The sequence below is a fragment of the Coturnix japonica genome, chromosome 9 (assembly GCF_001577835.2).
Source record: "Coturnix japonica isolate 7356 chromosome 9, Coturnix japonica 2.1, whole genome shotgun sequence".
Lineage (NCBI taxonomy): Eukaryota > Metazoa > Chordata > Aves > Galliformes > Phasianidae > Coturnix > Coturnix japonica.
The window spans coordinates 6,962,183-7,033,728 of record NC_029524.1 but is presented as its reverse complement, the minus strand read 5'-3'; the positions used below and the strand labels follow the sequence as shown (position 1 = coordinate 7,033,728).

Here is a 71,546-nt window from a genome sequence, read left to right as displayed (position 1 = left end):
TTCAGGCTGTGGCAGGTGATTTAATTTAACAAGATTAAATCATAACTTCAGACATTTATAAGCATGAGCCAAGTTTCACTGATCAATTTCATTTATTTCATTTCTTTCACAGATCCCTGAAATAGTCATCTTGTCCTCCTTCCCTGTGCTTTAGCTACCTCCTTTAATATTAATGGGAGTTGCATACAGGCATCAAAAGAAGATTATTATAGCGACAGATAATTTACTCAAGATGTATGATTTAGATAGAACATGGTGCTAATCCATCTTAAAATCTGAAGGCCAGATTCAGGCTGCTTCAATTATTGAAAAGAGTTTCCTTGCCAAGGCAGAAATCCTTCTGATTTCCCAGTTCAAATTTATTGCAAGATGAACTGCTTGTCTTGCCCCAGTAAGGAAAGAATGAGGTTTGGATTTCACTCTTTGCTATTTCTGCTTTCTTAAATATTTAATGTGCTAGGGGCAGACAAAATTAGGACCAGCTCTACAGCTGTTATGATCTAGGTAGCTCTGGAGTTGTTAACAGTGCTATGCTATGCAGGGCTTTCATCCTTCCTTCACAGTTTGAAGACAGTATGTACATTACAGTTCAGAACTAATCAATGCTCTCTGAGGTTGAGAGGAGATACATTGGAGATACATTGCCTAAGATCTCCATGAATCAAAATCAAAGCCTAGCTTTTGACTGAGTGTTGTCTGTATAGTTATCTCCACCAAAGGAGACATTTAATAACACACTGACATGTTTCACAACGTGTTGGAATAAAGGGACTAGGAAAATCATTCAGACTGGCCCATAAACTAGAATATCGTAGTATCTCGGATGGGTGTTTGACAGAGAAGAGAAAGAGATGCATTAAAACAGCAATTCTGGTATTAGTATCTTGAAGAGAGACTCCAGCCAATGACTCTCCTGCTCAAAATTTTCAACGTACTTAATTACATCTTTATGTGTTGTTGATTTTTTGTTTGTTTCTCTGTACAGCCATTATAAATATGCAGTGTTTTATGGTTTCTGGGAAATGTGAAGAACATTTAAGTGCATTTAAAAACAAACAAACAAACAGCCTGATTCCAGCCTATTTCTATAATCGTTACCAACCAACAACATACCTTGTATACATCATGCACTGTGGTCAGTCTATCAAACTGCAGGTACATTGAATTTAGCATGAGAACTATCTGAATAGGCTCACACTGGGCACAAATGTTGGTAAAGGTCACAACATCACTGAATAATATGGTGCACTCCTTGAATTCTCCTGCAAGCAGAAAAAAAAACAGTTGTAAATAATACTAATGGCTGGATAACCATGACATCTGTTTGAGAGTTGTCTGCAAGGATTTCTTTCTAGTTGTTGTTTTAGGACATGTGATTTTTTGCTTGTAATGCTCATACACGTGTCCAGATATGAAAGATGTTGATATAAGAATATTTCAAATATAAGAACTATAGCACATCATTTCAAACAGTTCAGACATCTGAATATGTTCCTATGCTCATCCGTATTCAGGAAATACAACGCTCCTCACCCCTGATTTTATATATGTGTGTACTAAAGGAAATATAATATTCTTCTTAAGAGAATTAGGAATAGTGATAACTCCAGGTATATAGATAGCACAGAGAAGATAGGAAAAATTTCTAAGAAAGACTAAGTTCTGTATTTCTTCTTTGAGTCCTCATTTCCCTGTATTCTCATTTTAAAAACAAAAGCCCACTTTACTGTTGAAACAGATTTTCTCCCTGAATGGGCAGCTGCTACCACCTTTCATTTCCTAGGAAACAATTCTGGCAAATAGCTTCCAAAGCTATGTTTGAAATAAAATAATCTAATCTTCCTTATCAGTAAAATGAAGGGTCTGTGGTTCTCCTATTTATTTAGTGTCATTAAGTAGCAAATCTACTTTACAGCAATGACAGTGTGGCTATGCTAGTTCCCAGTCTTTCTATCACCATCATGCCTGGTGCATGATTTATGCTTTACAAATGAACACTGTTCATTCACCTGCCTCAACTCGCTTCCCCTCCTTCAGCTGGTTCGCTACATGCTGAGGAAGCATGGCGTAGAGCAGAGCTTCAGTCTTTTTCTCTTCTCTTCCAGGTGCTTTGACAATACCCGCAGTTCTTCCTTCTTCCTCTCCAGCTGGTTAGAGAGCTCCATCTCTGCCAGTCGCTGCTGATTGAGAAGAATCAAATCCCTGGTCACGTCATGAGGTGCAATGTCTGCAATATGCATCTGTCGCTCCTCCAGCTCATGTAAAGTGCGAAGTAAAGGTGAGCAGAGATAGAGCATGCACTGCAGAGACTCCATCCAGATCATCTGGCCTGTTTAAAACAAGTGCTGATAAGAGCGTTCATCACTCTGCAATTCCGTGTAAGGTTCAGTGCTACGGATGTGATTTCTAGGGAATGATTTCTAAGGAAGGCAGCTTTCTGTACAGTCTGTGGTGACACAGCAATTGTTTCCTAGAACTGGGTGGGTTGGTTTGGATGAAGTGCACTAGGTAAATAAAATGATCTCAGGACCCAGACAGCAGTCACTCATTCATTGCAAATGCAAGACAGAGCCTAACCATGTTTTGGGTTCCTGCTCTTAAATAGGAGCCACAGTGCTCACAACATCTCTTCTGAAACTGAGATCCAAAGCAATTTAAGTGAAAGATTTACATTTCACAGTGGGTAGATTGTGCTCCCAGTAAAGAAAACGGAGTTTCTCTTCTAGAAGCTGGAGCTTTAAGTCACATGCTCACATAAATAAACAGGTACAAATATGTCTGAAAGGTAGAAGAGATTTTTAGTGGATGGCCGGGTTTTTGCTTGCGGGGTTGAGATTTGGTTACGGGTTTGTTGTGTTGTTGTTTTGTGTTTTATTTTACAAAAGCCTAACAGAAAAATAGGAATTAACATTTTACCCATGGCCAAAGTTCCCTTTTTGATAACAACACTTTTTTTCAGGGTCTCCCTCAACTCTTAATTTTTTTCTGAATCTCATGATTTGGCACTCATCATATAGAGGTGAAAGGAGACAAGGGAAAATTAGGTCATATTCTATAGTTCAAAGGAGTAAAACTGAGGTCACAGAATACTTGAGACAACTGTCATTTCAGTTAATTACAAGGAGCAGAGAATTATTCTATGCTTATTCCCTCATTCCTCTCAGTAAAAATAGAGCAAATTAAATTTCTTTTACTACAGTTTCAACCAGCAAACTCCTATATAATAGAGAGAAAAAAAAAAGACAAATCAATCGCAAATGTGAATAATACAAAAAGCACCATTAACTAATTTATTTTTATCCATATTTGAAACCCAGCCAGTGAACCAAATAATTCCCTTCGAAGGTATGAAGTAAATCTGAATAATGCATTCACATTTTAGGGATCAGAATGTGTGGAGTCATAGGGGAAGATGCTTCTCTTCTTCCAGATGTAGAAACTGTACCAGGAATATGTTGTTAAGCTCTTCCTTCTTCCCCTGCCCCTTTTTTCCCCTTCACCTGACAGAACTGGAACTGCACACTGACAGCATAGATGTGTTTTGCTGTGTATTACTGGAATTCTCACCCAGTGTTTTAATTGTTTTCTTCATGTGACAGAGATGTAATCCAAGATCTGTGCACTGGTGTTGCCTGTGCTGGGCTCAGAATGTTTTCCCAAGTACAAAGAAGTAATTTGATCATCAAAGAAAATTCTTAGCAATGCGAAGTGATTGTATTTCAGGTGGATATGCTGATTGTCAGGGCTATGGGGAGGTGAGACCTAGGCAGTTTTACACAGCTTACTGCACCTCCACGTTGCACCTGACAGCACCAAGAGTAGAAGCTGACTCTGTGTCTTTTCCATGTTCCACAGGTCCCAAGACTTTCCAAGCCTTTCAAATGGGAACACTACTAAGCAAAAGCCTCCAAAATCTCATGAGGTAATATTAGAGTTTGTCTATGAGCATTTCAAAGTAATATTTGTGTAAAGAGAATGATCTAATCCTCCCCTCGCAGCAAAAAAGGCTACCTATAAAATTTATGTGAAGCCAGAAGTCCCAGAAAGACATTAGTTTAACTCCAGCATTATTTTTCATTTCATATGAACATTTATGCTTCTGAAAACAGTGAAGTACCTCTCAGCTCCAGCATTGGCCGCTGTTTCCATGACTCTGGCATCATTTCTCTCTTGGTCTGGAAAACGAATTGGCTGTTGATAAACTTCTGAATGCTAGAGATGGTGAAGGGTACTTCTGGGTGAACGATACTGAAATAGTGATCCAGGCAGATGCCCATGGTCTGAAGGCCAGGTACAATCTTTTGAATGCTCACCCCAGCTTGCTTCACTCTGAGCTTAAATAGAGAATACAGACAATGTGTTACAATGCATATCCTGTTTGGTGTCAGGCCAAGCTACAGCTGATCACTGTTTACACACATACACACACTCAGCCTTGTAATGCCATGTGGATTATTTCTTAGCAAAGTTTCTATCTCATTAGCCAAACTCTTATTATTCAGTATAAAATTATCTTATTGCTACAGAACTTTGAATTAGCTTTCTTCATAGCAAGACCAAGGCCCCAGAAAGGAACATTATTATCCAAATGCTGTTCAGTATCAGTTTTTAAAAAGAAAAGAAAAAAAAATCATATGTGCTCTTATTTTGCATGTACTTGTGTTTACCTAATGTGATCCTGCTGATTCCAGCACATTTAACCATACCACTGGGGGAAGAAAATGCATTGTTTCATGGCAACATCTTGCAAGGTAATAACACACACGGTAATTTTCAGTATACTTGCTGGTTTTGTAGAGAAATAAGCCTTTTGCTTTTACTTTTTTCCCCTTATCATCCTTGCTCTCCTCTGTAAGGATTATTGATGTCACAGTAACAGGAGAAACAGGAATTAGAATTTTTTAGAAGTAGTTTATTACTTGTGCTGTGCCTGCAGAATCCTTAGGGGAAAGAAAGCAGAGAGAGGAGATGACAACTTCTTTACCCAGCTACCAAGAGCAGTAGCAGTTCATCAGGATGAGTGGGGGACAGGAGGCATGTGCTCCCAGACCCAGCTTTCTCCAGCTCCATAGCAGCTACAGGAAGCCCTAATTTCTCATGGCTCTTACAAGCATCTAAGTTTGTATGAAATTGCTCAAGGGGAATGTTTCTAATACCTCTTTTTAAAATCTAAAACTAAACTTGTATACTTCATATATGTTGTATATGTAGCTACAGGCACGATATAATATACATATATATATATGAAGAGAAATAATCTCAGCCTTGTATGTAGCTACAAGAGAAAAACAGAGATACCGGCATTCTAAATAGAAAATTGTGACACAAAAGGTCCTGACAACTTTTGGTTTTCTAAAGGATGCCATTGCTTATCTTCTTTTAAGCGTTACTGTGTAAAGGTTCGGTCATTCCCTTTTAGCCTGATGATCATATATGAGCTTTTAGCTCCAGCAGAAATGTCCACTCTGCCATCACTCCTTGCCATCAGGGATACTCTAACCCAGCTACCAACAATGGCTGCGGGAGTTGCCCTTATTCCACACCAGGAATCCTTATTCCACATCAGGAAGGAATGTCTCAAAAGGTTAAAAGATAAACTTTGGCTAATGTAGACAGTGTTCTCTATCAGTATGATGCCAGAACGTGTTCCTGAGTGGCTGCATTCAGCTATCTTCTGCAGTCCTATTCTCAGATTCTCCTGTCTTTGCTCCTCTGTTAAGCTAATTTCTCCACAAAACTGGGAGCAAGGTGTATTTATTGTACCTTGCTGTGTGCCCGGGCTATTTGGAAACTATTCAGAGTAGCCCCTGCAAAGGGAAAGGCAATTCCCCTGCTCTAGAGAATACATACATACACATATATATAGCAGAAAATAACAATATGTTTTAGGTAGATTAAATGTCCTCACTATATTGTCTTCCTACCTCTTTGTCAAAAACCATATGAAAAGGAAGCCCATTGCAAAATGTTTTTGTGTCAATCCAGAGAGTCTTGGGATAAACAGGGTCAAACCCTCTCAGGAGTTTACCTGTGGCAAGATAAGCGTATCGTTTTCAGTTACATTGTACCTCATAATACCAGTCAGCATTACATTCTGTAAGACAGGACTCTACATTATAACAAGACGGCCAGGTTTAAAAATTAACCATACAAAAAGCACAGAGCAGTTTACTACAGTTGGAAGAAATAGCTGTAACGGGGTTGAAAAAGCATCATCACAAGTTCATCAGCTTAGACACTGTGACATGACAGGGAAGTATTAGACATTCAACAGAATGGCATTATATAGAACACTTTTCAGAAGTCTTTATGAGACAAAAGTGACAGGTCATATTCCATTTAAGTATCTGTCATTATTATTAATGCTTACTAACTACAATTCTTTTTCTTTTTTCTTTGATTGCCAGTGTCTGACTGAAAGCAGCTTAACCAGAAATATTTTGAAAAGAAGAAGAGGAAACACAAATGGTAACTTCAGCATGGATGGGTGGGTGGACACAGGAAGGAGGAATACTGACTTTCTTACTGAAAAGACTCATAGAGGATGACAAGCTCGCTCTGAATGTTCTTACCTCTTCCTAATGTGATTATTCCTCTTATCGTTTTCCAGTGACTTTTCTTGACAGGACAAACCGAGCCTCCTCTAATAGTATTCTCTGATTTCTCAAGATCCTGCTGAAATAAATCCAAAGGGATTTCAAGGGTGTTTTATTTTCATAATATTTTATTGATGCAATGATAATGAATCTTAAAATACCTTATTGTTCAATTGAGGATCAGTTTGTTTTTCAGAGTCAGCATGACATTGAGGTGAGCAGGAAAATTTCTTTCTCTCTTTATATGAAAGCACAGGGTTTTGAGTGACGAGAAAAACAATATGTTCCTTTTTCCCAGTTCTTTCTTCTTCTTCCATTTGATTGACTATTTCCATTGAAATCTCAATGTTAAAAAAATCCTGGGCTGCTGCACCAATGATTCCTGAAAGCAAAACAAAAAACACAACATTGCCAATAACAGAATCTTTCCATTCCCCTTTCAGAGACCTCACAATGATATTTCACTGTTTCAGGAATTACTTCTCCAAGTGAGACAGAAAGAAGAAAGAGACCTGTGGTTACCAATGTTGTTCGTACTAACAGCATCTTATTAGGATGAGATTATGTACATATGAGGTATTCCTTAAGGTTACAGTTTGGGTTTTTTGTTTATTTGTTTGCTTTGTCTGATGACAAATGCTTATTTTCACTAGAAAAAGCTCAGCAGAATACCCAAATAATGTGACCAAATATCATACATAGCAAAAATATCAATTCCCAAAACCCCAGAACTGCACAAGCTCTAAAGAGATTCTGTTAAAACAATCTCCTTCAGTAGAATATGAAATAGAATCTGCAGAATATTCTAGACTAGTGCAGAATATTTTCATTTGAAAAAAGTCTTCCATGACTTCCATATGTCTTCTCATTTCTACTTAGCTACTAAGTGAAATACTGGACAACGACATGAAAAGCTGTGCCTGAAATTTGAAGTAACTCTTCATTTCAGTAGGAATATGAAATGAATTTTGATATGGAGTTTGAGGGAAGAGGAGGTAAATGATAAAAACATTTCATTTAGAAACATCTGGGAAATAAATGAATACGTTTCTCTCTTAATACTTGTAGATGTTTACCCCTTGCATAAGAACAATTGTGGAGATTCCCAAAGTTAAAAGATCTTAACTCCTACCAATGCTAGAATAAGATTCAGTTTTGAGCAGGGTCCAACAGCAGTTTTACACAATTGCATGTACTGCGGAGGTACATATGTAAGGATTATACATGTACTTTCAAACAATCACCTGTTACTCACTGTAACTTAAGGTGTATGAATTACTGAGAATCGGTTAACATCAATATATACATGAAATTCATTTTTCCTTCCACTGAAGGAAAAGTCTACTGGAATTCTATAGCAGGAACAGACACTTAAGGACAGGGTTGGCATGCTGCAAATCTTGTACAAGCCACTGGTAGCTACGGGTGATTAGGCAGGCAGGGAAATACAGAGGTCTGTTGTCTGATTAATAAACCTTACCAGGTTTGAATCTCTTGGCCAGTCTTCATCTGAGAAAAAGATTCTGAAACCTGAGAAAAGTATATCTGCAAATATATGATTAGTTCGTATGTATACTGCATACCAATTGATCTGTGCTCTCTATTACCTGGCACAATATGGTACAGACCTCTTCTATCTGAATAGTAATGTAAATGCATTGACCCATCTTCATTCTTTTCTACTCTGAAAGATGGTGCATTCATTTCCTGAGGAGACAAAAAAAACAAGTTTCAGTATCCTTCTTTGATAAGGCATATGGTAAATTCCAATTGTATAAAGGCCTTAACAAGATGAGCAGTAATATAAATAACCTAAAATATAGAAAATGAAATACGCTCAACTGTGAAGGGCGATCTCCTGTGCAGTAGAATCAATATGCTAAATTGTACCTAATTTTGAGAATACTTTAAAAAACTTGTCCTAACATTTTGAATCAAGGAGTTTCAGAACACAGGAGAGGCTATTATACACATATATAACACAGGTTATGGCCTATTTCTCCCTTAATCATCCATACCTACAACATGCTGTTCCTTGGGTTGCGAACTGTCAGAGTCCACCCATACCCACTCAGTAATTACTACTTGAACTTGCCTGGTAAGAGAGGGACAGGTAGCTGTGTAATGCATCCAGGTTCTCTATGAACTCATACAAATTTCCACCCAGCGTTCTCAGCATGTGATCATAGCCTGAACGTTTACAAAACTCGAAGAAATACTCTCCAAACTCTTTCAGAACCATATCAGCAGGAACACCTGGCAAGATAAACTTAATAAATACAAAAGGCTTGGAAATTCAGGTAGTGCTGTCAGATGGATTAAGAGTGCATGAGGAATGTTTGCAACATAGGAAAGGCATTCTGAAGAGGAGACCAAAATCTGGGGTGTAGTCTCAGGTGTGAATCTGGAGGGTTTATTTTTGAGGCATGGTGACACTTACCTAATATTTTGCAGGCTTTGTCAACAAGTTGCATTGTGATCTCATCTTTGTAAACTCCAAAAGTCAAGAAACTATCCTGAACTCCAGCCTGGAGTCTACAACAGAAAAGACAACATCCTTCTCTCAGTGGTGTTGTAAGTATTGACACGCTTGGGTGACCAAATTAGCATTCATTAAACAATGCTTATTTCACTGACTCCTTAAACTCCTTCACACCTTATACTGAAACACACTACTTTCAGTACTGGTTTAAGAGTGTGTCTGCCCCCACGCTTCTGCTAATTCACATTAATGCTTTATGACGTTCTTTCAAGGATTAGGGCACCATACAATCACAGGATATCCAGAGTTGGAAGGGACCTATAAAGGATCATTGAATCCAACCCCTAATGTGGAGGTACTGGAGCAATCAGTGTGTTAACCTGTCTCCTGCTCTACTTGCTTGTTGCTTCAAAGAGCCACATTATCAAGCTCTTGGGCCTCCACACTCTTGACCAAAAAGCTGCTGAGTTTTTATACAGGCTTCAGTGGCTATTTTATTTGAATATCTAAGTATCATTTGTATGTCTTTAGCTCTCAGAAAATGCTAGAATGCTCATGCAGTAATGACGAAAGCAAAAAAAAAAAAAAAAAAAAAAAAAGACTACATATTTAGTTGTTTTCCAGAAGCTACTGGAATGAAACGGATTTCTTATTGAGAATGACAGCTCTTCAGTGTAATTACTTTCAGATTTTTGTCATAGTGAGTCTATCACACAATTGTCCATAAGACAAAATGTCATGCTTAATTATATAGTGTAACAAATTAATCTGAACAAATTAACACCAGAACTCTTGCTTTAGCCCTGTTATCTTCCTCTAATAATTATTTCTATTATTATAAGCTGCCATTTACCAGTAAGGAATTAGAATCTTCTGCTAAATATGTGAACATTTGCTTTCGATACATTGCACTGCATTTATTGCAAACACCTTACCTTAATTTTTCCCATATTTCTTCACCATACTTCTCAACCACCAAAGACTTCAGGCATGTATTTATAAATCCATACTGCAAAAGCAAATAGGAACACGGAAAAGACAGACTGATTTTCCAACCGCAGCCCAAACGCACCCTCCCACTGCATCTCGGTCTCCAAATAACGTTTGACAGGCATTTCATAGCTCAGAAAAAGCATAACCGTTATCTAAGCCTCCTACAAGCGTGAAGCAGAACGGAGCGGACGTATCGCACGTTATTCCGCAGATATCGCCCGGCAGCCCGCAAGCAGAACGGACTGACCGCCCAACGACCCCCAGACCCGTACAGTGCCGGTACAGCCGCTGTTCCTGCCGGCCGCCCCGACCCCCTCCCCGCTGCCGTCCCCGGGCCCGCTCACCATCGTGCCGGAGCCGGGAACCGCGGCACCGCCGCCTGCCGACGCGGTCCCAGCGCCGCCGCCGGGGGCCGCCTCCCCTCCCGGCGCCGCCGGCCCCCGGTGTGACCTGGGGGCGGTGGCACGGCGAGGCCCTGCCCCGCTGATTGAGGCGGCGAGCCGGGCCCGAGGATGGAAGGTTTTGGGGAGGGTGCTTGGCGGAGGGGTGTCCGTTCGCGAGGCTGTATGCGGGGGAGCACCCTGCTGTGGCTGTTGTTGCGCGGAGCTCGGCCCTACAGGTGGCACGTCCTGCAGTGGGTGACCTCGCACTGAGCTTTGGTGATGCTTTTTTGATGAGGACAGTCGTTTTCCTGACCTCTCTTTCCACCCCACGGGCTCTTATGGAGCCTGTCTGGTCAGTAAAGCAGAGATTTTCTCAAAATCAGTCTCCAGCCAAATGCTGCCTGGAGTCAGGCTTAGGAGAAGTGATAAAAGCTTGATGCACACCTACAGCTGTGCCACAGAGGGCTAGTAGTGTCAATGTGTACACAAAGCCCTCTGTATTTCCCAGGTAATACCAAATATTTATGTGTGCCCATGAGGGATGATGCTCTTCAGCGTGGCAGATGGGATGCCTGTTGGCTGTGCTGATGCACATGTGTAGTGAACCCCATCATTGCCCAGTGGTGGGTGCTGCCGATGGTGCCTGCCCAGCCCTTGTGCAGCTCAGCCTGAACCCCCTTCTGTTTCTCTTGTGCCCCAGTATTTATTGCCCTTACACTCTCTCAAAAGGGAAAAGGTTATTTTTTATTATTTGTTATTCATTTGGCACAGCTCTTTTGGTAATTAGTACTACAATTCATAATATGTTTAAGAGACAGAACACACTACGTGCTTCTGAATCTCAGCCCACTCCATGTCAAATGAAGACAACAGTACTCCCTTCCTCAATCTGTTTGTGAATGTAATTGCTCCTGGTGCGTAGTAAGTACAGACCAAGTGTATCTGCCCTTTACAGACTGCTAAATGTGATGTGTCTGGAAGCCAAACAGCAGCCCAAGTTCTGTTCTGCAATCCCTGTAAAGCTCTGCAGTCTTCTTAACAGTCTGTGTGTGCTTGTATCTCATGTTTCTTCTGCCCCTGTGTCAATAGGTCAGTTCATTTGGAAATGGGCTGCTGTGGCCTTGCCAAAAAGGTATTCATCCATATCTGACAAAAGCAATGATATCAAGAGGCAGTTTTCCCTGGTGTTTTGTTGTACTTGTACCCAGCTAGTAATAAACAGCATCCTTGGGCACAGATAGTTCAGCAAAATAAATGGGCTGACTAACTGTATACGCATTTTCTTCAATTAGATGACAAGTGAAAGTAGGCGATATAGCTGTCTATAAATTCTGGTTACAGACTTGGAGAATGTAGTCACTGACTTTCTTAGTCTGTGTATGCAAGGACATCCTTTTTACTACTTTTCTTCCTGTCGTGCAATTATTAGCTATAGCGAAGCACCATATGTGAGCTGCCACGTGTAAGGACTGCCACTGTAACCATCTGAGATCACCTTCTAAACATTTCAGTCTGAGCCCAAAATACCACCACAATAACAGAATTCTTGCCCCAAGTGGTTGCCAGCAGTCTCCATCACTGCAGACCCACAGTACACTGTTCTTTTTAGTATACCTACTTTAAACTTAGCCTCACATTCGTTGTTGAGATATCATGTGTTCATATTAGTCTAGACAGCCTGCAGTGACTTCTTAGTGACTTGAAGAGAAAAGGAATCTGTCCTTTGACCAAAAGAGAAGTTATATAAATACGTATTGGTTGGCTTCCAGTACTTTGTGCTACCAAACCACGAAGACAGCAGATGTAGAATCTCGATTACAAATAAAAATAAACATAGAACATGTGAGATCCTGCATTGTTTGGATGGTTCCAGTTTTTGATAGATGTATTTAAGAAAGCTAACAGTTATATTTGAGTTCTTAGCAAAGACCTGAGGCAAAATTTAAATGTCATCAATGTAGGCTAACTGAACTTCAGGCTTCACCCTAAAAGAGGCTTTCAAAAACCCATCTCATCTGGTTAACTGCTAAGCTGAGCTGGAGACTTAAGGCTGTGTCAGTAGTATTTAAATCAGCTTTGCAAAACCTTAAAGAAAAGTTACCGGCTCAGCTCCAAAACCTATTCACAAGTGCCCTTTACCACGCTGAACGGGAGGGAATTTAAGAAATGAACGATTTGTTCACAGAGCTGGATAGCCTTTGGCATCATTCCCCTTTCCCTCGTCTTTCCATGTATGCTGCCCATGTAGTTAATCTCTTCCTGTGCTTGAATTGCTCTGCATTCCCCTGGCATTTCCCTTCCTGGGCATTATTAATTTCTGAGCCCAGGGAAATCAGGACTGCATCAATGAAAGTGTGTGTAATACAAAGGAGAAACAAACCCCGTGTGTTTACATTTGCTTCACAAAACTTTCTATTTAAAGTCTTTGTGCATGTCCTCTGGGTATTTTCTTTAGCTTGTCTCTTGTATCACATTGTACCTTTGGCAGTAGGTATCCGGTGTCTTTGTTTTCTGAATAGAAAATAGGTCATTATTGGTATTTTGGCTTCTGATTGCTAGTTAATGAAATTTGTTCCAGCTTTAACATCATTGCAACAAGCTACAAAGAATCATTTGTCATGATTGCATGGGCTAGGCTCATTTCTGCTGTAGCTCACAGGCAGCGTGATTATCTAGGAGACTCGAAGAATGCAGTAAAGAATAATGCAAAAATGGGTAAAAGCCAAGGCTCATCAGTCTTAGGTGCTGTGGTATTACATCTGCATTGTACTCAAAGCATTGCAGTTTGAACATATTAGCATATGAAGCTGCCTGATTGCTTTCTGGGGTCTTGTGCTTTTGGAAAAGTAACTACAGAGTTCAAGGTACTTGGGTCAAACGAAGAAATAGTTTTATACCAGCTGGCACAGGCTGTGCTGTTAAGCAAGGTTGTATTTGCAGAATCTGGAGTATATTTCTCTTCCATCAGCTGTCCTTCCCTGTGCTTTAAAGAGAAGGGTACTGTTCATGTCACCTGTAATCAGCTATGCAATAAAAGTCTCCAAGGATGCAGCTCAAGAACTCAAAGTAATCCTGCAACCTATTCCCAGTAATGTTAAAGTGACAATAACAGATGAAGTCAGACATGTGCAACCCATGCGGCCTGGCTCAGCCCATCCTGTGGCCACCCCCTGCCCCACACCATCATGGCATCCCAGGGCAGTGTGAGGGAAGTGCCCTTGGTTAGCTTTGAGAAGGCTCAGGGCAGTGTGAGGGAAGTGCCCTTGGTTAGCTTTGAGAAGGCTCAGGGAGGATCTGAGCATTGACTACAGCTGCCTACTGGGAGCATGGAGGATGAAACCCGACTTTTTCTGATAGGTGCTCAGTGGTGGAAGGACAAGAGGTATTAGGCTCACACTGAAGAATGGACAACTCAAGCCAAAGGAAAAGCCTGCCACCATGAGGGTGCTCAAACTCATAATACTTGACTGAAATATTTTAACAAACTATTTTTACCTTTAGAAGTGATAATTCATCTAACCTCCATTGTGCTGTATTAAATACATGCAAGTTTCGTCCTTAAGAGGTGACTCAGGTTTCCTGCCCCGCTGGTCTGAGATAAACCTGTAACTGCTAAATTGCAAATCTTATTTACTAAACCGATGGTTTTACTTTCCTCTTGTCTGAATTCTGCCCCAGTCGTGATCGCATCCAGCCTTGTTTCAAATTGAAAGCCTCCATTTAGTGAGCTTTCTCCTTGGCTACCCTTTCCCCCTGAGACACCTCAGTGTCCTCAGGCACTTTCTTGGTACTTCAGATGTAACATTCAGCCTCCTTCCTTTTTTTTCTCTTCCTGGTAATATTTTGTACCAGAATTATATACAACACATTTAGATTTCTCATGTCATGTTTAACAAATACGTTTGCTCAAATTTTCTGGGGTAGAACTTACAGCATGAGAAGAGCTTACAGATTATTTTTGCCTGAAAAATATTTGGATCAATTCTAGGAGAAGGTGAAGCTTGCGATCCCTTTTTGCTGATAGCTTTAGGAGGGCACAGGGTTGGTTTTCAGAGAACTACAGCTCCCATGATCTCCAAGAAGAACTGGATCTGAGCATTGACAGCGTTGCACTGTAAGAAATCAGGAAGGTACACAAAGGTTTCCCTCTCTTCAGCAAGACAGGTAGAATTTATAAGTAAATGGAGAGTGGTAAATGCTAATGGAAAGTCCGGGTGGAAATCTGTGATGACAGTGGGAGAAGACCAAAATGCAGAGAGAGGTGGCTAAGGGGCTCTAAGGAAACGGTGGATTTGTTATGGAGAAAGGATATTAGCTATGAGTTTTTAAATGTTCAAGTAAGGATGGCTAAGGAGATAGAAGGAAGTAAGTTTTAAGGACAAAATTTAGCTTCTAGTGATGTGCAAATGAATGCTATGGGAAAAGGAAGACTGAAAGAATAAGATGCTTGTTTCCTTGTGCAGTGAGTGGCAGTGGATCCTTCAAAGCACACTGAGATGAAAACTTCTGTTCACCCTGTAAAGGGTGAGGGAGGTGACAGGTGTTGGTTGGTTGTTATGGCACTTTTATTTGTTACAAGGACTTACCTGAAGAATTTGTGACCCACCTGTCTGCGGTAGGGTGAGTTGGTAGGATAAGAAACTCAGATATAGACTAGCTGATAGCAAGTAGAGGCACTGTAACTTAGCCTTGTGTTTTCTCCACCTACAACTGTAATCTCGTTTTTGATCTCTCCCTTTTGAAACCGTAGGTGTTGCTGATGATCTAACTAGCACCTGACTCTCCAACCATCTGTCTGGGGAGGACTGGGTAGGGATGAGTGAGCTGTGCTCTGTGATGGGGGTGTGGCTGTTTCACTGATGGGTCCTGATGGAGGGTTACTTATAGTTCCCTTAATTTTCCTTTCCTTTCACTCCTGAAATACTCCCTGTATCCAATCAGTGGTAAATGAACTTGAAAGGCACAGTCTGTCAAGATGATGTGCAGAGCAGAGAAGGGTAAACCCTGTATCACCAAGAAGTCAAGAGAAGTCAAGATGTACTTCCTGGAGCAGTTCTGCCTGGCTTTCTGTATCTCTACAATGCAAGTAAGTCCTCCATTATTGGCCCAAAACAGAATAAATACTGCCAGAATAAATACAATGAGATGTTTGAAAAGATTCACCACAGAGTTAAAACTGCTGGCCCAACTTCTGTTGTGGCTGATTACATCAATCCTCAGTAACAGGAAGTACCTTTTGAAATGGTAAAAAAAAAAAAGAAAAAAAAAAAAAAAAAGAGTAATCTTAGTAGTCCAGACTACCTCCTGAAAATGCACATTTTGATCTGTGTAGGACATATTGTGTCTATCCAAAACCTCTCATGGGGTAGTTCAGGGATAATAGCAGCCTTTGTTCTGATTTTGGATTTGTGCTTGGTTTTGCGCTGATATGGATGGTAAACATACAACTGAGACTTTTAACACTAATGTGAAGCTATATATGTTTCAGATTTTCAGCAGTTCCCCTTATGACTGATTTTTCCTTTGGTAATTACTTTTGCCAAATGTAATGTTTTGAAACCTGACTTGGACCATCTTGATTCCAGCAAAAATAATTCCGTATAGTTGCTCTTTGAATGAGGCTAGGGAATAAATGTCTCTGTTGTATTTGAAGATGATTTGTTGAAAGGCTATTTTGTTTAGAGTAAGGATTTGTATTTGCACCCCTCTGTAGTGCACTTGAACTAGTCCTGCCCCATCCCGGATATAGCAGTTTAGTTGAAGCAACAAAGGACTTGACAAAGACTGTGAAAGCTGTCCAGGAAGATAAATAGCTGGTGCTCAGCTCCAGGATCAGTACCTACCAGTCAGGGTGTGCGCCCCTTGCTTCTGTGCAGATTTGTCATCTGCTTAGAAATCACCATTGTCCTCATGATGGATAGAATAGAAATCTGCCCAAATGTGGGAAGGTCACTGGCCTTTAAAAAAATCTCTTACAAGTGCAGCTGCCCCCTTGCTGCAGTGTGTAGTGTGCCATCCTGCTTTGCTCCTCATCCTGACCAGGACTGCTACACTTACTGCTGAAGGCAAGAGAAATCCAAGTCGTGGGCTTTCCTGGATGGGGGACAAAAGCTGCTCTGAGATGTGGCTGTGGAATTAGTGAAGTGGGATGAAGCAGCCATGCATATGTAAAACAGGAGCTGTACTGTAATACAAATTACAATTCGGAGGAGCAATGCTATCTTTGGCTGCATGGAATAATATGGAGATGACAGCAAATGCACTATAATCTGTTTGTGTGGACAGAAACCATGCCGTAATTTGTGTGCATGTAATTGTTTCAAAGGGTGCAGGATTGTACATTTCTTTGAATAATTTTTCCTCTTTGCTGCACACACAGCAGTGCCTGAAGCCCCTCGGTTGCTCTGCTTGCTCCTTTGTTGCTGCTTGGCGAGTTTTCCCCTTTCTTTTCTCCCTTCTTTTCCCTGCTTTGATAGAATAGCATTCTGGGAAAGGGGATGTCTGCTATTTATAAAACAATGCAATGCAAACAAATCAGCTCCAAATGAACCTTGACTGGGAAAGTCTGAGACAAACACTGTATGTTATATGCAAGCAGCCAGAAATCATGGCCAGGTGGGGAGCCCTAAGTTCTGGGCATCTTCCCAGTCCTTTACCAATGACTTACCAATAGAAACATCTATGAGAAATAGGTTAAAAGTAGACTGTTAATTAGTTTTAAAATGTTAATTTATTTCTGCTTGATGGGCCTGTGCTCTGTTTAAAGTAATCATCAGTTACTAGACTGAGCTGTACCATGTCTTCAAAGCCTTGTAAAAGTGATACTTGTAATGCAGGTAAATGGTGTTGCCCACATTTTCCTAAAGGAAAACAGAAAAGCAGAGCAGTGTATAGTGAGGCTGTAGGGGAGGTGATTCAGCATACAGCTCTGGGGCTCCTAGTCAACAGATATGCACTCTGGATCTTGTTTTGTTAGCTGAAATAAACTAGTACAGAAGTAAAACTGGAGGGATGCGAGTTCATTACTGAGAAATAGAATCATTAACAGCTAATTGAGAGGAGGCTAGCTTCAACTTGTCCAGCTGCTCTCTCCCAACAGCTTGTCTGATGGTGTAATACATTAAAAACAATAGTAATGCTGCTGTCCAGTAACATGTATAGGCTAGTTATTATAATCGTAACTACAGCTCAAAGTAGAAACTCAGGTAAAGCCAACCCCAGTCTATAGCAACAACTCTTTCAAAGGATTGGCCATTAAGACAGCATTCTCTGCACTGCTTACCAGATTTCCTTTGCTGCCTCTAAGCCAACAGTTTCATTCCTCATTTTATCCTGTGGAAGCACATTCAGTTGCCAAAATCCATAATGGAGTTTCAGGCAAACAACTTGCTAGGACGTCTTAGTGCAATAAGTTTTCTCACCCCTCACATTTAACTATGGGCATTGAAGGTTTCGTTGCCTGCTTCCAAACCTAAGGTGAAGGAGTTATTAATAAGGTTTGAAGCCACCTTTCAAATACAGACTAACATCCTCACTTATATGGCTTGGTTCCTTCTCTTTGAGGGTTAGGAGAGGGAGCTGCAGTGGAGTATTCTGATGTCAGAGCAGTGCCTGTTCCTGAGCAGCAGGCTGCTGCTGCAGAGCAGGGTGCTCAGCTCTGTGCTGCTCTGGCAAACACTGTGTATTAGGTAACTCTGAACAAGCTGTCCTGCATTCAGGATTATCATATCACCATGACATTTTCTTGAGTACTGCAAGCATTCCCTTGCACAACACTTTAACAATGGGAAAATGAGGTACAATTGCTAGAGCATCTTTCCAGCACCTGAAGACTTCATGGTCAAAGTACACCCCGAAGAATCCTCCAAATCCATACTTGTCACCAAATTACAATTGAGATGTGGGATTACCCAACAGAGCTTTTGATCCATAGAGCCAGCACTGTTGAGCATGAGGAAAGTAACAGATTTTATTGGGTAATTTGTATGTTTGGACGCACAGTCCTTCAAGCCAAGTCATTCCTATGGCCTTGAGAAATCCCTGAATGAAGAATTCTGCGGTTACCACTATCCATCATTAAAACACAGAGCAAAATCCTCCTCATTTCACCTACTGTGTGATACCAAAGAGAAGACACTGTGAGGAAAATTCTGCTCAGATGCTTAAATTTCTGACAACTTAAGATAGGCACTATTTTTCCTTCCTGCTGCAGAAAGGAGACTTGAGCTCTGAAGCTCTACCTCCAGTCTGGCCTCATGCAAGCAGGCCTGAAAAGCACAGTAAGTTTTAATTAAATGTTTAAGTTTCAAGTTTAAAAGGCCTCCACAAATATGCCTTGAGTAACACATGTGTTATTATGAACGATGAGGAGTATCTTAAAATATGTATTATTGTTAAGCAAACTAAGGCCACTGAGAACAAATATATATGCATGCGTATGTGTGTAAATATGTATATATATTTTTAAGGAAGACATCTGGTGTAATAATAACTACAGAGCAGTGACAGCAGCCTGCCTTGCCTGGTCTTCTGTTCAGCACCGTGACGGTTTCAAAGACCTTGATGTCTGAGCCAGCTGCACACAGGAGGAAGTCACAGAAGTAGGTGCAAAGAGTTTTGATCAGAAGGGAAAGTCCAAAAAGTAATTTCACAAGCTAATGCTAACACATGCGTAAAGAGCTTGGTATAACTACATAAGGAAATGGTTGGTATGGTATAGACCTCTCTGCAGGGAAAGGTGGCTATATTTCCTTCTTCGATGATGAATATCTAGGAAAGGGAAAATGTAAAAGGACACGAAGAGAGAGTTCTGGTGTTTTAAGCTCTACTGAATTATAAATAGAAATTCTTGGACATCTTGATGGTAAATAACATTTCTGTACTGTTTCCATTCACCTTTCTAAGACAGGAGTTGGAGCTTCTGTCTGAGAAGAATCTTACCACTGACTGGATGGGTATATTCTGAGCAAGCTGCTGTTGAGAGTTTTCAGAATGTCTGAGGTATTTTCTGAACAAGCTGTGGGCAAGGGCTCGTAGGATGGTGTCTGTGTGCATTTTTCTTCCTGTTGCTGATCTGTCTCTACTATACGAGTATACTATACTATATGAGGCTTTTCAGCAGTGCAAGCTCCTCTTCACCCCCACCTTTGAACAGGAAGAAGTAACTACTAGAGTGAATTGACTGTGCGGTCTAAGCAGCTTCTCACCACTGGCAGGGGACGGAAGCACAAGAACGTCATGCCAAGTGGTGGGAAATCAGAGTTATCCAGCATGCCCCATATGTGAGTTCTACAGCTAGTGTAGGACTGAATGCCAAAGCATAAAAATACCCGAATATGAAGATTTAGGGAGCCAGTGAATCAGCATGTCCTTCCGAACTTAGAGAAGCAGTTTTCCAGCGTAGGCTTATGTATCACCCCATAAGTTTTATCAGGAGATTCATAGAAGCCTGGAAGACTGTATAATACTCCATAGAAGGAATTGCATCTATTTAACCGTGTCATTTTTTTCAACTCTTTAGCCCTCTTCAGAACCATCCTCATTTTCTAGCAAGGTTTTAGGAATTTGGCAGATGGTTTGAAGAGCTGGACTTCGAAGTTCATCTTTCTGCAAGTCTGGAATCTCATAATACTTCTTATAGACATGTACATTTTTTCTGGTCAGTAAACATTACTCTTTAATAAGACCAGTATCATATTTACTGGGACCACAGTGTACACTGAAACACCACAGTTCCTGCATATGGTGCCCCACTTACATTAAGGAAAACTTCAATAAACAAGTCATTTTTAGTCATTTCTCTCTTTCAAAAAAGAGCTTACTTATCTGTTGTTTTCTTATTCATGGTGAAGAACTGTTTGGAATGTGTTATTAAAGATAATGGATGCAATTGAGAAAAGGCTTTTTTGGACTTCTGTTCACAGGAATAATTTCCTGAGTTAGGGGAGTCCTGAAATCTAAAAGCAAATCCAAAACCCAACCAAACCAAACAAAAAAATATGCCACTCTTCTTGAGTGAAAACCTACAATAAAATTAAGCAGTCTTTTAACTAATTACAGAATTCTCTGGATGTGTTTCTTGACAGACAACGGTGCCACCATGATGCTGATGGGACCTGTGCAATGACCTTTAGGCCTTTCCACTCCGATAAAAAATCTTCCCAACTCCCATTGTTCCAGCTGGCTCAGAGACAGAGGGGGCTGTCTTCAGAGACTTTTGGGATGTGTTCAAAAACGCATGTAAGTATATATGTCTTTGGTACTTTTCCAGATGCTCGCTTAAACTTGACTGTGTATAGAGCACTAGGTGTGAAAGAAATATACTTGCCTTTAAAGCCAGCTAGAAAAGGTTTTTTGTTTGTTTAATTTAGAAGTTGGCATTCTGCCTCATACTTTTTCTTGCTGCTAATAGCGGGTAGTTTCAGTCTCTGTCAGGTCCTGAGAACTGCTAAAGGAACTGAGTGAACAAGAGGGAAGGATTTACACCTTTTCATTTGGCTGACAGCAACTAATTTGGCAGGAAAAAAAATCTTTGGCACTCCTGGTTTTAAGAAATTTGCAAACCAGGCTGGCTTTGCTGAGCTGTTGTTCAATGTCTAAGAATTACTAAACTGCAGTAGGATTTCAGCAATGAAATGGCTACAATAGGAACATCGCTTCGATTATTTCTGGAACAGCTTGGAATCTTCTTGCTGTTATTTTCCTGAACAATTCTGGTACTGGAGGAGAACTTCAGAGTTAACACTTATGCAGCGTGTTTTTCATTTATGCACACGTTTGTCAGATTCCTTTTCTGTTAATATGCCTACCTGACTTAAAAAATAGCAAAACAAGATGGGAAATCTTTGGGGAGGAGAATTCACGGATGTCTTTAGCAAAGCAAACCCAAGCCTGAGGGAGCCTGGGAGAGCCCAGCTGCTGGTGCCCACAATTCCATCTGGGTACTGCTTCTGGCAGGCACCAGTCCCATGCCTGCACTTCCTGACCACACATAGTACGTGCTGTGACTCAAGGAGTGTGGGCTGGAGCCCTGCTGACAAATGTCCTCCATCACAGGCAAATGAATGGAAGGTATTCCTAATATATGTGAATACGCACAGGCATCCTGCATATTGGAGATGTCAGAGATGTCTGCTATGATGACTTTTAAAGTAAAATTGAAGGAAATATTAAGTAATATTGACCAAAAAGTGCAATTGTGTCATTTTGAAAATCCCAATATATTACGATTATTTCATAATTATCATGTTTTTTAATACTAAAGTCCTGAAGCCAGGAATGAATCATATAATTGAATCTATATTAGTGGTTGGTCTCTGATGATAGCACACACTCATCTGTAGTTGTTATAACTCATCAGTTAGAAGAACCAGAAAAATAGGAAAAGATTAAGGCATTTTGTATCCCTCCACACCCAGTTAGACATAGCAGGATCGTTTTGAACTGAAGAGGAAATTATCATGTTTCAAAAATCATTCTTACTGTCTTACATTGTCTTAAATTTACTACTAGTATTCTCTATCAATACTAAAGGAGAAGCATTTTATAAAGTCAAATTGTCTTTACTGTGGCACCAATTTTGCTGTTTGCTTAAATTAAGCAGTATCACAAATGCGTGCAATCCAAATGATTTTCAGGAGTGCTGGGCACAACTTGTATACCTCATCTGAAGAATATTCCTTGGCTTGTTATATAGGCAGAATCTTCAAACTCTTTAAAAGCATTTTAAATCTAAGTAGTGACTTTAATAATGACATGAATACAATAACCTGGAGCCAAGTATGCATTGAGACCTGGCCACAACAGACTTCAATCCTTAGAAAGAATTTAGGTCAGAAAGAGATGCTAAGAAACGTGACTGCCATTCCAAGTACCACCTGCAAAACTTCTTGCTGTTGTTCAAATATCTTTTCAGCACATCAGGCTTGGATAAAGTACATTAGTAGCAAACCTGAATTAATATACACTACATTTATATTAGGAAGGTTTTGCTAGACATATAGTATGCTTATCTTGATGCCATGGTCTTGCATAGATGTAGATTTGCTTTCTAGTGTATGTAGTTCTTCATCCTATATTGTCTTGTCTTTTTTCTGTCCTTTGTCTTCTAATTACCCCTGAGTGTAACTGTTACCAGGCATTGTCATACCATGTCCTCTCACCAAGACAGTACTTATTTTGGTATTTCATGAAGGTAAAACAAATACCTCATTGGCATCAAAAGCTTATCCTTAATTGCAACCATGGCACGGCTGTTTATAGAGAGATGGGCTCTGCACACACTGGCCCAATTAAGCAAACCCATGGGACTCCCAGAGACCACATGTGGGTATTCAGGTTGCAAGCCCCTTTGACTCACTCCCTCGTGCTCTAGTTCTGCATTTTCTCCATAGCTGAGCTACCTGCACAGCTCTGCCAAAAAGGTGTGTGTGTCCAGGGAATACGTGCACTCCACTCTGCTTCAGGCAAGGTCAGCTGGGTTAGTTCAAAGAGCTGACAAATGTGGGCTTGTGCCCAGCAGTGTGCTTTCTCCAGGGCAGATTTGGAAAGAGCAGCACAATTCCAGCCTGCAGAGCTATGGGAAGAGGCCTGATTTCCAGTAGTGACAATTCCAGTCTCAGGATCCTTAGCCTGCAGAGCCAGGTCTGGAAGAGGATGTTTACTGGCAGGCCTGAAAATAATGAGTGTTTTCTGAGGCTACAGTCATGTGGTCATTGTAGAGATGGCCTTGTGGATTTCAAAGACGTCCGTTCCCGTCCTTAAGATGGAAATTACACTCTTCCTGGTATAGCTCAGATGTCCAAAACAAATCACCTGGGCACTCCTCACATGTTACAAAGGCAGCAGGGTCAGCAAGTACCTTCTTCACTGTTCAATAGGGCTGGCTGGACGACTGCTGCGATGACAAACGTCTGGACGCCTGGCATCTTACACAAGCCCAGCCGCTTCTCCAGTACATATCTGAGCCTAGACTAAAGCTCATTCACCTTGCTACCTAAGGCTTTGTGTGGCAGTGCAAAGGGTCTGGAAAGTATGCAAACTGCATCTGAGTAGAGAATTAAGCTGTGAAGAAATAGCTTTTAAAACAATGCACATATTTAAGAGGAGGAAATTTCCATGTGAGAAACTTAGAGTCTGTATCAGAGTGTGAAATGGCCACAAACATACAGGCATTTTAAGAATGCAGGCCGACCAAGTCTGTCATTTAACTAACAGGAAGCATCAGTGTAGCTGAGACATGAAAGCTGGTACCAGCCACAAGCACGGTAATCTCTGGCAAGCGTGACTGCCAAAGCTTGCAACCAGGCTTTTCCCTCAACTCTCAAAGCAACTTCCTTCACTCCCAAGAAAAGCGAGCAGGCACTGAGCTCCCATGAGAAGCAGATCTGCCAGGTACCTGGAGCAAGTGCCCCTGCTGGCACTGTGTGCCACCAAGCAATTGCATGGCTGACCTGCTGCCTATGCAGGGCCTACCCACAGCCTGCTCGTCTGCTGCAGGTTGGGGGGCTGCTGTGACGGTGCTGTTGATGGCAGCACCTTGGGGACTGGAGCTCCTGCTCTGCAGAAAGCGGCTCAGCTCATCCTGACAAAACCTGCCCTGCTCAGATTCAGGCTTGCAGTTCAGCAAGATACCAAGCTTCAGCTGACAGGGTGAATAATATGGATCTGTCACGTCTCCTGGTAAATAATTTTAAGGAATAATTACTTTCAGTGCTGAAATGATTTTAATCTAGCTTCACTGTCCAACCATTTTGTCTTCCTGTCTTTTCCTAATTGATTTCAATGGCAGCACTCACAGAAGTCACTTTCCCTGCAGGTGCTTCATATGCAAGGATGATTCTGCCCCTTACCTAGGAGTGTTGGTGCATGGTGGTGTTACAGCGTGACCTCTTCTTTCCTCCTGGAGTGGAGCACAGTGCTTACTTGTTTCCGAATAAAAACTTTTTCTCTGAAAATCTGCCTCCAGTAGTTTGAAGCACAGGAGTCTGCCATTTCTCAGTGCGGTAGTAGCAGAGCAGCGAGGATGCCAGGCTTTGCACAGTTGCACTGCACTGCTGCAGTCTTTGTTTGACAGAGACCAAGGCTGGGTATGAGAGAAACAGTCTGTACAGTAGTTGCAGCAGCTGCTGCTGTAGGAGAAGCTGTAGTGCTGGGAATTACAGGCCATCAGTCTGCCAGGGTATTTTGCAGTCATCTTGTGCAAGATGACAGTCACAGGCATGCATTACAGGCATAAGATTGCACTTGAATGGAGACTTGAATTAGTCTGTTAAGGTCTTCATTATTATTCCATGTATTATTCCAGCAACCTTGAAGTGGGTCAGGTACTGCAAGGGAAGCCAGCGCTGGTTGGACAGCATTAATTTTTGTTATTATGTGCATTGTCTGGTTAGACCTGTTTCTGAAATGTGCCACTACACGACGCACTCATTGAAGCAGCCTCAGCACATCTCCTGCCAGGCCCTGCATGCAGGTTGCAGGCAGCCTGCTTGCACCAGCCAGAGCCAGCAGGGCATTGGGGAGGAGTGGGGCTGCTGGATGGGCACATCTTCACGGGTTCTGTCTGCTGAATCAGGTTGCTGATGGATAGAGCAGGGCTCAGGCAGTGCCACAGAGTCTCATTTCCTTCCTGCTTGTGAGAATGTTTGGAAGTATTTTAGACTGTCTTGATTTTGGAACTGTTGAGCTGTTTAGGCTGTCATGTTTTAATGTTTATTTGTGGTATCATTCAAATGCAACAGAAATTTTGTTTCAACACAGCGTAGCCAAAAGTTCTAAGCTTTGAACAAGCAAAAAAACCTTTTACTGCCCGTCTTCCTTTTGCACAGCTCAGACTGCACACCACAGGTTGAAGCAGCAGCTGAGGGCTGGGGACAGGACCAGCACAGCTTCCGTGAACATAATCAGCCAACAAAATGTTATTGTGATCTGCAGGGGAGAAACAGAGACAGGGCACTAAAAGCACACATTTAGCTGGTTGTCCTGAGCTTTGTTGTTCTTTCAGTGATTTTGAATAAGATTCTGCATTTGGCAGAACAAGTTCTGGCAGAATCCTCCATACACTCAATATCTGCCCCGTGCTTCACTCTTTGGATGCCTGTTTTGTTGGTGCCTATCTCTGTGGTGTTAAAAAATATATACATTTTTCCTTAGGTTGTAGAAGTTGTGATAAAAACAATTATTTTTTAATTGTATTGCCCTACATGGAATATAAGGAAAGTGAAGAGACTATTTTATAGTTATGGTTACTGCATCACATATTCATGCAAAACCTTTTTTTTTTTTCCTCTCCTTGTTTATTTTAATAGTCAAGTATTGCTGCCAGTTGTAAAGGTAAGGGGAATTACATGCGTATGATTCCTTGAAAGTGACATTTACTTCCAGAACATCCTGACTTTGGTGGAGCACAATCAAGCCTTAATGAGAGAAAGGTCACAGTGTGAGATAAATGGCATTCCCTCAGATGTACAGAGAATATTTTTCTGTATCATCAACAGAAGCCATGTTCTGGTTTTAAAGTCTTCACTATGAGAAGGTAAAGGAAGATTGATTCTCATGTAATGGAACTTTCTTCTAATATTTCTGCTCCCCTTTGCATGATTAAGGTGAGTGCTAAAACAGATTATAAAGATAGAATTCAAGTAATTGAAGGTTCAAGATTCAAGATTCAAGATAAACATGTCAATAGGAAGGTCATCCTTACCACGCTGATGGAAAGATGGCAAAGTCTCATTCAAGTGAACATACTGTATTTAGTGGTATCAGTGATATCTAAAAGCAAAGAAGGTCTGACATGACCTCAGGGAAAAAAAGAATAGAAGAGTAAATGGCTGCTTAAATGATTTCTTCTCTGCTCCCTCTAAGTCATTCTGAGGGCCCTTACACCTCATAGCTGCAAGTGGTCGACATTGGCAGAAAATGTGTGTGAGGCTGTTGTAACACAAAAGCCCTGGACTTTCAAGAAGCGAGCCCATTCCTCTTCACACAAACCGTTACTTTGCTGCAGGACTAACAGAAGATACAGAAGATCTGCAGGCGAGATAGCTGAGATGATCTGTTTAAGCAATAGGGTGGCTACTTCTTCCTATGCTAATCTGTCCTCCACCCATCTGTCTTGTTTCTGGCTTTGACCTACCTAGAATTAACATTATAAGTACTTAATGAACCCTTAAATTACTTATTTGTGTAAGCTCAAAGCCTTAACTTTTAGCAAAACTTCATTTTGTATGTTACGTATGGAAATAGAAACTTTGCACTAAAGAAGTTGTTTCCACCCTGTGCAGAGAACAGAGATCAGACATGAAGCAAGGAGCTCTGGGTGAATTTCCATACAGCAGATAACCCCAACAGATCATAAATCCGCATGAAAACAAGTCTCAGACTGTAATTTCAGCTTTTAATAATAAAGTTAGCACTAGCAATACTTGTGATAGGCTGCTGTAAGTGTAAAATAAAACTACATGACAAGAGAATTGAAGTATGAGTATTTTTATTCAGCATATTGAACCTAGACCACCAGCAACTAAGGGCAAGTCAGCACTTTTTAAGCTTTTACATTAAAATACTCATGAACAAGCAACTTGGATCCATAAAACCAGTATGAGAGGAAGCACAAAACCAGTAATAGAAGTTAATCTGGTCCAATCTGCTGCAATGGAAAAAGCACATAGGGATGGTTTTCAGCAGTTTTCTTTTTCTTTTTTGTGGTCAGTTCCTCATAAACAGTTCTTAGGAAAACAGCACTGAAGTTGTTGCGGAGTATTCTTGTAATGTTTTCAGATTGAAAACTGCATACGAACATGTCCTAATTTCAAAGAGGAAATGCTTAGGAGCAAAACAAACATTGAAATGATGTGGAAACAATGTGGAAGCTGTGTTCTTTGTATTAGCAAACGGCAATCTTTCCCTTCTCATCTCGTTTGATCTGCATCGACTATGCTGTAATTTTGAGAAGGACTCATTGGTATTGCATAGTGCCGCTGCAATCATTGTTTATTGTGTTGCTGTTATATAATATTTTCTCTAGGCGTATACTTAACTCTGATCAGATTAACATATAGTAATGTGTTTATAGTCCCGGTGGGAAGTGGTTGTAACAAACACAGAGACAAAATGAACGCAGTAGCTCTTACAGAAGGCAAAACTACCTCAGAGCTCTGTGGTGGCAGAGGGTGTGATGGGAGAGCTAAGCAGAGCTGCAGGAATAACGTGCACCAGGATGCCTTGCTATCTAGTCCTACAAGTCACCTAGAAGAGATTCTCTTCCTGACTACGTGGTGTTGCATCCACATGCAGGACACCAGTCATGCCAGCGATCTCTAGATCTAGCTTTCAAGCTCCATCCCCTACCTGCAGTCAGGCTCTGGTTCAGGGGCATTATTTTCCTGCTAACCAGCCTAACGTTCGTGGAGCTGTATTGCTGTATTGCTGTATTGCTGTATTGCTGTATTGCTGTATTGCTGTATTGCTGTATTGCTGTATTGCTGCCGGCCTACAGGCCCTGTTGTTTCCCGAGCACCCTTCCCTCCTGCTCCACCTGCCCTTTCCAAGCGGCCTATATTTAGCTCCGTACTCGTGTCAGCACCGCCTCGGGTGCCACCCTCATTTCTCAGTCACGCATCGTGACGGCAAAAAAACAACACAAAACATAAATACAACCGTCCTGCATCACTCCACTCCGCGTCCGCCGCCTGTGACAGCTCGCCGGACGGTCTCGCGAGAGTGGCGAGCTCCGCCCCGCCCCGCGGCCCTCCCGCCGCCCCCGCCCGCCGCCGCGGCCGGATCCGTCCCCTCGTCGCTGCGCCCTGGGCGGTGGGACGGGACGGGGAGGGGAGGAAGCGAGAGGAAGGGGAAGGGAAGAAGAGGAAGGAGGGGGGCGCTCGGCCCTGCGCACTGAGCGATGTTTGTCCGCCATCGCGGCGGAGGAGGCGGGTGAAGGAAGCGTCGCCGCCGGAGCGAGGGCCCCGCGCCTCCGCCTCGCTTTCCGCCGCTCCCTCCGCTCCCTCCAACCCCCCGCGGCCCGGCCCGGTCCCTCCGCGCAGCCTCGGGGCCCGCAGCCCGCAGCGAACATCTCCGGCGGCCTCCCCCGCCCGGCCCCGGCCCCGCCGCCCCCCGCGCGTCCTCCGCGCCCCTCCCCAGGGGGGCGCCGCCGCCGCCGGCCCCGAAGATGTCGAACCTGAGCAAGGGGACGGGCAGCCGGAAGGACACCAAGATGCGGATCCGAGCCTTCCCCGTGAGTACCGGCCCCGACGGGCCTAGGCCGCCCGCGCCAGGCCCCGGCCTCCGCAGGCCTCGCGGCCTCACGCCCTGTCAGCCGTATGGGGGGGGCCCGGCCGGGCCGGCCGCGGGCCTGCGGGGGGCGGGCGGCTGTCAGCGGGTCGGGAGGCGACGGGAACCGGGAGCGGCGCTGCGAGTCCGCCGCCACTAAATGGTGGGGAACGGGGCTCCGCCGCCGGACCTGAGGCACCGCGGGGCGGGCAGCCCACGAGCGGCAGCGGGGAGGGGGGCGGCCGGCGGTTCTTTGTTTTCAAGGAAAAGGCCTCGGGGAAGGAGTGGAAGGTTACGCGGCTTCGTCCACAACGCCGGTTACCTCCGGAAGGGGGGCGGTATTCATTTGCGTCTTCCGGAGAGTTTCCTCGTCGAGAATTTATTTGACTCTCTATGCTGTGAAAGAGACTCTAAGTCGTACGGTTATGAGACTTAGGTGGCACAGTGCCAGTTGTTGCTGTAAACATGGGGCACAGGTAACTTCCATGTGTGTTGTGTAGGGCCGTGGAAATGCCATCCCTTGGATTGCGGATGGGAACGAGCCCAGTTATTAATTTATTCTGCCATAAAGCTTGCAGTGTTTTGACAGTTGGTTCAATTAAAGCTTAGAACAGAATAACAACTGTGGGACTGTTAATGGCGGTGAGGAATGAGGGACAGAAGAAAGCTTCGGTCTGCCTGAGGTTTGCCAGGAAGTGTGTGTGTGTGTGTGTGTGTGCATTCACCGATGTGTGTTAAAAAGAAGATACTTAGTTGAGTCACTGGCATGTGGGGCTTAGCGTAACTTTTTGATGTTACGCCTGATCCTGGTAGGTAGTAGGATAGAACTAATGAGCCCTGCCTTTAGAGAGAAGCCGGGCGTACCTGTTTTATCTTATTTACTGACAAGGAGTATATCAGTACATTTGCTTCATGAAAAACCTCGCTGATAAAGTTGGGGGATTCTCTGTCTTTTCAGCAGCTTCTTTACTCACAGTAATGTGACCGACTGCTTTCTTCTTCCCTCTACTTCTAATGGCCAACAGTTGCATTTAGTGGTAAAAGTCAAAACAAAGAAGGGTGCTGTGAAACTTAAGGCCTTTAGCTGGGCAGAGACTTTTGGTCTCCATATTGTGTATATTTCTTTCAACAGTCTTTTATAAGATTGTCAGTTTTGTGAGGATATTTTGACTTGTAGGAATAAAGTCTTATTGCAACATTGTCAGGGCTTTACTAACAAAAAGTAGGAAAAGCTTTACCAAAATTAACCATGACATAAATGTGTAAAAAATAGCCATCTTTTGACTTGATGAACAGATTCAAGGCCAGGCTGGACGGGGCCCTGGGCAACCTGATCTAGTAAAGGTGTATGTTTGGTGGCCCTGCCAGGCAGGGGGTTGGAACTACATGATCCTTGAGGTCCCTTCCAACCCGGGTCATTATGTGATTCTGTGAACAGATTCATTTATCACAACTGAATATGTGGATCTGTATTAGCCAGCAACAGCAAACTCAACAAATGAGATCAACTTTCCAAGTGATTCTTTTTCGGTGCTGTTACACATAAGCAAGTGAAATCAGGTTGGTGGCTGAAGGATGCTCACACAGAGCTCTGCTCTTACAGAAGTGTAAGCATTGCCATCACTTTTTTTCTTCTAAAACCATTCTTGTTCACGTTGTTTTTCTTTTCAGTTTAAATTAAAAGTTTACATTAAAAATCTAAACAAAACCCATCAAAGCTCCCTGAATTATTGCCTTCCTAAAATGCCAGTGAGTGCATATAGGCATATAAGCATCTTAAACGTTTGGTGATTTCTATTGACAGCAATTTTCCAGGTGTTTCATTCAGTGGATTTTCTTCTCTGAGACATTTTGTTGGCAATCCCGTTGATCAGGTGTTTATAGAGAAGAAACGTGTAGTTGGTTAAGAGATGTGGAGGGCTTTGCCTTGCACAGTTGCAGAAGGTAATAACTATTGTTAGGGTCCAGGTTACAATCTTAACACAGATTTTGCAGAGCCCCAAGTGTTTGTGTAGCTTTAGTCCTGTGAATGGTGCCAGCGACTGCAGTGGGATTACTCATGTCAGTGAGGTTACATCTGTGTGCGGGATAGAGTCTATATTTAGAATGTGTACTATTCCTACTTCAGTTATGGATCTTCACTCTTTTATCTCACATTTGGTGCTTCTGCTCTTCACTTCTGAATTAGAAGTGCCTTCAGAGGTGACTTTGTAGGCTTCTTCTGTTTTTCTTTGGTGCGGGTAGGTCTCCTTGTTCTGCTTTAGTTGGCTTTTCGTGCAGAGGTCTCTGCTGACTGTTGTGTGAGAGCTGAAGGAGCCAGATTGGTTGGGTAAGGTTCCTGGAACGTAGCAATATTATGGCAACTGAATCCACGTCGGTTCTGTCCCTTTTCATGTTTTTATATTTTATTTTTAGACTTCTCTGTCATTGTTATATCTTGCAATAACTGAAGGAGGGATCAAATAATATTTTACGGAATAATACAGCACGTGTTTTTAATTAGCAGTTCAGTAGAATTTCACAAACACCTTCTAAAACTACAAACGTTTTACCAAGTGATCTTAAAGTTTTGATATTTTTTCTAGATTCTTTATTGTTAATTTCTTGTAGTTATGGCAGGTCTCCTTTACTATTTACTACCTCCTGTTATGTGCCATGTACTCTTTCTCTTACCTCACACTGAGGTCTTTTCTTACCTTGAGCACATGGCAGGCTATTTTGCTAAGTGAGTTGTAAGACCATTAGAAAATAATTAAGGCAAATAATTTCCTGCACATTTAACCTTTTTTTTTCTTTTCTGTTCACAAGAGGAAAAAATTGTTTTCTTTCCCTGATTTTAAACTATTTTATTAAAAAGAAATGTCTCCTCACGTCAAATTCGAATTAATGACAGTGATAATCTTTGTGTCAGAAATTTCAGGAGCTCATGAAAGTTTCACGTGCGTCCAGTGGAGCAAACTGATGAGCTGGATGTGGTTCGGTGCAGTAATCTCACATACTGCAGCTGGGGGCTTTCATTGTGCTGCTTTAACCACTCACGGGACTGTTAACTCTTTTATAACGCGTAGCTGCTGTGTGTCTGTGTCAGACTGTCTGATACCATTCTGTGTAGGGGCAGCATTAAAGCAGGAGTCGGAACTTAGTATAAGGAGATTCTTGAGCGGTTGTAGGCTCTCTTTGGTTAAGCAACCTTGAAACTTTCCTGTTTCAAATTCATAAACACTGGGAAAAAATATAAATATACTGTAGCTGGATGCTAGAAGAATATAATGTGTGAAATGTCAAGTGATTGTCACTCATGTTAGTGGAATGTAGCTGTACTACATTGTATGTAGTAAAAAATGTAATTTATTATTTGGAGTGCAGTAGTATTTTTGCTAAATATATAGTATGTGTCTTATGCAGAAATACAGGTTCGATACTCCCACAAAACATGGGTTCATTGCACTGGTTTTGAGAAACGTTGGGGGTTGTTTTTCACACCCTCCCCCAGCTGAAAGTGCTCTCATGTCCCAGGCTGCCTCCTGCTGCTTAGCTCTCAGCAAACCCGTTATTGCTGGCTAAAGGAATACTCTAAAACCTCTCAAACAATCTTACAGCAAATCTAATTTTAACATGATTTAGTTGACCTCTGAAAGGTGGTGCCAAAGAATGACAGTTCTGCACTTCAAGCTCTTGAAGAGATGTCTACAGCTGCAATCTGGCATGTATAATAAATTAGGTTTCCTGCATGTGTGCTTGAGCTACTTGGCGTGGCTGTTTGGTTAAGGAAAATAGCAGCCTTCGATGTGCTGGGATGGGGAAGTTTTACAAAATAGAAAATGTCCATTTCTTAAAGGGATGAATAGTATATGAGAATTCAAAAAGCATTTGATAATTAAGTTTCCAAATTGATGCATGCAACATTAAACTGTGTTGAACAACATTTGAGTTTTGGGGTTTTTTTTTTGCACAAGCTCATCCTTTTATTAAATCAGAGCAGTAAAGGTCACCCTAAAGTTGGTGGATGGATGTTCCCGAAAACCAGCATGACCTAATGGTGGGGCATTGGGTTTGATTTCTATAGCTCTGTATGTTTGGGTTTGTTTTTTCCTTTCTTTTTAACCCTGGTGCTTTCAGTCAGTTTTGTTTCCTGCAGAGCTGTCTTCCTTCTCTATAACAAGACTGCAAAATAGTATTTTGCCAATTCTCAGAGCTGTCTATTCTGGTGAATCACTGTTGTATGGTTACATTATGAATTCTGGAAAGCATTTGGAGGAATCCTACGCATGCATTTGAGACAGGATGAGTCTTTCAAGTGCGTGTATATAAGCTTCAGTGATTTTATTTGAAATACTTGTGCCCAAGAAAATTCTGGTTTCATGCAGTCTCATGGAAAAAGGCCACTTTCAATCCAGTTTGTCAGTTGATGTTACTCTTAAGTTTTCAGAACTTTCTTTGTGGGAAAAGTAGCTTCAGCTCTTACACCAGAAAGTGCTGTAGCTCCTACATCCACTGATGTTGCTCCTTTCAAATCTAGCACCTGCTGTTTTAGGCTTCATATAGGTAGAGGGTTTTATTTTCCCCCTCAGGGAATGCTGACTGTTTCTGTGGTTTGTTTTGGATCTTGGGGTATTTATGATACAAGGTGATAGGAAGTTTGTTAAATTTATGCTGCAATTTGTAATGTGTCCATTTATCAAATCAAGAAGTTGGTGTAAATTTTGTATCTTGCTTGAGTGTCTTGGAACAGGTAGACCCTAGAAAACACACTGAACTGTAGTTAAGTTTTTTAATGGTCAGATTAGGCAAGTAACATTTGTATTTCTGCTTTGGCTTCTTCAGAGCATACCTGCTGTATTGCTGAGTGTGTTAGATGGATGGGAAGATATAGGGGACAAGATGAGGGCAGAACTGGAAGATAGTTGACTGCAGGATTCTTCGATTAGTGTAACTTGTTTCCACTGAGTGCTGGAGTTCAGTGCAGACCACCTACTTAACTTTGTGTTTTTCCATGGATGGCTTCGTGAATCCTGTTCTCAAACACTTATTTGCAAGAGCATCTTGGCTACTTAACTGCATAGTGTATACAGCATTAATAACAACATTATTGTCAATTTATAACCTAGAAATAAAGAAAACAAAAAAAAATTCAAGCAGTCTTTGTCTTAATTGAAAGAAACAAGTGTTGTTTTGATCCAAACTACAATTACAGAAATATGGGAATGCTTGCTCTTTGTTGGACAGTTAATCTTATGAAGGATTTCACATTTCCATATATATATATATATTTATATATACATACACACACACACACACATATATATATATATATGTATCTGCACACACATTTTAAACATAGTGCTATGAGCAGGCTGAATGTTCCAAGATGAATTGTATCATTTTGAGAAGATGCTAACACTAATGCTAAGGTAGCCTTTGAATACGTAATGGTTTTTCTTTCAGTTTATTTCTAGCACACTGTACAGATTCTCTTTCAGTTGTGGTCTAACCTAATCTCATTAGAATTTCTCAGTTCTGCAGGCATTCAGGGTTCAGCTGCAAGTTTTCTGGTTCTTCCCTTTTTAGTTTATTAACTTTGCTTTTAGATCTCAAGTTCTGAGCCGTCATCATTCCACGTGGTCTGAGGTTTGAGTATGTGCCCCCATGTGCCATTGGAAAGAGTAGTGTTCTTTGAGGCTCCTGCCTGCGTTTGAAACTTGTTTCGTTTTTGTGCAAGACTATAAAATAACCCCACTGGTGTTCTGTTCAGGTTTCATGCAGCCTGATTCATTTGGAGCTTTTCAGGTGGCTCAGTAGTTTTCTCCCTCCCATTGTTGCATTGTACAGTAGTACACTATTAAGCAGGAGTCACCATTTTTTCCCCTGTTGGACAGTGATAGATGAAAGGGCTTTATGAGAGTTGCAGGAAAAACTGATCAATATTTTCTGCTATTGTACATTATAATTTAGAATAATATGTAACAGAAATAAGATATTTTTTTTTCTTGGAAAACCATTATTGTTATAATTTTTCAAAGTGTTTCTTTTTTCTGTTTGCACAAGTGTATATGACAAAACATAGCATTATTTCTCCGAATTTCAAATTCGTATCCTCAAGTCTTTGGCAGGAACTTCTAAATCTTCTTCACCATCACTGATGTATCCTGTCTGATAACCAGTCTGTGTGTGGTAAGAGCACTTTGTAATAAACTGGGACAGATCTTTGTAGGATCGCTCAAATGAATGCATTCACTAAAAGTCCCAAAATTATGTTACGCTCTGAAGCAGGCTCTTGATTTTGTGAGTGCTGAATATTATCTTTGGTTGCTAGAAGTGTGGAAAACCAACTCTTGAGAAGGAGGTAGCATTGGTTTCTTGTTCTAAATCAGTTTTTGAGGAGACAAGGAATAGGAAAGTGTTAGAATAGAAAACTACAGCATGCTTGAAGGTTCACCATGTATGATGGTTTTATTTTAATGAAGTTCAGTTAAAGGCAACATAAACTCATAACTCGTTAATGGTTCTTCTGTAAAGATGTAGGCTTTGGAGTATCATTAGAAGCAAATACTGTTACACAAAACAGCTCCTATACGGGCATTTTTAACGTACACACCTTAGGGAAGGAAAACAGTTCTGTGTTTAATGTGTGAGTACAACAGGGAGCGCAGCAGTGCTGGGAGCAGCAGTAGGCCGGGCGGCCGTTGGGGCCGTTGGAGGCCGCCTGTGCCATGTTGAGGTGCTTTGAGCGGAGAAGGAGGGAGTCAGACATCCCAGTGGTGTTACGGGGTCTGGTGGTTTTTTTTGCCATTAGGTTGTAGGCAGTTTTCCTTTCTGCTCTGAAGTCTCTACCCAGTCAGAAGCAATTCCAGTGGAGGATTGAGCCACCTTCCCTCTGCTGCAGCCAAGAGCCCACTCGCTCAGCAAGTAGGTGGCTTTGTGGAGCTGGCGCTCGGACTTACTGTGTGCTCGATTGCCTCTGTTCACATAGTCCTCAGGCTTTGAAAAGCGTGTCCTTGGCTGCTGTTAAGAACTTTATTGCAGAGTGAAATGCTAAGTGGCTTCTGGCCTATGTTTGCAAATGGTGAAAGGCATGTCTGCTGGTTTGTAAAATTTAGTGCCGATGTTTCGCCATCTGTCACTCCACCATTGAGAAGAGCCTGTTAGACAGGTACAGGGCACTGAGCTGGGGTGGTGCAGCCAGTCCCTGTGTGTCCCAGGTACTATCCAGCATGCAGCACGCTGCTGGCAGGTGGGTGGGAGGCTCACCGCTCAGCTCTGCTCCATTCCTCTTCTCTTCTGAGGACATTCTGATATTTTAACAGCAGCTGTGCTTCATATTTTCTGCCATTACTCAAACTTCTCAGAATTTTCTTCTATAACTTTAACTTGGGAAAGCTTGTCTTAACATCACTGCTTCTGAAGTGAGTTCAGAGGACACTTCTTGTTTTTCCTCAGAATACCGATACTTGGTTTTACTCTTTTGCCAGGATATAAACGGGCACTTTTGGTGTCAAATTTTTATATTTATTCCTATGTGTCATCAGAATGGATCTTCTTATTTTCTGACTTAAGCAATCCTAACTCTGTACTTCTCCTTCCCCCACTAAGGCTGCGTTTTGCACCTTGGGTTATCAATGTGAAGCCAGTCAGAGCAACAAAGGTTACCGAATAAGCCAAAAAGTTAGTTCAAGTCTGAAAATTCTTCTGTTACCTTACAAAAAGGAACACGGAATATCGGACTTTTTGAAGTGTAAACTGAGATCTAGGCTTCAGGTCTCAACAGTTTCCAAATTAGCAAGAGAGGTTTCAGAAGTATGGGTGGTTTTCTCCCTGCTGTTAGGTTGAAGCGCTCATGGGAAGAAAGTAGTTGCATGATAGGTGGTTTATAATCCTCCTCCATTTTCAGGCATGGTGCTAATGAGTGCTGTGGAAATGTCACTGAATGTTTCTGAAAGAGCTGTGGTAAATAATACAGGCAGTGTCACTCTTCTGGCTGTGTAAGCATTTCCATTCTATAGCAGTGACAACTGTCTTTTGAACTAGAACTCCCAATTTTTTGCCTCTTAACAATTTGGATTTTCTAGAAGCTTGAACAAAACTAACTGGTATTTTTATATACAACTTCTTCTAAGCAGGTTTTCTGTTTTGCTGGCAGGTGGGAAAAAGGTTGCACCTGTACTAAATAACATTCTGCTGTCATCTCAGGTTAGAGCATTTAAGACTAGGATAAAGTCTCTAGTGTAATTAGCAGAGGCTTTGAAATGTTGAAGAGAAGTTAATTTTCATCTCTTTTTTCTCCCTGTTATGGTGTATCCAGGCTCCCTAGAGGATGTCTTTCCTTGCTGGCTAAAGTAGGCATATATTTCAAGGAGTTTGGGCCTTGTGGAAAACAAATAGTAAGACAGATGAGGCGGAGGTAGGCTTTGTGTAAGTGATCTTGGACGCAGTATTTGCTAATTTTGACTGTCCTGTGTTGTTACTTAACCTACTTGGTGGCATTTTAAACATTTATTTATCTCAACAATCTTAAGAGCTGCTCTGTGTGAGTCCATATGTAGCAATAAGTGGACGATGTGAGGCTGCTCTTTCATTTTTCCCTCAGTATTCAAACAAGTATTATTCTGCCTTTATCTGTATTAACAAGTGACTGTTTGAAGATGCATTTTTGAGTATCATAAATTGCAAATTAAAATCCTAAATTGGTTTCAAGATAATATAATGTAGTTTGTGAACTTCTCCTGGTGGGCTGGCAGGGGAGGAAAAGGCTGAGGCTGTCTTATCCACAGACTTGCACTTGAAGTGCTTGAGTTTGCATCTCTGATGGAAAAATGGGAAGGATTAGCAAATGTGAGGCACTAGAAATTGGTGAACGTGCATGAAACTTGCTCTGAAGGAAGTGGATGCTGTTGTAATATACTCCTGCTGTTTACATCTATCAAAAGGTAATGTTTGAATCTCAAGCAGTGTTTAGAGAGCGGACAAAATATTTAGTCTTTTACACTTGTGGTATGCTGTGAATCAGTTTTGTGGAAGACTTGACCTTAGTCACTGAGTATGTGATGCATTCTCAGAGCTGTGTATTAGTAGTTACAAGCACTTTGCATGGATTTAGTGTTGGGAAAGCGTGCAAAGGCCTATAACTGGAAAGATGTGTGGTCAGAGAATTGATATAATTTAGACTGTATTTTGTGTTTATGTAGTAACTGATTGCTGATCAGGTTTACAGTCCTTAATCCCAGTTCATTTGAGGCAGGTGCTGGGGTGTTCTGCATCATTTTTCTGCTTTCCATCAGGACACTGTATTCTACAGATCTGCAAGACTACAACTAGAGGGGCACTGGGGGAGAAAGAAGAAATAGTGATTTAAAAATAAGGAAAAAAAACACAACAAAACAAAGTCTGGTAAGTTGAAGTGCATTGTTAGTTCAGGATTAGTCTCATTCTTCTGAGACTGTGACTAAAATATAGAAGGGAAATTAGTCTGATCTTTCTTTAAATTTGTTCAGTTCTCTAAGCCCAGTAAAATTATTGCTGGATAAGTACATTTTTCTGTTCGTTAAAGACTGGCTTGAAACTTTTCACTGACAGTCAAACTGTTGCCGTGTGGCAAAGCTCCTGTCAGGCCTGCTTTACTGAAGGAAAGTGTTCCTTTTTGAAGGAGTGAGAGACTCTTATTTCTGGGGCATTAACCTCATTAGAAAAGGAAGTTCTTGGAAAATGTTACAATTTGCTGTAGAACTTATCAAAGCCAACCAACCAAACCCAGCCCCTTCCTTTCCGAGCCCCCACCCCGAAACACAGCTGGGGTTGTGATGAGACCAGCAATGCTCTCAGACAATGTCTTGGAGGTTGACCAAATCTATCAGTCACTGAGCAGGAGGTGCAACTCCATCATTACAGAAACAATCATTTTTTTAATCTACTTATCACTTCATCTCTGTGCTGCCAGAGCAGCTTTTAATTGCTGCAGAATGCGTTTGCTCAAACTGTAGAAGGAAAGAGGGATTTTGCCAACAATCCTGTAGCTCTTGGGTATTTTAATTGACAGAGGGGTATCCACTTTGTCTCGTCTGTGCGTTCTGCTTGCTTCCGAGGAAAGTCTGATAGAGTTGGAAGGACGGATGATGTGGTTTCTGCATTTCTATGTCACCGAGGACAAAGGTCCAGCAAGTTATTTGGGCCAGTTTTGTTGGCATGTTGGTGTGACTTTCCTGCAACTTTTTAAATAAGTGGCCAAAGTGGAGTAGTAGCCCAAATGCAGAACTGCTTTAGGTCAGGATGTTCTGTACTTTCTTTACTGTATTTTCTTTACCTTGTCTTTTGTAGCTTCCATTCATGTTTTCATGTATATAGCAGTCTACCTGTTCAGATAGCACTGGAATTTTGTGCCTGATGAGTAAGTTTGTCTGAGAATAGTTGTTTTTTATTTGAGAGTGTGGATTATGAAGTTGTTGACTTCTTGACGTAATGATGTTTTCCGGTGATCAGATGTAGCCAATGTACCTCTGCTGGTGTAGCCTCAGCAGGGATGCTGATCACTGAGCAGCAGTGAAGATTTCACAATCCAGAGGAGTCTGGATATTGTTGGCTTTTTATGTATTCCATAGCTGAAGAATGTGTAGCTTTGTATCTTAAAATGCCATATTCAGAGAGATTCTGGTGGCAGAATCTGTAGCAGTGTATCTGTCTTTGCAAATTCTTGTGTATTAAATTAGTGATACTGGAAAAGTTCATAAAAATTCAGGTAATTATGAGGTTCTGAGGCAAAAATGTGTCTCTCCTGCCCTGTTTTGGGTAACCTCAGTCAGGCTTCCACCAGAACAAAGGACCCAGGGTAAGGATGCTGAACTGTTGTGTAATACAATGCTTGGTACCATCTTGGTGACTTCCTTATCTTGAAGCGAAGAGAGAGTCCAAGAGGTGAGAGATGCTGTGAAACTCAGTCCCTGCTCATTTTGTCTGCTGACAGCAAGGAAGTGGCAGTGGGAACAGACTGCAATTACTAGGTGCAAATGTTTACCAACAGAGCTGCTAAACGAGCTGGAATTGCCAGTATCCACTCACTGCCTTCAAGGTAGATGTTGTAAACACTTGCATTCCCTCATTTCAACCCATTCTTGCTCCGGTGCTTTGGGTATTACATCTAAAGGATATGGTAGGAAGGATAAGGCATGTGTCGGCTACATTTTTGGAGCTTTTAAGAATCTTTACTTTGTGGTAATCCAACTCTGGATGTATCTATTTCACTTGGCAGCATACAGAATCATAATGCAAACTGCAGAAGAACAGAGTGGTTATGTTTGCAACACTTTGAAAGTAAAAATTTGATGTGGTCTTTTTGCAGTCTTTAAACTTGAGAGAATTAACGATGGCCTGTTTGGCCTGAGGTGGTTGTGAGAACATTATGGAATTGGTGATTGCTGATTCAGACTTGGAGGTTTTGATAGGACAGACAGACATTGTTAAAGAGAAGGAATACATACATCGATATCTGCATTGTGGCAGTGTGGTGGAATAAAGGACCTTTGGATTTCTTTGCAGACTTTGTTTTTCTGTGACATGATTTTGTTTTCATGTGTGCTAATATTGTAGTCTTAATTTCTTCAAGATGTACTTCTGTGCTTTCAGATGTTTGTGTTCAAGTTGCATCTTTTGAATCATTAGCATCAGGGCAGCAGTTCCTGGAAGCTTTCCGGTTAACAGCATCTTATGAACAGCTGTCTCTCCTGCCAATAAGGTCTTGATCTTCTGCCCTTTCCCCAGGAAGGGTGATGATGAAGATAAACCGGAGTATGTCAGCACACATCTTTTCTCTGGACAGTGGCTTCTAACTATCCTTGTGAAACTGAATGTAAAAGCTACTGACATGATTGGAACAATCTCCCCAAAGAGGTGGTGGATGCCACATCCCTTGGGGACATTCAAGGCCAGGCTGCAGCAGGTTCTGAGCGCCTGATGGAGCTGGGGATGTCCCTGTTCATTGCAGGGCACTTGGACCTTTGAAAATCTCTTCTGACTTTAAGGATTCAGTGACTCTGATTTTTGTTTCTGAACACAATTTTTTTAAAAAATCTAGATTGGTTTTTTGTTTGTTTCTTTTTCCAAAGCACAAGCAGAAACAGTAACTCAGCTTTTCCTTTAATCTACTGAATAGAAGGCACAAACATGACAACTGTATTGAAGCTGTGCAGTTCATTTTTAAAATATTCAACCATTAGAAGGAATCTGGGAATGGATGTGAAAGAACATCTGGTTTCTACTCCTGTGTTCAGATTGTGGAAGAGGATCACTTTAAGGCTTTGGTGTTACTTGGGATCTGGGGAGTTGCATCAGATAGGAAAATTAGGATCATGATTCTCTAAGAGGGTTTTTTTTAGAGATGCTTTAGTGTAAAATTCTGGAAGATGAAAGATGTATTCTGGTGGCATTGTGAGCTCAAGTAATTTTATTTATTGCTCGGGATGTGTTTTTATTTAAAGAAAAATACTCTGCATGCAAATCTGACTGGAGGAACACAGAAATAGATGAACCTTAAGTTAGTAATCCAAGGGTAGATTTTATCCTCGCAGTTCTTATGCAGCTGTGAAGATGATACAGAAGGGTTTCCTCTTTTCCAAGTTAAACAACTTCTCACTAATGGAGAGGAGATAATTTTTTTTTGTACAAACTTGACGTGATGTCCTGCAACTTTAGCAGGTTTTCCTCCAAATCTAAAGCAATTTGGGAGCAGAACAGGATGGTGCACTAAGAAGCAGTGCCCTTTTTGTTTGATCTTAGAAGGTAGCAGACTATACATTATTTGAAGTATTTCTTTATATCCTTGAAGTTACCTTTTCTGAATCTTTCTAGTGCTTCTGGAGCAGGTTGGTGTGTTGGCTGCTAAGTGAGAAGATGCTCTGTTTGCATTTGTATCCAGCGAGTTTGGGGCAAGCAAATACTGTAGTCATTCCTTCACTTCTGAGAGCATTTTAATTAAAAGTAGTAGAAATAAACCCCACTTTTAGTTTGTTTTGTTTTCCTGAACAGATCAGAATATTTAGATGTTATACTTGTCTGTGATGTATGGATATGTCCACCTTTGGACTAAGAAGTAGCAATGTTTGGATAAGTCCTCAGAGTAGGGGCTGGTGATCTGCCTATTTTAAGATAGTGTGATTGCTGTCCATCTCATAAATACATACTTTGCAGTTGAGGTTAAAAGCAAGTTGTCATGTTGGCTTAGAGATTTTTTTATTAGTAAGGGGAGAAAATGACATAGGTAAGTATGGGTTTGAAAGTCTTCCCTGCTTGAAAACAAAAGATCAGGCTTGTGAAAGAAAAGCTGAGAAGCATTTACTTGAATTGCTGTCTGCAGTTCTGAGTGGCTGCCTTCATTATCAGTACTCAAAATCATCTTCAAGAAAGCTTTAGAAAATTACTTCCCTAAAGACACCAATATAGTAAATGCAAATCAAAAAGAAAATAAGTGACCTCTCAATAGTATAAATAACAGAATAAGCACAGGGTATGTGTGTAGTAGAATAGAACCATTTCTGTTCTACTTAAGGTTTTACTTTTGGGAGACAGGGAGCGAAGAATTTCTGAATTTGTGATTTGTTCTTAGGTGTTGACACATCTCTCAGGTTTGGGGTCTGGACAGATCAGTGGGTTAGAGAATCTGCTATCAGGAGGGTGAAAGAGTATTAAATGATGGGTTCATTGTTATCATCAAACTGTTTGTTTTTAACCCCAACTCCCAAAGATTGGGAGGGCAGAAGATTGTGTTGGTTTGGATTTGTTTGCTTTATCATTGTTTGATTACAAGTGCAGGCATCTTCAGTCTTCTGGGTCCTTCCTCTCCTCACTATGTATTTTGTGGGTGGATAGAGGAAAAAAAAGGGAAGTACAGCAGGGCTGGTCATGATTTTCTTTCATAGTGTCATACCAGTATGCTCGAAGTCTTGTTTTCATGTTTGCTTTGATAATACTAGTACATTCAAGGATGTTTATTTTGGCACAGTAATTCTGGGAAAGGTATTGTAATATTTTTCTTCTGCCTTTCAGTGAAAAGGCTGGATCGAAGCCTTCTTGCATCAACTAAACTTATTTTTAAAAATTGCATTTTGAATTTGGTTTAATTAAGTTGGCTTTTCTTTCAATTGGATAAGGACGCTTGATAGCTGAAACTGTGTGCAGTGTTACTGTCAGGTACTTCATTGCTGCTCTTACTTGAGCCTGTGCTGTCTCAGGTGCTGCTTTATCCACAGGGCATCGTGTTTTGAAGCACCTTCTGGTGAATGACTTGGGTTGTTAAAACATGGTTGTAAACTGATTCACCCTAATGACTGGATAGCAGAAGACAGAAATTGACTTCATGTTAAATTGAATCTTTTCTGTAACTGTTTTTCTCTTTCACTGATTTTTTTTTCCTACTTTGATACTGTTTTTACTTGCTTATTGTGTTTAACAAAGTACATAGCATCTGAATCACAGATCAAGCTGCTACCTGTTTTGCTTAGAGATGTATGTATATCCTATAGCAAGTCGTTTAACCTTACCTGTGTAGTGGAAATATGCACAATACTGATGTTAATCCTGGAAATTTGTGGGATTTTTCAACATCTGTAAGTATTTGGATTGTAGACATGTAATTATTTGGCCATGAGTGTGTTGTTGCAAAAAACGATCACCTAGGTGGCTCATATAGATGGCTAAGTGAGATTGCTAGCTCTGTGGACAAGATTTTTGTCTTTTATTGTACCAGAGGTTTTGGAGTCGAGTTCAGCAGTGTTGCAATATGATTGATGGGGTGACAACTAGTGTGTTAATATGGGAAGAAAACTCGCTTTCGTTATTATGCTGTAGAGGAAGAGTGGGGAAGAGAATTGTGTCTACAGCTACCTGCTGTTCCCCCTGTACAGACTCTGAAGATTGGGTTCTTTGAATTCGCAAGTCTGAAGGAGAGGATATTAAACCACTAAAAATGATAGATTTCAAGAAGTAGTTATGAAAAATAGCGTTTTGATCCAGACTATTTTGTCGATGGTAGAGAAATTTTGTGATATTGGAATCAAAATGTGGCAGAAGCACTTACTGCTTCTAGGGATACAGCTTCTGAAGGTAACTTTCTGTAAGGATCTTTCTTGATTCTAAACAATCATGTCTTGGTTTATGTTACAGATGACTATGGACGAGAAATATGTAAACAGCATTTGGGATCTCCTAAAAAATGCAATCCAAGAGATACAGCGTAAGAACAATAGTGGTCTCAGTTTTGAGGAGCTATATAGGAATGCATATACAATGGTGTTGCATAAACATGGAGAAAAACTCTACACTGGACTGAGAGAAGTGGTCACTGAGCATCTTATAAACAAGGTATGTCACTTCTATAAACTGCAGTTGAAGTCTCTTATGTGGAAGAATTCTGTTCAGTTATTTAAGTTATGAAAGTCTGATGTTATTTTGCCATCTTCTGTTGAAATTGTGTCAATATATTCCAAAAAATGGTAGTTTTGAGCTAACTTTGTGCTTAAACGACTTCATATTCCTAATATGGTTTGCTCTAAGTTTCAGATGGACAAACTTTAGGAAGTGTTTCCTATTGCACACTACCAAACAACTCTAACTGAAGCATTACTGCTGAGATATGGGAAAGAAAAAAGTCTGTAGCCTTCTGATGGCATTTTGGGACTTTCTCAGAACTAATCTTGATTTGTTCTTTTAACTTTGGAGCAAACTAAATGCCCATGTAATAATAATGCTTGTTATGGACAGGTGAACTAATTCACACGTTAGTGAGAGCTGTGCTAGGATTACACAGTGTAAAGAGGCAGTAAGCAATGTGCCAGAACATCAGTTCAGCAGCAACAAAAGTCCTGGGTAGTCTGCATTCTATCCTTCCAGCTTTTTCAAAACCACATAATTCAGTCAGAATTTGGCAAGCTTTTTATGTCCGTTAACTGGAGTTACTGCTATAGCTATGCGGAGATGTGTGTTGTTGCTGTGCCACAGGTGAAAAGAGTTCATTTTCTAAAATCCTAAATTTCAAAGGCACAGTCCAGGTAAATATAGTTTGAAACCTGCTTTGGATATGTTGGGTGTTTTGATTCTCCTGTTTTACTGTTTGTGTGAGAGGAAACCTCCTGTATGATGTGGCTAAAAAACTTAAAAGTATTCTATAACTGTAGCACACCTGTGACACTCAAACACTGTTTTGTAATACCTACATTCATAATCTGTACTATTCATATACTATGTGGCAAGCAGCTGAGACTTTTTGTGCTCTGTTCTTGTATACAGCAGTGTTTACAGTTGATATTTAATATTTATATATAAAATTATATATATCATCTATATTTAATAACACTAGGACCCAAGTATAAATGCAAATGTATAAATGTGGAAAAAGTACTGATTTTTTTTAAGGATGGAGTATTACAGGATAGATTTACTATGGGTTGGTGAGTAGGGAGTAAATGAAAGGCAGTTTGTTGCCCATAAATACTCAAGTATTGGGACATAATATCCCATGCTTATGTGACATGAACAGAGTATCCTCTTCACAATCAGCAGGGACATGAGCAGTGTGATGTGGGTCCTGTTTCTCAGGTTGGAACAGTCCAAAAGAAGATTGTTGGCCTTGTTAGAAGGACAGGAAAAGCAGGAGCAGGAATTGAGAGGGGATTCAGGGAAAGACTAATTGACATGGCTGTTATAACAATGTGTAAGAAGTTACAGTTTTCTCAACTGTATTTGTGTTTGGGCCTTAAGAGGAAAGAGTGAAGCTGACGTCTTCTAGCTGAAGTGCATTTAGGATGCTGGCTGTAGTATTTCTTGGTCATAGCAAAAAAAAAAAGATAAAACTCTCTCTAGGTGCTCTATGATGACTTTCTTTGCAGCTGTTAGGGAAAGTGCAATGTGTGTTGGTGGATCAGAATAGGAACCAACTAGAGCATACTTGCTCTCTTAGCTGGAGAGTTATCTTAGGCTCTGAGCATGCCTCTTCTGTAAAGCATAGGACACTTAATGTGATGTAAAGCACAGCTGTGGGTTTGTTTTTTTGTTGTTGTTGTTTTGTGCTGCAGTGTGACATGGAAGATGATGTACTTCAATATTGCATTAACCTGCTGGTGCTGTCTGTGGGCTGCAGCTCTGCCATGGCCTGGCCCAACCTGCGCCTACTTACTGGGGGAGTGTGGGCAGCACAGATGCACCAGCAGACCTCCCTCTACTGTTGAGAAAAAAGAGATGGTGTGTATTTATAGTGAAGTCCCTCCAGCGTGCAGGGAAGCGTAGTGTTTGGTCTAATTTTCTAGTAAACTAGTTGTATTTTGAAGTTGGAGAAGCAAAGAAGCTACTGCTCTCTAGTGCAGAAAAAAAGCATTCCCAATTTTGTTAATATTTAGAACGAGGTCTTGCTTCACAATTAGCAGTCTTCAAGTTGTCTGTTTGGAAGGTAGCAGCCTGTAAAAAAAAAAATCTTGTAGCAGTTTTATAAAGCCTTGATTTACTGAACCATTGACATGTTTTTAGGTACAAATTTAGGCATACTTTTCACTTCCTCTTCTTACTGAGATCACTGTGTATAACTGTGCAAAAATCCAGCTGCAGAGATAGGGTTTTGCTGAGCTATATGAACATAAAGCTATACCCCATCTGAATGTTGGAGCCTTGATGGTTACTCTCATCATCTTTGCAAACATGTTACTTGTTATGTTCTTTTTTGCCTGCTTAGCCTGTTGACTTTCCCTTTTTGGAAATAGGGTTGGAAAAGATTTCTCCAAATTTGTATTAACATTCATGGTTTTATGTCATTATTACAAGCAGTACTGAAGTTATTTTATTTATACTGTATGGAGCGTATGCATGGATTATTTGCCAGAAGCCATCTTTAACTAAAGGTCTGTCTGTTCATCCCTTCTTGAGTATGTGAGTGGTGTTGGTACTTTTTTTCTGTGGTAGATACTTGTTTTTTTTATATCAGGTTCCATATAAAAAAGGGGAAAAAATGAGGACCAAGTTTATTTGTTTGTTTTATGTTTCTTCGTGTTTTTCTTTTACGGGAGATTAAAGGTTGAGCGCTGTAGTACGTGACTATTTATGTAAATCAAAATGCAAAACCAGATGTTCTTTTTGATCAGTAGGAAGTTGTAGTGTCAGAAATGAAGTCTGAAGTTGATGGGATGAACAAATCAACTAAAAAAGGCATTAATAAAAAACATTGACTTTCTTTTGTTCACTTAAATCTAATTGTTAGTGGTTATGGATTGTTAGGATAAGAATCTGGTGTACTGAGTCTGCTTTCAGAACTGATACTTATTGCAACTGTCTCAGCTGCTTTTATACCCGAGCTTATTTTTGTTTGTAACCTGTACCAGTACTCTCCAGTGTTCTGGTGGCTTATGGTAGTAAATGAAACACTGTAGCATGTGGAATTGACCCTTTTTTTCCCCTAGTTTTCAGCTTGCTTTTTTTTTCCCCTTACCTGTATAAAGCCTTATTTTTCTACTGAAATTACATACAGGACCTGCAGTTAGGAAAAGTATGAGCATTTCTGTAACATTCAATGTTCACAGAAGAGCAAATATTTTTTTCTCAAGCAAAGTTTGCTAAGATTTAAATGATGCAAGGGAAGCTGACTTGATTTTATGACAATATGTTTGTTTTTGCTTTAGGTGCGAGAAGATGTATTAAACTCCCTGAATAACAACTTTTTACAAACACTAAACCAAGCGTGGAATGATCATCAGACAGCGATGGTGATGATTAGAGACATTCTGATGTATATGGTGGGTATTCTGCTTTTTCACGTTTAATTTGGTGCCTGATTGCTTTTTGACAACTGTGAGCAATTGAGCTGGAGGGATGAAAGGCAAGGTATGCTTAGCACTCATCTTCTAAGATAGATACCTATTTCTTTTTAATCCCTTGTTTTGAATTTGTACGTACATGAGACCAGTGTTATTTGGCAAATTAAAACTCAGTTCTTCTTTCTGGGTATCGCATCATTAGGAAAACGCATCAAAAACTGGTTGAATCTTGTGATGAAGTTATTTTGTTTGTGGTAGTTTCTTACTGTATAAAGCATGATGGTGCAGACCTTGCACAAACTCCTGATATAGTTAGCTGTTGTTCTTTGGACCTCACTGTTTATAGAGGATAATTCTGCTTAGATACACGTAGTGTTCTTCAATAAGTATTGAATTCAAATTGAATGTTTTGCTGTTCATACAGAGGTAGGTCTAAGATTACAAAGTATGCATAGATAAACATAGCTTGGTTTGATATTAGTAATTTTATAAGAAGGAATGAATTGGTAACCTGATAGCTAGCAGAAATTGTTGTATTTGAAGTGAGAGGGCTTTATATTTTTGACTGGATCATATTATGCTTCAGATAATATATTTTTATTTAAATTCACAGAGTGGCAGGCATACACAGATTTTAGCCTAGGACTTAACTTGAGAAGTCTGTTTTTAGTGTAAAATCTGTTATTCTACATACCATGCTAAAAATAGTATTATATGTGATACTGGTCAGTGAAGGATTAGATAATGATATTGCTTCATTTCTTTTACTGTTAAGAAGAATGATGGAGTGAGATTATGCTCTTATCTACTTAATAACCAAAGTTCTTGCAGCAATTGATGACCTTACACTGTGAAGCTGAACCTCTTTGATTAGCTCTGAAGAAATACTGTTGGTTAATAAGATACTAAAAGCTAAAGAATTTTGAGTAATAATTGTAGCTACGTGGCTCAATCTTTCCTCAATGGATTTACTGGCTATATGTGTTTCTGCCTGTTGTTGTTGAGAATAGGCCGTATATCTAAATAACGAGTGTAGAATAAAATGCCCTCAGTGATACTTCTATCTGTGTGAGTTATCCTGCCAAAAAGACTTAAAGGTTATTTCATATTGAGAAGATGTACTGTCTTCATTAGGAGAAATATTAGATTCTTGAGTGCCAGGGAGCTCATAAAATGGACAGACTGGCCTACTCTTGAAATTGAAGAAGCACAGAGAACACACTGTCATTACAAAATACACACTTGGATACAGATTGAAGCATAAATTATAGTTGAAAATTGGACTACTCAAAGAGTTGCAGTTTCATTTTTTGTCACTGAAATAACTTGCTGAGCCAATGTAATTGTGCTCATTAGAATAAGATTAAGAGCAGGAGAATACAAGTGTTACGTGGTCTTTAAAAGATCTGCTTGTAACGTGGAGTTGTAAGCTGGAGGTGCATCTGTCAAAGATATCCCGTAATGTTCTTAAAATAAAAGACTTCATAAAGTAAGGAGTAATTTGCTCTCCTATGAGATTCATCAGAATGAAGTCTAGTTTTATAGTGGTAAGTCAGAAGCAGTTTATATATCTTTATCCACACACAGAATATTATTTAAATAAAAATATTTTTCATTAAAAAAAAAAATAAGCAAACCGCTGTGTAAACTCTGTCACAAGTCACTGTTAATTGACATGCTTGTGTTCTATCAGAAGTGTGTGCAACCATAGTATGCTTGTAAATCAGTAACCCAGTCCTCTTATTTTGTAGGCTGTCCCCATTGATTATCTGTCAGTTTCAGGAAATGTTCCAGTTGTACCCAAGGAAGCCACAGTTTGACATCAGTGAAAATACAACATTTAACAGCCTTTAATCTCATTCTACTGAATTCTAATCTTATTCTACTGAATTCATTCTTCAGCTGAGTGACTGTACATCCTAATACAAGTTCTGCCTGTTTTAATGCTGTTCACTTTCCAGCTTATTTTGAACCATTACAATCTAATTCAAAGCAAGTACTTTCCCATCACCTCTGTATCTTTTTTCTATTCAGGTTTGCCACTTCTAAAGTGAAAATGAGTTCAATAGGATCTTTATAGAAAGGCTTATTTTGTATGATGTGGTTTGTACGTTGTTATGATACTTATTTGTAGACTAACATATTTGCAGTTGGAGGTTTTTGGCAGAAGTTCATTTACATTTGAAACTTCGGGACACTTGGAAGGTATCTGTATGATTGTATTTGAGGGAAAAAAGTGTGTAACCGTGTCTATTTTACCTGGTAAAAGTTCACTTAGTTCCATGTCTGTTGTACAACTTCTCCTTGCTTTGCAGTCTAAAATTGTTACAGTGAAGACAAATGTAACTTTCTGGAGCTAGTTCAGTGCCAGCCATTGAATTCAAGAATCCGTAGCTACACTGTATTTTGGTAGTACCTGCGAACTGGGCTCTTCCTTTTGGTTCTACTTAGGTTACAGTAATCAGTGCCAGCAGAGAGGCGCCAGAGTAGTGAAGTCATGAGTTAAGCAGCTCCTTCTCTGAGTGAAGTCATGTTTTAAGGCATGTTCACGTAGGGTATCATGTGTGCTTTTGGGTACATCTTATGGCTGTGGTGTAGGTGAGCATGTGCACTGTTCTTGTTTAGTTGCTGTATGCAGCAGTAGCAGTGGAGATACAGTTAATTATCTGTTGATCTCCCTGTTACACTGTAACAGGGATACACTGATACATTTGTATGGAAACTGAACTTTACTGGATTCTGTGTTGTTGCTGCTTCATTGCTTGTGCTTGCTAAATATAAAGCAGTTTCAGGTATATAAATACAACATTCACAGCCCTGGCTGGGCATAGGCATACACATAGGTCCAGCAAACACTGTCAGAAGCAATTACTGTTCAAATGCTGCTCTGTATTTTGAAGGGAGTTCCGCTCTCATCTGTGCAGTGCACAGATCCAGTGTCTTGTTCAAAGCCAGTGCTGGTTGGTTGTCCTGGAGAATTTTGACCACGAGGTATAGCACTTTACTTGCTCGTGGCTCACACATGGGGTAGGTAGTTGGGAGAAGTGTTTTTGTTTTCAGAACTTGGATTAAAGATGTTTGCTGTGTACTAGAATCCAGAGGCTGAACATCCACCAGACAGAGGTGGATCAAAATGTGGCTGTTGATAATGTGCAGCAAGCAACTTGTTTCGGCTGAGATGAGAATTATTCTGCAGTGTAAGCAGCGCTGTAGCTTATGAATAATTGCTGTCTGAAACTCCACCCTTGACTCCTGGGAGTTACTCTTAACTTTTAAGCACCTGCTGCTTCTCCCTATGGGAAGGGATTGCTGTTGGGTAGCTTGTTGCCTTGTCAGTCAAACCTGTTCCCAGGTGGAGCTACTTGGCTCCAAGATTAATTTTTTTTGAAGGTGAGGGGAGCTTCCAGTAAACAATAATAGGGTTCAGGTACGGAGGGAGAGTGTATCAGAAATATCATGAATGCTAATGCTGCTGCTTTAGTTTGGTGCTGTAGAGTGGTCTCACTTACTGAAGAGCTGGGGTTGGAGTTGCACTGAGAAGAGTTTCTAGTGCAGTTATTCCTTCATTTCATAATGGCAATGTTAAACACCGGCTACCACAACAGAAACCACACAGATGAGTCACGAGCATTGCTTTGATCCATTTTGATACTCTGCTGCCTGTGCTTCAGAGGCCTGAATATTCTTTAGGAATTGAATATATATTCTTCTAACCACAAGTTACAAAGCATATTATACACTTATTTTTCTTTCATCTCTCTTAAAAAGTGTACTTTAAACTTTCAGAATCACGGTTACTTTTGTTCTTGGTATAGGTGTATAAACAAAAGAATGAAATAAATTGTGTTGTATCTAAACAACAGGAGGAAATGAAAAATAATAACACTGTAAGGATCTGGATCACCCTGTATTGATAGATGGGCTTGGTGATACTAAATCAGTAACGCTTTTGTTTGAGGCAGTGTTCAGCTGACTTCCTGGAGCACAGGGGGTGTGTGAACTACGTGCTACCTGACTGCAGGGCTTTAGTGGGAAATCGTTCCTGCATTGTGGGGAAACTGGTATTTCATTTTCCTGTACTGAACAGGAGACATTCTGCTGTGTAATTGTTGTAAGAATTTTGCTGTGTATGTTTGGCTGCTAAAATACTAAAGGGTGCAGAATCTGTTCCTTCTCATTTCTTCTAATTGTGAAACTGGTGTAAACGTACAATTTTGTAAGTTTTTTCTATAATCAGAAGCATTTTACTAAAAAAACCAAAAGTTTGATTTTTTGTGTTTGAATAGTTTTATATATAGTTTTATATGAACTGCATGGTGGTGATTATGCTATGCAGTCTTGGACTGCTGTTCTGAGCATCAGCCCAGATTAGTAAGTGTATGCAATAGAGGGCTAGAGGATGGTCAAGCAGACTGAATAGGGAGGTAGAATAATTGTTATGCTTAGTATAGATTTATATAACAACATTTCATGATACTTGCTCAGGTTGAAAGGGAGTGAACTTTCTAACATGGGTCCAACAGGAGCCCTTTTAAACAATTTGCATTAGCTGTTGATAAACTTTGACTGTAATTATTCTTATTTTGGCTTTACTTCTGTTCAGCTAATGATACTATTTCAAGAAGCCTCATTAAATAATGAGGATGAACTGTGAAATCGAGCGATGGAATTATGAGTGGCAGATAGAGAAAAAATAACTTTACAGAAGATAAAGGATGTGGATGGAAGGGAATTAAGTAGATACATAAAAAGCTTTCAGATTATTCTATGATTTTTCTGAATGTTTGGGGGCTCCCCTACTCTCCAACTGAAAAAGTGTCAGGGGTTGTGAATTTGTTCTTGCTTGGCTTAGTTATAAATGCTGTGCTTACGGTCTTAAGCAATATAGGCTCCCTATTAAATAAAGTTTTGGTAAATTGGTCTGATCCTGAGGTTGCTTCCTTTTAATAATGAGAAGAAAGGGGATTCACTTGATTATATGTGTACAGCACCAGTGTGACTGGTCTCTTCCATTTCTGAATAACCTGGGCATGATGAATTCAAAGTGTCTTTGCTTTGTGTGCCTTCATTGTAGGACCGTGTCTACGTACAACAAAATAACGTGGAGAACGTCTACAACTTGGGTTTGATTATTTTTCGAGATCAAGTTGTACGTTATGGCTGTATTAGAGATCACTTACGGCAAACTCTGCTGGATATGATTGCAAGAGAAAGGAAAGGAGAGGTTGTAGACAGGTAAGATGTTTGTAAGTGACTGTCTGCTGTTGCAAATGACACTTAGCAATCCTTGAGTGAATCACAAATGTGCACAGCTAAATCATTACTTAAGCGAAAGTTTCTTCATAACATGGAAAAAACCCCACATTTTTACTTTTTAGCAAACTTAAAATAATGGTAAATGGATACACTCATTAATACATTTCTAATGCTAATCTTGAGATGTTTATTGAAGTTTTTGTTAAGTCTCTCCGTTACCACCTTCTGTCATAGCATTCTATTATAAAGCAGAGGTTTGACAGTTCTCTGCCCCTTGTTGTCGTCCTGCTTGTCCTCTGTACTGAGAGGCTGCTTAACTTTCCTCTACCTGCTTTATTTGATTTTTGAAGTTATCTTTTAGTCTTCCATTTCCATTCCTAATGTTTTAACCCAGTTCAGTTATCTCTCGGCTTTAAAATCTGTTCTTCATGTTCTCTTGCCATATTTGTGGAAGTGGTTTGACAGCATGAGCTTCAGATGCTGCATGTGAAGTAACTCGAAGTTTGCAAGTTTTTTTGCGTTTCTCCAGTTTCAGAACAGCTGTTGGGTGTGGAGATATGTAAACTTCATGCTACTTTGGCTGCAGTTCTGTAATTGGGATTGCCCAACATACAGTTTATGAAGAGAAAAATACATGTTGGCAACAGCTGTATATTGTCCCCTGCTGCCAGAAATGAAATTTTTTCATAGATACAGTTCTTTTGTTTTTGAATGTTATCAGCATGTTTATGCCTAAACAGATGCTTAAATTGCAGGTGTGTTTTCATACTCTGCATGGCACCATCCATCTGTGCAACTGTCTTGTTTACTACTAACCTACACATGCAGTTTTCAGTGTTCCTTGTTTATTTTCCGGTGTGGAGAAATATATTCCTGTTAATAGTTTTCAGAATTGGTAGAACTTGAGATCTGCTTTCCTATTTAAAATATTATGTGTTGTCAGCTCCTTAGTTTTAAACAGTGATAGTCTTACTGCCATCTGGAAAACCTCTGGTGCAACAAACAGATGTAGGACAGACTTTTTATTAGTACATTTTAAGTTAAAAATTGTTATTTTGCTATACGTACTCCCTGTGTTATGTTGATTTCTGAAGTTGTTAACAACTTACTTTTGGCAGAGGCGCAATAAGAAATGCTTGCCAGATGTTAATGATTCTAGGTCTTGAAGGAAGGTCAGTCTATGAAGAAGACTTTGAGGCTCCATTTTTGGAGATGTCTGCAGAATTTTTTCAGGTACAGCAGTCTTGTAATTACCCTATTTGGAATTCTCTTGTAATTGCATGGAATCATAAGAGTTAGTGGTACCTTAAGTAACTACTGTTTATTCGACGAGTAATGTCAATCTTTGTTAAATGAAATAAGAAGTGTGACTAACTTTGAGGAAAAAGAAACACTTATTTCACATAATTAACATAATTTAACTGTGAGCATTGTCATTCTTAAGAATAATGAGAAAACCATTGATGCATATAATTCGTAAATATGACATAGACTGGTATTTGAAAAGAGATTTTACTTTTTGCTTCTCCCGTCTTTATTTTCGTTGGACCTGTAGCTCTAACTCCTGTTGGTCACTGGATATTAGGCTGATTGTGCTCACTTTAGCATGGAGAATACCACACTTATATTCATGTACCCTCAAACCTACATAGCACAATGAGTGTAGTAGAACTTTTATTGTGTTAAGCATATATGTAACTCTTGGAGGTCTTGCTTGTTGGATGTGCCGGAGTGATTTAACTTGTTAATGAATGCTGATCTGAAATAACCAGTATATTTCATTTTTTCCTCCTTAAAATACAAGAAGTCTAAAGTATTAATTTGTGTTAATCACAGATGGAAAGTCAGAAATTTTTAGCTGAAAACAGTGCTTCTGTATATATAAAGAAAGTAGAAGCTAGAATTAATGAAGAAATAGAACGGGTGATGCACTGTCTGGATAAATCAACAGAAGAGCCAATTGTGAAAGTTGTTGAGAGGGAGCTTATTTCCAAGCATATGAAAACTATAGTGGAAATGGAGAACTCTGGGCTAGTTCATATGCTGAAAAATGGGAAGACAGAAGGTAAGACTATATCATATGGGAGACAGAAATGCTTACCATACTGCTTGTTGTTTTTAAACATAGGATAAACTGAGCTTAACTTTTGTGTTCCTGTTTGGCTTTCTTTTGCACACCTCTGCAAATGGTACTTCAGAGGATTTAGAGAGCTTTTAGGACACTGATTGTATATAGAACTTGTTTCTGTTTAGTGCCAAATAATGACTTGGTTTTTTGTAAGCTAAGCATTTCTTAAGAATAAATATTCACCTTTTGTGCTGTGCTTGATTACCTGCTCTCTGTGAGCCATTTTATTGCTTTTGTGCCTACAGTGTATAGCTTTTAAAATGCATCACTGTTTTGTGGGGTTTTTCTCAGGGGGTGGTGCAGTATAAAAGTGATAGAGTAAATGACATGGAATTGCATGATTGATTTTTTTGGGGAAAAAGGATTTACTGCAGGAAAAAAGTGTTAATTTTAAAGGATGAAAAATATTTTCTAAGTGACTGAAAAAGAAGGATTTGGTTTGGTAAGGTTTTCTATAGTGTAGGTTACTGTGAGACAGCAACTGAATGCACATTTTTATAGAAGGAGAACCTACACTTCTGAAACAGTGTAATGAAGAGTGATTGTAGTACCTATTTTTAGAAATCAGGCTTCATACTAAAACATCGAGAATGGGAACAGACTTACTGTTTGGATAAATGGCTTTTGTTCCTTGAAGTAGCTTCATAATTAGGTGGTAGTCAGAGTGATAAAGTGAGCAAATTTCTTAGCTGTAAGAAAAGAGCATTTCTGTATGGAAAGATGATACTATACTTAACCTTTTTTCATTAATATCCAATTAAGATAGGCTTCAGGGTGAGAGGACAAGGATATTGAAGGGCATTTACAACATACAAGAATTAATATAACATTTATAGGCATTGGTTTAATATAGCTGTGAAGTTTTTTACATAAGAGGTGTACAAGGCTTCCTCTTCAAAAGCCATCTTTAAGCTAAGTCAGTTCTCCTGATTTTAGGTATATGAAACAAAGTAGTGAGAATTTATGCAGTTATTCCTTTAAGACAGTATAAATTAAGTTCAGCTAAACAAATGCAAATTAAACTCATGTTTTTACTGGTTTTGTGGGTTTGTTTTTTGCTTTATAAAAGTATCTCATTCATATTGTCTTATTTGTTTTAACATCATATTTGATTTTGGGATGGTAGACTTAGAAGATACATTCTTATAATAGCACAAATAAAAGGGATTTTGGTGAAAGTAAAGAAAAGGGGGCAAAAGTTTCCATCCAGTACCTAAGCTGTTACAGGATGCTTTTGTCTCTCGAATGAGTGAACTCTTCTGCTGTTTGTTGTCTTTTGCTGTGAAATGGATGAGTTACAGAGGGCATCATGCATATCATCTCATTCTTTTCTGCAGACCTTGCTTGCATGTACAAGTTGTTTAGTCGTGTGCCGAACGGTCTGAAGACAATGTGTGAGTGCATGAGCTCGTACCTGAGAGAGCAAGGCAAAGCTCTAGTTTCTGAAGAGGGAGAAGGAAAGAATCCAGTTGACTACATTCAGGTAGTTAAATATTTTAAAACTTTCTTTCCTTCATCTTTCCCATATTCTCCAGAGTAACATGATTAATATGAGAAACCTCTTAACGTTGACTCAGAAGGGTTAATTATTTATTAATAAACTACTTTTATACTTCTATTTCAAATGTGCACATTTTTAATTTTGGAAATGTTTAGAACTCCTAAGTGGCTTGGGAAGTACAAGCTCATAATTAGTGGTTTTTTGGTATCTACTTGATTAAAATATTCAAACCAGTTATATAAGACCTTGAAACTTTTTGGTTAATTGTAAATTGTATTTACCTCCAGACTGAATTTTATCCTAAGAAGCTCCTTAGCAACTGTTTAATGTAATTTTGTGCAGTGTTGCCTATTGATGTTCAGGATGGAATTTCATAGCAAGATTCTTATGGTTTACAACATTCACCTCTCGCTCACAGTTTAATTACTAGCTTCATTCTTGGTCTCCCTGAGAGGTGTAACATTTATGTGTATTAGGAGGTGTTTTGTTGTTCTCCATTTCGCTAAGATGTTGTTTAGCATTAATTTACCAAGACCATAAAATGTGCTTCAGGAGTTTTGCCATCTTTTCTTTCCTCCCATCGTCTCTGAGAATATAGCTCTAATTTCTTCCAGAGTTCATTGAAATTTAAGTAAACATCTGATAGCTGAAAATGTTCTACACTTGGTATCAAAATGTGGGTTTGTTAAATATGTTCATTTTTTACAAATGTGTAGCTGCAGTCCTTTTGTCTGGTCTTTAAAAGAAGCATTTAATGTTGTGTATCTATTATCTCTGATACTTTGTTGGAAAACAATAAATTTACTAGAACTGGTTACTATTACAAAAAGCCATTTGAGTATAGAAACATTTTTGTTCAAACTGCTAGTTGTCTGGCAGTGCTGAAGCAAACTTCTTAGCTAATTTGGACATGAATGATTCCCCAGTGATTGTTAAAAAGAAGAAAATACTGTATGAACTTCCTTACCTATAAAGATTCTGGGCTGTTGTGTTTTTGTGGTAGTGCGATTTATTAAAAACAAAACAAAACAAAAAAAGCAAGTAATATGTAAAATAGGTGTCTGAAGTAATTTTCACTCTTTTAGAATTCTGTTTGACCCAAGGGGAGTATCTTAAGAGACTTAAAAGCTGGGGAAAAGTTAAATATTTAATTATAAAGATGCTATCAATATATCTTGCTACAAAGTTGAGTACCTGGTGAAGCTGAAGAAGGCTTACGGCCATGTTGCATGTGCTTTGTCATCCACAGCCCAATTAGTATTTGCCCCCAGTATCTCATGAAGATGTTCTAAGAAGGAATCGATATTTGATTAATGCTAAACCTCTAAAAATATTTATTCTCCCATTAACTTGATAGAAGAAAAGAAAAATGAGTAGAGAAACCAACTTAATCCTTTTAGTCATGCTAACCTGAAGCTTTCAAGAACTTTAATACCAGTAAGAAGATAGACAGGGAAGATACATTGTACTATCAAGAAAAAGTCTCCATAGTTCAGTACTGCTTCTGCAATGTGACATTGCCAAACCCTCAGCATCATTGGTGACATGATTGCAAAAGCATTTCCAGGGGGTTGAATTTAAAACTCCTTGAAATAATGGAAGGGATGTTGAAATCCTATTGTGATTTAAGGTACTAACAGCTTCTCCTGTTCAACACCGGGTTGTTCAGGTGGTGTGCTTTACATCATTTGTTACTTCTGTTTTCACAACTTAAAGTTTCAAATCAGTAAAAATGTTTGTACTTTTTTTTAAGGGTTTACTGGATTTGAAGAGTAGGTTTGACCGCTTTCTCCAAGAATCTTTCAACAATGACCGACTCTTCAAACAGACTATTGCGGGTGACTTTGAATATTTCCTCAACCTCAACTCTAGGTCTCCAGAGTACCTCTCATTATTTATTGATGATAAGCTGAAAAAAGGAGTCAAGGGAGTAAGTATAAATTAAATTAAAAGGTCGTACTGTTTTCTGTGCAAATTTGGATCAGATGAAACAAAGGTGATTTTCTGAGAATGATTTTTATATGAAGGTAAATAGCACCATTGCCTTTTTCCAACAAAGAAAGAAGCTGTAACACACACCTGAGCCCGTTGCACTTTAGGGCTAAACTTATATAAAGTGCACAAGGATATCTCAGGATGTGTAGCTTGACCTCCATCTCGCTCTCTTGGAAATGAAATTAGATTGTATTAAGTTCTGCAGTTCTCTTTTTTGGAAGCCTGATCAGTTCCTTAAGTATATTTACAGTTCAGTAGTTATTCCCAATACTTAATGATTCTCTTGCAAAGTAATTCACTTGGTTAGCCAGTCAAATAAGCAATTCCTATTGTTTATAAAGATAAGTAATCATTGTATTTTTTGTGGCACAAGACAGGCTTTGCAAAATCAGTCTAAAAATGTAAAAATCTTAGTTCTAAGCTGACTTTCCATGTCCAGCTTTAGTTGCTGATGCTGGCTTGTAGTTGTGCTTCTTTGCAGTTCTTTTTTTTTAATGCTTCAATATGTATGGTCATCAGGAAAATTTCACTGTTTTATCAGGAGTTTTAACCAGTTGTTGCTCCTGTCTCCCTCACCGTTGCTTCTTCCTACATTTTTTGATGGTTATTTTCTCCCTTTTTCTGGATTTGTGGACTGTTCTTTGGGCTCTGTTGTTCATATGGCAGAGCAGTTTTGTTATTTTCCTTCTAGGCCACTCTTACACCATATACTTGCTGTGAATTGCTTAAAGTATGCAGCTTATATATGACATTCATCCTGGAAGACTAAAACCAGTCTTATTATTTCTTCCACAGCTAACAGAGCAAGAAGTAGAAACTATCTTGGATAAGGCAATGGTTTTATTTAGGTTTATGCAGGAGAAAGATGTTTTTGAGCGGTATTATAAGCAGCACTTGGCAAGAAGACTTCTTACAAACAAGAGTGTTTCAGATGACTCTGAGAAAAATATGATATCTAAATTAAAGGTAAGACAATATCTGTGTACTTTTTGCTTCTTTTATTTCATAATTATGATTTTTTTGGCCTTATATAAGAATTGTATACGTAAGCTGCACCTTGCAGTTAAATACAGATTTGATTTTTAAAGCCCTAACAGAATATATGAATTGTTATTCTGAAACGTTATGTAGAAAGAAAAAGAAGGAAACGCTGGAAAACATCTGACAATGGTCTAAATTCACAGTGGGTATTTTATTGTGTTCATTTTTGTTAATCTGCAGAAGTATACAGTACACTTTTGCAGTAACATTCAATTCCTTTTTGATGTAGTTTAAGATGGATTGAACAAAGATCTTCATACCAGTGTTTGGAAATATTTTGCTTACTTCTTTTGGTTCAGTTTATTCTGGTTGTAGGAGTCACCAAGACTTAGAAGGTGAAGCCTAGAGATTAGCAATCCTTGAAGCAGTTTCTAATGCAGCTTCTTCCCCTCTGGTACTTTGAGTGTCTGGGGGATTTTTGAACCTGGCTGATTTGGTTGTTAAAACCAAACTTCCCTGATTCTTGTTTTTTGACCTTCATATTCCCACCATGAATGAATGAAAACTGTTCATATCGGAATTCTACAAATTATCAATATTAATTTATTCCCAATTAACTTTTAACATCTTTCCACCTAGTGCAGATGAGAATATACAGGGCATACATCTTCAGCAAGATGAATCAATGAACTGAGACTGCCCTCTTTTCTCATGGATTTGCCCAGCAATGGGAATAGTGTAGATAACATGCTGGTCTTTACCATGTGTGTGAAGCTGTGCTTTGAAGTATACAGAAAGTCCTGACTGTTCAGTGTAAATGCAGATTTTGGTCCGTATGTCCATATATGTGCATGTCACAGATTGAAGAAAGATCTGATCTTACTTTGTGCTGTGCACTTGAAAATGACATATACTTAAAATATTTGTGCATCAGAAAACATTATTTTCTCATCCTCATGTTACAAAACAGGTTAATTCATCTACATTGGTCTGTTAAACTTTCCCTTTTATAAGGTGAGATAAAAATGCAGAAATCATGCCCCTAAAAAATACTGTAATGGGTGAAAAGGGAGGGAAAATTTTGATTTATGCAGGCTGAGATATGAAAAATCTGTGGAAAATGAGAGTTATTTTGGGGTGCTTTTTTTTAAAGTTCTGAAAGTAATGGAAGTAAGAGTCCAAGTAACCACATGTGTGGAATTAGCATTTTTATGAGGCTCACAAACTGTCGCTGCTGAGTTCACGTACCAGATCTCTTTCATAGCCCTGGCACAGTGAGTGATGTTGTGTGTTTCAGACTGAATGTGGATGTCAGTTCACATCTAAACTGGAAGGAATGTTCAGGGACATGAGCATCTCAAACACGACGATGGATGAGTTCAGGCAACATCTTCAGTCGACTGGGGTAAGAGCGCAGCTTCTGTGTGTTTCTCCTTTCACTTCAGTGCAAAGCACAAACCTTCATCCAGGCGCAGGTTTTGATGTTAGCCTTCTTAAGTGAGAATCAGGATTTGGTTAGCATCCTCAAATTAAATTTCGCATAGTGTTTCTCATCTCGTAAACTCAGTTAGTATTTCCCGAAATAGAAAAGTCATTCCAAAAGCTGATTTACAGCCCCAGCAGTACCAATTTCGCTGCATAGAATCCCGTTCCAGCTCCATTGCGTCTGTTGCTACTCCTCCGCCGGCCTCCTTCCTTGTGGCCGCCAGGGGGAGCGCTGCGGCCGCCTTCCCGGCTCCTCGCTGGAGCCCATGCGGGCTGAGGCACACGAGGACAGGTACAGGTGTTTGTGGACTGGCATCCTTACTGCAGCTTCTGTTCTTCAGAATGGAATGGTATTTTCCTTTTAGGATGGTTAAGATACAAATATCAAGAAAAATTTTTAGAGCAATCCCACTATTTTATTTTATTTTTTTTGTAAGACTTCTGCATAGGATTCTTTTATGCTAAAGAAAACCTGACAGTTTTGCTTTGAGTTAATATGATGTCTGTATTTCCTTCTTAACTATGTACAGCTAATAAGGTAAAGTTCAACTGTTAACAGCTATTCTGCTAGGTCTCGTTTGAAACTGCCTTACTCTTGGCAAGGGACCAGCAGTTTGCCCAAGGGCTGCCTTTTGTTCAGCCCCATTGCCTTCTAATGACTCTTTTGGAATATTTATTTGTGATGGAAGCAGAGATGTTTCTGTTGGTGTTCGTAATATTTGAGATAAAATAGATCTCTTGTTTTCTTTAAGTATTGCTGTTAAACATCCAGGCAATTTTGCATTATGTAGGGAACAGTCAATTCTACTCCTTTTTAAACCATTTATTTACCTCAAATATGTGCAGTGCCTCCTAGAGGAATCAGAAATCTGCTGTCTCTAAATAATCTGACCTGCAGAGTCTCCTGCTGGATTCTGTATCCCAAGATATGGGTAGTGCCAAGGTCTATTTAAAGAATGATTGGTTTGATACCATTAAGGGGAAAGCCCAGGATAACATTACTCAGAATTCTACAGCTGCAATTCCAAAACCTTAAAATGTTAAGAGCTTTTTTTAGGAGACTAGATCATTTTAAGGCACTTTCCATTTGTACTGTTCTAGCAATGAAGGGATGGAAACTGAATGACTTACAGAACTGTTCTGGGTCTGCTGTGTATAATGCATGATATGTGTCACTCTGAATTTATACTGTGTCCTAATCTGACTGAGACCAAAAACCTCAGGGAAAGGTTGTCACTTTAACTGAAATTATTTCAGTTCCTGATAACGACACTTTCTTTATATTCCTGTCTTTAGCAATCTGGCTTTGCTGTACGTAGTCAAAAGGGGAAAGCCTGTTTAGAAAGAACTGATACATATGTTGTGAATTCCATCCATGATCACAGGCATTTCACTCTTGGTTAGCACTTTATTAAAGTCTGTACACTCTTAAGTGCCACAGGAGAGTAACGTGGAGCTTTTTGGTATATCATCTGACATTCTGGTGGTGATAAGTTCATTTGTTCTGTGTTGGTATAACAATGTTTATAGATATACATTCTATTTTTTCCTTAATCTGTGCATGTTCTGAACATTCTACATGGTTAAAAAAAAAAACAAACAACAAATAAATGGTAAAGCACAATCTTTTAAAACAATGAATGTTTTCTTCCGATTGCAGGTCTCATTAGGTGGTGTTGATCTTACAGTGCGGGTCCTCACAACAGGCTACTGGCCTACACAGTCAGCCACACCAAAGTGCAACATCCCTCCAGCTCCCCGACATGCTTTTGAAATATTTAGAAGGTAAGTATTAAAGCAGGCTTTGAGATAGAGGTTTTAAGAACAAACTTTCTAAACTTACCTTACAGGTATGTTTTGCCATTAGAACGAAATACATGCCATCATACTGCTCCTGTTCAGTTGCTGCAAAAATTGAGAATACAGTATTCCCATTTTTAATTTGAGTCTTTGGGGGTTCTTAATGTGATTTCTAATGCAGTGTTTTGAAAAAAGGAGGAGTTAGAAATTTCCTTAATTGTTATGGAAAGTGCACGTAATTACTAAGCTTCTACTAAGCATTTTCCACTTAATATGTAATTTACATTTTGTATTTAAGTTTTGGATTCATTTAAATTACAGATTTTATTTAGCCAAACACAGTGGACGACAGCTGACACTCCAGCATCACATGGGCTCTGCAGATCTCAATGCCACTTTCTATGGGCCAGTCAAAAAGGTAAAGTATGAAGGTTATGAGAGTGTTGCATTTTAACATTTAGAATAAAAGCTAAGCAAGTGCACACTTGTATTAACTTCATGATTTTATAAAATAAGCTTGCCCATTGATAATAACTGCAAAAAGTGCCTTTCGTGCCGTGTGTATTCTTCCTTTGTAAATGTTTGAAAATGTTTTCTCCTAAATCTGATTTTAATGTGTCACAAATCATCCCTTTTAGCTCCTTGCAGAAAAGTAGTAATTTGAATGTTGAAGGAAATTTGGTGTTTTGCTGTTTTTTTGATTGAAATAGTCAAAAGTAAAATGAAATTTATCTTTAGACTCATTTTAGTTAGTGTGAAAACATACTTTGAAGCCAAGTCTACCCTGCTTTTCATTATGCAGAGTGCTAGCAGTGTAGACATTTTTCCAAGTGTGTATAATACTTAGTATTTATATATACAGGAAAAAGCTGGAAGCTATTCAGGTGGTGGAGCAGGTGCCCATAGAGGCTCTGGGGTTTGTTCTTGGAAATGCTCAGTATTTGTCTGGATGGAATCTCGAGTGTCCAGTTCTGTATGGCCTGGCTCTGAGCAGTGGCTGGACCATGCAACATACCAAGGTGCCTCCTACCTAAAAAATCCACTGTGATTGTAAGATCACCTGCTGGAGAGAGATCCTGGTGATGCCACCAGGCAGGCATATGCCATTCTATCACATCTATAGACGGAGCTCCAAGATAAATTTCATAATGTAACTTCCCTCTTACTGAAACATATTTTGGAGCAAAGAATGAACTGACAGTAGTTCTGTTATTTTTAAAATAGGAAGATGGCTCAGAGGTTGGTGTAGGAGGTGCCCAAGTAACTGGCTCAAATACACGGAAGCACATATTGCAAGTCTCCACTTTCCAGATGACAATATTAATGCTCTTTAACAACAGAGAAAAATACACCTTTGAGGTAAGAATTGTTTGGTTTTTTTTTTCTTACCTGTCTTTCAAATAACTTTTTTAGACTTTCTTGTTCTGTTAATGAGGTATTTGAAGAACACGTGCTTCTCATTCCACTGGAGTATGGCTCAGACTGATGAATGCAGGAACCGATCAGCAGCACTGCTTTATCTAGAAACAGTTCCAGAAGAGGATATCATTTGGAAATGGAAGTTGTCAGGACTGTTGAAGAGGGTTATTGAATAGGGTTATTACTTGGCTGTAGAGCAATAGAAAAGCTGAAGCTGAAATGCTCATTTTCTTTGAGGAACCAAATCTATAGGCCCAGGGAGAAAAGGGATTTTTGTGTTGTTGCTTTTTAGGCAGTTAAAGTGTTTAAACCAGCAGCCTGGAGTGAGCTGTAGGGTTTAAAGAATGTACATCCCTTCTCTGACCCGGTGAACCAGAAAGGACAGTAAAGAAGTTCCAAAGAGGTTCCTAATATGGAGACTGGAAGGGCATTACTTGGGAAGGTTGAAGCTCATAAAAGGTGGTGGAGAATGCTTTGGGAGTGGCATTCTTCTAGCCTGCTATTACAAGGATGTTTATTTGAAACAGTTGGGATTGAGAAAGGCAGAGTTTGTTAAGAGACTCTTGAATATTACTCATGGTTTACAAAAGAGTATTTGAGAGCTCAGAAAGTTCTATGTTCTTTGTGGTGCATTGCAGTAGCATTATAACTTTGAGTGCTTCCTCAACAGAGAACTTAAAAAGGAAGGAGGATTTAACAGCTAGGTTAACAGCTTGGTTTTCCTAATTGAAATTGGGCTGGCAGCTACACTATTTTATAAATTTATTGGTTTTTTGTGAATAATAGAGCCTCATTTATATATGAATAAATAATACTTGGTATTGACAAACACAACTGTAATATGTGCTCTAAATTACAGCTAATTTATAATCTAATTACAGTTAGTTTCACTAAGACCAGATGATAGAGAACTGTCTGCAAGTGGTTAGGTTGTATATATTTGTTTTCTCTTGTTTAGGAGTTTTTAAGCTGTTCTTTATGTCAGCCTAGAACTAAAACATTAGGAAGGCATACTTACTTTGTTTGCCTTCTTTGGTGGAGTATGTGGGAGATGTCTTTCAGCAGAAAAGCTTGTGAAAATCTAAGAGTGGATGGAATTCTGTCTGCCTTCCTTGACTGTTGAATACCATAGTTAATTACCAAGTGCTGGCATACGCCGTTGTTGTAGTTAGTGTTAGAAGTTAGTGCTTTTACTGCAACATAGTGTGAGAGGATGGCTTGCAGTATGCTTGAGTAAGCAGAAAAGCATTCCTGATATGCAAGTGTTTCTGCAGATTCACAGCTGGACAGATTAATTTTAAGTTGCTTTTGTGGTTGGATAGTCTTTGCTATTTACCTCTGCTTTGTTTTCTTTGTATTCAGTGAGATTATTAACTGGGAACTTGCTAAGATTGTGAACAGCTGTTAATCCGTGTGATTGAGAGAAAAGTGAGATTATGATGACACAAGAATAATGTGTAAGGTTCGACAGAAATGTAAAGGATCGTTGCGTAGCAAGATTACTTTTCCAAAACATATGCAGTTACTGTATTTCTGTATGTCAAGGGTTTGTTTACATCAACAAATGAACAAGTGGCCATGTGGGTCCAGCTTAATGTTACTTGCTTCTAAGAGGAAAGATATTTGTGCAAGCCCTCAGAGCTTGTTCCGTTTGCATTCAATTCAGTTTCTTTTAATGGAATTTCATGTAATGCTCAGCTTTTTTTTTGTCTGAAGTTTACAAAGCAGCTCAATATTTTGATGGGTGAAATGTACAACTTTAATGATAATACTGAAAATGAAGGGAAAATACTTGGTTTTTACTATATCTTTGGGTTTCACAAGCAAGAAATACAGATGTTGTTTTAGTAGAAGTAAAACTAGTGATTATTTTAACAAAAAAGTGATGCTGGAACTTAAAAACTGCCATTTGTTCTCTTTTGCTAATTTCTGCTTGTGAAGAATTGCAGGTTGAAGACTGTATGAATAAAAATCCTTCTAGTCTTTTGTCATTTCAACATGACTTTTTTTTTCCTTCTAACTTCCTTGTGTTTTTTCTATATAATATCCAGTCTTCATGTGTAGAATTGGACAAAGGTCATGCCTAGAATAATATCTTTTGTAGGTTCCAGATGGAGCTCGTTTGGTAATGTTTTTGGAACTGAAATTATGTAATAGGTACAGCTTTTGTGCACAGCTCTATTATTTCCCTCAAAATAATGCATTTTTGGAGATGTGGGGAAAAGTAGAGCCACTAAGATGATTGGAGGGCTGAAGCACCTCTCCTATGAAGAAAGGTTGAGGAAACTGGGCTTATTTAGCTTGGAGAAGAGAAGGGGCTGGGGAGAACTTTTTGCGGTCTTCCAGTACTTAAATGGGAGCGTTTGAACAGGAGGGGAAATGGCTGTTTACATGGGTGGGCAGTGATAGGACAAGGAGGAATGGCTTTAAACTAAGACAGGGGAGGTTTAGGTTAGAGATTAGGAGGAAGTTTTTCACCCAGAGGGTGGTGACGCACTGGAACCCAAAGGAGGTTGTGGATGCCCCATCCCTGGAGGCATTCAAGGCCAGGCTGGATGTGGCTCTGGGCAGCCTGGTCTGGCGGCTGGTGACCCTGTACATAGCAGGGAGTTGAAACTGGATGATCTTTGAGGTTCTTTTCAACCCAGGCCATTTTATGATTTTCCTTTGTCTTGCAGCAATTGTATAAACGTGCCTAAAAAATGATATGCCACAGATGAGGGGAAGGGAGAGCAGAGGACCATCTGTTTTCCCCATTCATATTCATAGCTACTTTTTTTTTTGTCCAACTTGATGAACTTTTTGCCTTCTTCAGGGGGAGCATATTGCAGTACAGTTTTTCCTGTGCTTCTTATTTTTAAGCTTGCTTATGAATTCTGAAATGTTTTGCACATGTTAATGGCTCAATTGGAAAGCTACAGCATGGAAAAAACTTTGTTTTGCTTTCATCAAGAACAGGGTACACGTTTACTTGTAATAGCAATTTAATTATGAAAGGATAGCTTTTAGTTGTATGTTTCCAAACCTTGATTTCTGATGAACGTGTTAGAGGCATTATGTGAAGTGTAAGCTGGATTTGTTTTATAGCCTCAACGTTTACCCAAGTCTTCAGGTCTTTAGTGCTATTAGCTGTAAACTGATGAGGACATTTTTCTTCAGGAAATTCAACAAGAAACTGATATCCCTGAAAGAGAACTGGTCAGAGCCCTACAGTCCCTTGCGTGTGGCAAACCAACACAGCGTGTTCTCACAAAAGAGCCCAAATCGAAAGAAATAGAAAATGGACATATATTTACTGTGAATGATCAGTTCACATCTAAACTACACAGAGTCAAGATTCAGACAGGTAAGTGGCTTTTTATATTGTCTTGTCCTTAAAATCCCTCATCTTAGAATGTTGTTTTGTAAGCTTGATGTCCATATAGGCAGAAGGAAATGAGTCATATTTCTTAGTTGTTAATGGTTGTGGAGCCAGGAGTTGGACTTGATCCTTATAGGTCTTTTCCAACTTGAGGTATGCTGTGATTTAATAAATCTGATTCTAGTTGCATCAAAACAAGAACTTAAATAATGGAAGTATGGAAGTGATAGTTAATCAGCCTTCTGCTTTTCAAAATGTGAACTTAAAAGGAGATGTTAAAAGGGAAATTTGGATAGTCAAATTAAAAACATCAGGCTACTGGCTGGCTCATAAAAAAGGTAGCCTCAAGTGTGTAAGTTATTGTACTGCTGTGAAATTGAGCAAAAGCTTCATCACATGATAGAACAAGGTTTATTTCCACATAACAGTTAGCTGCTGCATCTTTGGCCATGATTTGAGTGGAGTTAATGGATGAGAGCAACTGATGGTGTGACACAACTTTACCAGCTCAGTGAAGTGCTGCTTTATGTTACATATAAGTAATATTGATATCCTTAGTTCAGAAAGCTCTCTGCATATACTTTCTGACTTTTTGTATTGCTGTAGATGCTCTTCAAAGTGTTTTGGAAAATAGCTTTGTAATTTTAGTACATCATTTTCTGACTTAATGGGTCTTGGTATGTAAAATACACAGCATTATTTGTATTTTAGTTGTCTTTTCATGCAGCGTTGGTAATTCACGTGCTGTTTATTGCGCATAATACAGCTTTGGGCTTCTGCTTAGCCTGCTGTGTCCTGGGATGTAGGTGTGTACATCTACAGGTGCATACTTGTTATTACATTGTGTGTATCCTGCTGCTGAAGCAATATCTGGGCTGACTTCATGTGCACGCACAGTGCTGTGCTCTCAGCTTGCTCACCACGTGGTGAGCAAGGGTGCAGCAACCCAGTGCAGCAGAGAGCAAGAGTGCAGCAGACCAGATCTCTATGATCAGGGCCCAAGAACATCGCTGGCAGAACTGAACAGGAGTCTGTGATAACTCCTGGAATTTTGGTGTAGTTCTGCTTTATCATCTCACAAATTTCTGGGGTAGGGGAATAGAGTTCAGAGTTCAAGGTGGTTTAAGAGCAAGTTTGATGCTTTCAGTTTTATTCTTCTTACAAAGATGACTTTTAATGTGTATCTCTTTAAAAACAATAACTACTTGAGACTTTTGAGTGAGGTACAGGGGAGGCAGGTAGTGGAAGCAGCGTGGGAGGAGGGATTGTTTATGATGATACTTGGGTGAAAAGGTTAGAAAAGGGCAGGAACAAAGCATAAAAGAAGAGAATAGAATACAAGGGTGAAAACAATTGAGATGAAGAGGATAAAGAAAGACTTTCATCTGACTGAGGAACTTCTTAAGTAGTTAACTGGTTTATGAAGAAAGCTTTGAGTCATTTGTCTTTTTAAATTAACGAATTTCATTATTTTAAAGAGAAAAATATTTAATGGGAGCATGGGGGTGGTTGTGCCTGTAAGCAGGTCTGAGCACAGCTCAAATTCTAACATAGCAATAATTAACAGATCACTACCTTGTCAGTTGCTATCAAAATATGCCAGAAAATGTTAATATGTTCTTATGGCTGTTTTTCATAAAATATGAGTTTGAGAATGTGAAAACTTGGGAAAGGTTTCATGAAATGAAATAAATAGTGAAGCTCAAGCTTGTACAACATTAATTTTAACTTTGCTAAGATACTTTGTTCTGTTTTTTTCCCCGCCCTTTTAGTTGCTGCCAAACAAGGAGAATCTGATCCAGAAAGGAAAGAAACAAGGCAGAAAGTAGACGATGACAGAAAACATGAGATAGAAGCTGCTATAGTTCGGATAATGAAATCTAGAAAGAAGATGCAACACAACGTGCTAGTAGCAGAGGTATATTTGTGCATAGTTTTAACATGGACTTGGAAAATGCTTTTGTTTTTCCATTTGATTCATGTAAGTTACACAAGTCTTATGTGGCTCTGGAGGGTTTTTGAGAGATTGTAATTAGTCCATCCTGTTTTTCCCATTTATCTAAAGGCACCTAAATCCACACCCTTTAGTTTAGAACGTATTCACGTGTACCTGACTTTCCTTCCTCCTTTACTGCTATTAAAATGTCATATTCCTGAAGGTACCAATTGGTGATGAAAACCACTGTGCTTAGCATGAATTATTTTCTGCTTTGGTCTTGTTGCTGACTGTTGGGTCCAAGATTGAGAGTTTCAGACTCTGCAGAGAAAGGGTGAGAGTGCTGCTTCTCTAACCCATTGAGTTCTGACACCTTTGCAGTCTTCCGTGGTTGTGAAACTGTTTCCAGGTTTGACCATTCCTCTCTCAAAAATGAGCAGACATCTGAAGGGAAAAAATGATGGAATAGTGCAAATTGATTCTGGTTTCATGGTTGTAGCCAGCCCTGCCTATGTACAATTGTCTGATTATTTTGATTAGTTAAGATTCTTAATGATCTTGCTTGACCTGTAATTTTACGTTATTGTTTTTAATGTTATGTTTTAGGTAACTCAGCAGCTGAAGGCCCGATTCTTACCAAGTCCAGTTGTTATTAAAAAACGTATTGAAGGACTTATTGAGAGAGAATATTTGGCACGAACACCCGAGGATCGCAAAGTATACACTTACGTAGCATAAAATGCGTTCAGAAAATTTGATTTACTCTTGGACTATACTCTTCGCATGAACTGGGAAGTTCTTTTAAATCATTAATATTAAGACGACCATCTCTTCTATTAAATTACAATACATGTTCTAGACCATTCAGATCAAGCCTTTTACTCCTTTTGAGAGTTTTCAACATGAATTGATTGAGCTTCAGGCTTTTCAACGTTATCCCTGTAGAGATCATCCTTACAATTCTTTGGGAAAATGTGAATGTGCCGCGTTTGTTTTCAATACTGTATGAAAACAGAAAAATAAAAACAAATTTAGAAAATACAGCTCATTAAAAAAAATAAAATTGTTGGAATTGTTCATTTCCCCAGATCTTCAGTGTTGATGTAAATGTGTTTCTGTAGTGATGCTTAGCACTTCGCGCATTGTATAAGTTGGGTTAAAAACACAATCACGACCGGTAAGACGGAATTCCCAGTTATATTGCTCTGCTTCAGATGTTTCTTTGACCCCAGCCATGTTTAATTTAAATATTTGGTAACCTTTTGAAGACCCAAGAATACAACTTGAGCATGTTTCACTCTTCCAGCTGCACTCATTGTTTGAACAACATGAATCAGGAACTACTGGGGGCTCAGAGTAGACCATAACAATTTTGACTTTCCCTTCTGTAATTTGAGTTCTTCTAAATTATACTCTAGGTTTGTTCTGGTTTCTTCATAGGAAAAAGGAGAAGATATTAGTGTGTATAAACTGTATAATACTTTTTGCTGTTGTACTCACTGCTGATGGTGGATTGTACAGGGCGATGTTTTTATTTCACTAAATGTAGACAAAATTTTAAAATAAATGGATCTAGTGTACACAAACAATTCAAGTGTGGTAGAGTGCAGGAATGGCAACGTTTGGAACTGAATACTGTCCTCTGGGGAACCGTACTGGGATTATATTTTGTCAGTTAATACTGTAGATGGATCTGTAGCCCCAGGGTTTCCCATCATAAGTACGTATTTCAGGAGATTAAAGTGAAGCCAGTGTGCACTGTTTGCTTTTAAAAATGCATTTTAATCATGCAATAAAAAAAAAAATGTTACTGTAATGAAACTTTCAGTTCTTAAACCAAAGCTTTTATCCTTCTTGTCAGCGTGCTGCAAAAATAGATTTAAAATTGCAGTTCAGTGGCACCATTATTCTCATAGAATTTGTTTGAAGCGTGCATTGTACTGCAGGGTTTTTATTAAACTGCTTTTCTGACGTTGCAATGCAGGTGGCATATTGCACAGTTTTTCTGCTGTAAGTATTTGTTTTAATTTGATGCTGGTGGGTTTTTTTTTGTTCACATTGTTTTCATCCGTAGATACTGAAACGTGTATTTGGGATGGACTTCCCAAAATGTGGAGCTGGAAGTGAAGCAAGAAAGGAAGTTGGTTGTAGAGCACTACAGTACTGCCAGATTATTTCTTTGTTAGCTGT

The 71,546-nt window shown here is 39.6% G+C and overlaps 2 protein-coding genes and 1 long non-coding RNA gene across 5 annotated transcripts in view; 2 read left to right on the top strand and 1 right to left on the bottom strand.

Moving 5' to 3' along the window:
- The window catches only part of LOC107318030 (guanylate cyclase soluble subunit beta-2-like), a 16,306-nt gene extending 5,523 nt beyond the window's left edge, over positions 1–10,783 (bottom strand). Inside the window, 12 exon segments of the mRNA XM_032446716.1 lie at positions 1,114–1,262; positions 2,010–2,099; positions 2,102–2,329; positions 4,118–4,334; positions 5,925–6,028; positions 6,573–6,675; positions 6,758–6,978; positions 8,204–8,303; positions 8,692–8,852; positions 9,037–9,131; positions 10,014–10,087; positions 10,416–10,783. Coding sequence (XP_032302607.1) covers positions 1,114–1,262; positions 2,010–2,099; positions 2,102–2,329; positions 4,118–4,334; positions 5,925–6,028; positions 6,573–6,675; positions 6,758–6,978; positions 8,204–8,303; positions 8,692–8,852; positions 9,037–9,131; positions 10,014–10,087; positions 10,416–10,418 — 1,545 coding nt within the window. The 5' untranslated portion in view covers positions 10,419–10,783.
- Positions 10,032–24,455, top strand: LOC107318031. Of its 3 annotated transcripts, none has more exons than XR_001557129.2 (3): positions 10,032–10,350; positions 20,540–20,693; positions 24,271–24,455. It is a non-coding gene; the product is annotated as an uncharacterized LOC107318031 (long non-coding RNA). The 3 variants fall into 3 exon arrangements; XR_001557130.2 differs by lacking the exon at positions 10,032–10,350 and adding an exon at positions 10,783–15,540; XR_004308452.1 differs by lacking the exon at positions 10,032–10,350 and adding an exon at positions 18,035–19,054.
- A 3,755-nt stretch (positions 24,456–28,210) lies between these two features.
- CUL3 (cullin 3) lies at positions 28,211–70,945 on the top strand. The gene is made up of 16 exons (XM_015871332.2): positions 28,211–28,686; positions 43,863–44,060; positions 47,360–47,473; positions 52,569–52,729; positions 53,869–53,983; positions 54,587–54,815; positions 56,216–56,361; positions 58,133–58,309; positions 59,170–59,340; positions 60,653–60,760; positions 62,501–62,625; positions 62,962–63,058; positions 63,865–63,999; positions 67,219–67,405; positions 69,193–69,338; positions 69,963–70,945. The coding sequence occupies exons 1-16, from the start codon at positions 28,621–28,623 to the stop codon at positions 70,092–70,094; spliced, it is 2,307 nt and encodes a 768-aa protein (XP_015726818.1). The 5' UTR covers positions 28,211–28,620; the 3' UTR covers positions 70,095–70,945.
- Positions 70,946–71,546: the final 601 nt, after the last annotated feature.

Coding starts and splice junctions, on each gene's coding strand:
- CUL3 (XM_015871332.2), top strand. CDS start 28,621: ATGTCGAACCTGAGCAAGGGGACGGGCAGCCGGAAGGACACCAAGATG. Junction 52,730..53,868: donor AAAGGAGAGGTTGTAGACAG/GTAAGATGTTTG, acceptor TACTTTTGGCAG/AGGCGCAATAAGAAATGCTT. Junction 53,984..54,586: donor TGTCTGCAGAATTTTTTCAG/GTACAGCAGTCT, acceptor TGTTAATCACAG/ATGGAAAGTCAGAAATTTTT.